Genomic DNA, 72,089 nt, shown 5'->3' on the forward strand with positions numbered 1-72,089 from the left:
CAATGCCACAGTGAGAATACTCAATGAGTAACATCAAATACTCAAATTCAGTTTGTCTTCATCTAGATGTCTAATAGGACAGAAGTTACAGCCTGATTCACCAAGAAACAGATTTATTACTGTACCAATGATTGTTTCCCTGCATGGTCTGTTATACTAACGCTGTTATTAATTATCATTCTGTGAACAGATCTTGGATCAGCTCAAAGAGAGTCCGTCTCCAACCAGCCAGAACTTCACCTGCCCGCTTCCACCAGTCGCCTGTCCCACCAGCCCAGAAGAAACACCTTTGAGACAACAGGAGGAGGAAGTTGCAGAGACGGAGGATGTTAGCATAGTCCCGAGTCTGAGCAAAGAAAACGAGACGACAACAAACGAGATCAAAGAAAGTCAAAATGCAACATGTGAAGTGGAAAAAGGTGTGGAAGAAAATCGAGAGAACCAAGAAGAATGGGTACAGAAAGAGATAGAAGAAGATAAAACAAGCGATGAAGTTGAGGGAGAAGGTATTGTCACTGCCCCAACATCAGACCTTCATTACTCCACCTCAGCTGAGGAAGAACAAGTGAATAGCAACAGCTGTGACATACCCACGGAAGAGGAGATCCCTGAAGTCACAACTCACGCCCCAAGTCCAGATCTCATTATCTGCCCTACCAAGATCAGCCATCCACCTTCGCGAGGCTCCCACCTCACTAAGCGAGACAAGAAGATCATTGAAAAAATACGGAGCTACTACGAAGCAGCAGCTGAGGCTGAAGAGGACAAGGTGGAGGAAGAAGAGGAACAAGGAGAAGGAGTGCCATCAGGAAGAAGGAACAGTTTCTCACAAATCCCATCTGGCTTGGTGAAGGAGTCTGTGTCACGCTTTGATGTCAGTGGTCCTCAGGGAGAGACCGAGTGTGGACAATCCAAAGAGAATGATCTCTATTCCCACACTGCCCCCATCTGTTCCCCAACTCCACTCTCAGGTGACACGGAGAATGAACCAATCAGCTCACCGGATTTTGATGTAGAAAGTCAAATCAAGACATCAGCCGATCCCACAATGCAGGAGGAGGACACTGATACCCAGAACCTGCATTTAGACCAAAACAGTCCTGTTGGAGAAGAGATAACGATTGAGGATCAAAATCACATCTGCAAAGAACCACTGGAGGAAAGACTAATGGAACAGGAGGAAGAAAAGATGAGTGTTGTGGGGGAAGAGCAGAGGGAGGAGGATGGTGGACAACAGCAGCAAGGCGAGGGACCGTCTTCATCCAAACATCACACGGACACAGATGAAATCAGCGAAACGTGTGCTGGAAACCAAGCTGACGAGAATGATCATGAACCAGACCAAGTAAAACCAAAGAGAAGCTTCACAGAATCTGCATCTCAGTCACTCACAGAACAATCTCAAAACATGGAGAGTAAAAGTCAGTCCACTGGGACGACAAACAAGAACAGAGACCTGACCAAGACCAGTAAGGACATTGAAGGCCTTCCTAGCCAGATGAATGTTGGTCGATGGTCCAGACACTCCAAGATTGTTACTGCTAACCGTGCCTTGTTTGAGGGCAGGGGGTCAGACATAGCAGGTATTGGGTTATTTGAGTCCAGTCCAGCAGCGGACACTGTGCTCATTGAAAACTCTGAACGTATTCTGAGCAAGGTCCAAACACTGGCGCGGATGTACGGTGCTAAGCACAGCACCATGAAGGTCCCACTGCATCAGAAACGAGCCTATGGCGCATGGAACCAGCCGTGGGGTTCATCTCGACCATCTGGACATTTGCCTCAGCTACAGACTAGAAGCCAGCCACCAGTTCATTCTCAAACTCAAAACCAAATCCCAGCTAAGCACTGGCAGCAAGCACAACACCAAATGGAAATCAGTCAATCTGATAGCTGCACAAAAGGCAAACCAGAACCCCATGGTCCCTCTGAGACCAAAGTTCAGAGCCAAACCACAACACAGACTAGACAGCAATATCAGAAACAGACTAAAAGCCAGATGGGGAGTCAGACACAAACTCATTTCCAAAGCCAGACCCAGACCGTGACCTGGGACGACCAGAGGATCCAGGAAGAGAGGAGGCTCATCAGAGCCGACAGCCTGACAGATGGTACGTTGGGCCCTAAGATTGATGGACAGAAATAACTTCCAATATGGAGAGGAAATGCTTGTTTAGACGTGGATTGTTTTTTTTATCTTAAAATGCCATTTTCAAATGAAAACATAGTAGTATGGATGTGGTCTCTGACTTGCCCTCTGCTATACAGCTGTGGTCTTAAATCTCTTGTTTTGTGTGTTTGTCCTCTAGAATTCCAAGGGACAGTGACGAGCCCCTGTGAACCTCTGTTGTCTGGTCAGGCGTTTGTCAAAGAGCCGCTTGCTTCAGCCTGTCACCAGCAGGCAAACAAATTCACCCTCTCCAGGCCCAGGGACTTCATCTCTGCCGTGACCAAAGATTCTAGTGTGGGCTGCAGACCAGGTGTTGGCTCCCAGATGAACTCTGCATCGACTGCACTACGAGAACAATCGTCCACTGAAATCCAGGCTAACACCTACATCCCAGGTCACTGCGCCACTGACAGAGCTGTGGCTTCTACCGCATCCAGGCATCACCTCAGTGCACAAACTGAACATCAGAAAACTGCTACTAGCAACGCTTCAACCCTGACCTTGGGTTGTAGAGTCGCTGACTTCACAGATATATGTTCTCCTCCAGGGGGCAACGAAGCCTCAAATCAGGATGTAGAGGTTTATGCGGATACTGAAGGGACAAACAGAAAAGAAGGGTGAGTGGACAACATTTACTCATGAATGATAAATTAAAATGATGGTACCTTCCTTCATCAAAGTGAAGGAGTTTTTGAAAATGCTGTTCACTCTTGCGAGAGTTGATATGTCCATGTATAATCAGTACAGGACAAGGTTTCCCTCAATTTATGTCAAATGTCCATTCGTGGCAAAGCACTTCCAACCCATAGGAATCTTGTCTACTGGCTTTATTTTAGGTGTGATTTATATTAAATAGACTCTATCTTCTCCTGATTTTATTCAATAGACTCTGTGATTTCTCCTGATTTTCAGCAGGTCAAAGCAGAGTGCTGGACATCCTGTTTATTCAGAAGAGGACACGCTATCTGGAAACATCATGACTCAGCCTGCACACGGATATAAGCAGGATACACCAACTCCACGAAATGCATCAACCAAAGATGTGCAGAGTTTTCCAGCACAGCCTGAATACTTGGTTTGCTTAAAGGACATGGATGGTGATGCATCCCCAGGAGAGATGGTGCTGATAGTGGAATGTACACAGAGCCAGTCTCCTGCAGAGCCTCACCGAGGAGAGCAGTCGCACCTGGAGCGAGGAGGTACCACCAACGCATCGAGGGCTTCTGGATGGCCAAAGAAAGATGAGGCGATGCACGATCCAACCTCTTCATCACAAACCATGATGGCTCTACGGGGCTCAACTGTGATCTCTTCAGAGGAGCCGCCTCACCTGAGATCGTCCAAAGAACTGCCCTCACCACTGAGTCAACATTTCCATGTGAACCTTGACCCCTCTCAGGCTTCTGGTCACCCATTTTTTACGGATTATCAGAAAGCAAGAGGGATGACAACACAACGTCCATCAGCTCAATACTCAGAATCAAACTTCCCTCAACAGCGCTCTCCATCAGTGCAGTCTGGAGAGTCTCTTCCAACGTTCACCAGCCAGAGGCCACCAGACCTCCCCACCAGTATGCGTAAACGTGGACTGTCTAACACGGTGACTGTCAACAACACCACTCCAAAGGAATATAGGTATGTCTGTGGCTGATTAAATTAGAACAATTACTGTGAACGAATCATAACAGCTTCTTAATAGCTTTTAAGCCTATAGAAAAATCTATGGTGTACCACACCTGCTTTTCAATTTCAATGAATATGCTCCACCCCCTTGGCTCAGGTTGACAAACAGTTCACAAAGGAGTCATTAGCTTTATCTTAAACACCATCTTTGTTAGAGATTAAAAAGAGAATATGAATTTTATGAATGCATGAATGCATTTTTCCACCTACAAGTTTATATAAAGCCAGCCTCAATACATCTCTCGCAGCAAAATAAAATATTAGTGAGTACCAGATTAAGCTACTAGTTTAATTTCCACACAAGAAAATACATAATATGAATACACAGATACAAGTGTATGCAACACACACAAACACACAGTGTAATTAGATGTTCAAATTAAGGTTAAACCAGGCCAACATTGGGAACACTGGCTTATGACCAGCTGGATTTGCCTCCAGCCACATCATGATCTGTTGCACTTTTAATTTGCTAATGTGTCTGTCAACTGGAAAATTGGCTGCCAAAATCGTACCTGACGATCAAAGCCTCCACCGTGTACAAATGAGGGCTTTGAAAAGCTTGCCTTAACTGTGTGTACTCTCATACTCTTATGTGTGATATAACTGAATGTTTTAATCTTTCATCCTCTGTCATATCCAGGAAACAAGACCAGCAGGACTTGGGATCTCCTTCCAGACCCTTCACAGACACAGTCAGCCTTGTGGAGCAGCCAAAGCCAGTGATGGCCACCCCTGGCCAGGAGACAGAACTCAACCCAGCCCCCTCTGCCTTCAGTCCAAGGCTCAGACACCGCTCTCCTTCTCCTGTTAGGGCTTGTCCTTCCACTTCCTACTCTTTCCAAGCACCTCCTTGCTCCTCACCGTTCAGGGCTATTCCAGCATTTTCTCCGACCACTGTATCTGTGGAAGGCTTCACCTCCCCAAACACTGTCTTTGGGGCTCTTTCTTGTTTATCCCCTACCCCCACTTCTGGCAGGGTGTCCTCAGTGAGACCTCCTCCACCTGTCTCCTCTCCTACACATCACACGACTTTCACCCCAACCTCTTCTTCTTCAGCGAGGCCTTCATCAGCAAGAGCAGGTCTTCCTTGTTCCCCTACACCATCCTCCTCCCTCTGCTCCCCACCCATTGCCTCTTCTTCTATTTTTACCAGATCCTTAGCTGCCTCCTGTATCAGTCAGTCCATCAGTCAGAGTATGGCAAAACAGAATGCTGTCCAGCAACAAGCCCCACCCATAAAGTCAGTAAATCACAGCCCCTCCTCCACTCCACCCTTACCCTCATCTAATCTACGACGGCGCTCCCCCTCCCCAAAACTCACATCCAATCAGCAGAGCTGCAGCATACCTGCTTATGTCGAGCTAGGGTGCACGATGGATGGGTACCAACATCCAAGGTGCTCACCGTCCTCTCTCCAGACCTCTTATCCCTCTATGTCACTTGCTCAATCGCCTCCTTCCTCTCATTCACATCGCTCCCCCTCCCCTTTGTCTTCTTCCTCTTCCCCCCGTCTGTCATTCCTGCATTCCAAAAGTGACTCACCACAGAATTCAAACAATAACAACAACAACAACAACAACAACAATAGGTTCACTGGTTTAGCCTCTGCATTCAGCAATGAAAACAACAAGAGCAATTGCTTCATTAATGGTGCTGTTAGTAACGGGGGATGGGCAAGAAGTCCACAGAACGGGCCACAAGGCAATGGTGGTGCGAATGGCGTAGTGATGCAAAAAACTCCTGATCCTCTCTGGTTGGGGTCTCACAACCGCGTAGCTCAACCTTTTTCTGCGTCTGAGCCCAGTTCGCGAGTCCAGTCCCCGACACCTTCCCCGACCCCGGCTGCATTTACTCGCCTCTGCTCCCCTCCTCTTCAACGTAATTATAACTCCCCAATGGCAAACAAACCTCCCCACCCACGGAGTGCAAGGGCAGGAGGTGCAAGTGCCAACAATCCACTTGGTCTCACGTTAGAGCTCCCCACAGCCTCTTCAGCAAGTTCAGCATTTGTGCCGTCCTCCTCTTGTCTGAGCCCTCGCGTCCTCTCCCAACCACCCATTGGTGTGTCAGCAAACATGTGGACAAATAGTGTTGCAGCGCCTCAGCCTAATAAACCTAGATTTCCTTCATCTTCCTCAACATTGGAGGGTGCCTCTTTTCCCGCTTCCTCTTCGGTTCAATTGCGAAACTGCGGAGCCTCCGCCCTTTATCGACCCCATCCCACTACCCCCCAAACACTCCATAGGTCTTTCTCCTCCAGCTTGGCTGACAGACCACCAAGCCCAGCCCGGAGCAACTCTACTGGACTGCGTCGCTCATGGACAGAGAGCCATCATAGGTCCTTTGCTTTAAGTGGAAGTGGTCAAGGTCCCTGTGACCAGCAGGAGTCTTGTCCAACCAGTCCAAGGAGTGGATGGTCCTCATACAACAGCTCACCCTCCTGCCTCAGTCCTCCAGCTGGGCTTCAATCGCCCCTCTCACCTGGTAAGCTTGCATCAGGAAAGGGAACCCTTGGTGGGCAGCATTTCACCAGTGTTCCCTGGCCTGACGTACGAGAACTTTCCGGCAAATATAATTGGGCTGATGGCCTTGATACAAGTGATGTTTCCACTATCATTGCCTCATCACCTTCTTCTCTCTCCCCACTCTCTCATTCTTATCTGTACCCTGCGGCTCCATCAGACAGTCAGACAGAATGGGGAGACCCTGAGGTAGAAGAGGGTAACTGTCGTAGCCAGCTCATCTGTGCCTATGTTGCCCGACCCCTCCATGAACAAAAACTCTCCTCTTCCTGCCTGACCCTGTCCTCCTCAGGCATGACATCTCCTCCACCTACCTCCTTTGAGCACCAGAACTACCCATTCCAAGTTCAACCACAACCTCAGGTCCAAATCGCCAGCAGAACACCGCCTGCATCCTCAAACCTCTCCCCCTTGCCCTCATGTTCATCACCCTGTCCTTTTTCCATTTCCTCTCCCACGAAACCAGGGAACCAGAAGACCAGCTATGCCACCACAGTCAATCTCCAGATTGCTGGGAGCGGCAGAATAACCTCCTTCAGCACCGCCCAAGTGAGCCTGACCCAAACACTGCAAGGTGGAGCCAGTGGGGGAGGCCCAGGACAAGGGCAGATGGCGAGGAGAGTAAGCATCAATGGACTCTCCCACCTTCCTCCCCCACTTCATTAGAAATATCAGATGTAGGAAAGGTGGCCTCGGTCTTTCATGGCCAAAGAAAACAAGGAGGCGTAAACGACGAGGGGATGAAAATGGAGAAGACTTCAGTGAAGACATGCACTTTGAGACTGTGGAGACAAAGTAAGCATCAGATGCCGTTTATATAACTGCTGCTCATACTCAGTGGTCCTGAAGGTTGGATTCATTCACTTGTTGGACTTGAACCACTGTTTGAGCTTTTAAAACAATACCCACAAATCCATATTGAAAAATTGACATTTTTAAATGGCAAAGCATGGTGTAATCTGACCTGGGAACAAGTTTACATCTGGGGAATATAATATCACTGATTTGAAAGCTAGATAGCTTTGTTTCTATCTGATCAAGGTGTTTGCATTTTTCATCCTGGGACTGTGGATGCCAGTGGAAATCCTGTAAAGAGTCAAGAGTTACTGTACGGAAACCATCATTGGAAATAATGTCAGTTAGCTTTGATCTTGTTCTGTGAGAATCAAAACCCTGAATGTCCAGAGCTGCGTGTAAATAATTTAAAGATGTGGAAATCTGGATGGGAACACTGGTCTTACATCTGTTCAGTGGACACAGTTTACTTTCTGACCTTTTCTTTGTAAAAGCCTGTTAAAAGGGATAGTTCAGCTGTTTGAAATGTAGTTGTATGAGGCACTGGCACAAATCTGGAACTAATGTCTGTCCTCAGTGATCCAATCTCATGAGCACAGCATTAAGGACAACCGTTCACACCAAATTGCATCCTGGATGCGTCTCCTGTGACCACATGAGATAGGACAGTCCTTCCTGACCCTGCCATTTATCCGGGCTTGGGAACGGCAGTAAGAGTACACTGGATGTGTGCCGGCTCGTCTCATGCACAAAGATAACACAAAAGCACAGTCAATGTTGTCAGTACCTCATACAAATGCAATGAGATGAGGAGGAAAACCTGCAAACAGACACTTTGAAGGTCCAATGTCCATCCAGTGCTGATGCAATCATAGTTACTTAATGTATTATTATTGTTTGTTCATGTTTTTATCTGATTATCTGAGGTCAGTCTTTAAGAGTTGTGATAAAAGTGTTTTTTTTTTATTAATCTTTCATCATTTTTATAATTATTTTTATTTTATTGTTTATTTATGAAGTTAGTCTTATTATCTTTGGCACTTAATATCCTTAACATAATGTTGGTATTTTGCACAGTGTCCTTTGTGAGTGTGTGTGTGTGTGTGTGTGTGAGTTTGAACTGACGTGTCTGCTAAGTTGTTTTTCTTCTTCAGACCAAGCCAATATCTGTGTTGTTGTTATTTTTTTTCAATTGTTTCTTTTGGTGCCAACTGTTTGTTAGATTTGCTAGATGATGTTGTCAAAAGTCAGACTTATCAAAAAAAATTTCAAGCCAAATACTGTCGAAAGAAACGGTGGTTTTTAGCGAGTGTTCACACACTTTACCTGAACCTCTCAGGTTAGAGAGAGAGCCACATAAAGTAAATGAGACTCAGCAGGTTGTAAAGTCATGGTTTGGACGAAAATGATTAGTGTTAGAGGAAGTTTGTCATCGTGGTTATGATGAACACAAAATTAAAATGTATATAGAATACCTGTATTTAAAATAAACAGAGTTTACTGTTGGTTTAAAAGAGTTAATGTTATTGTCTGCCCTGAGCTCCCAAATAGCTTCTTCCAGACCTGCGCTGAAGTCCACATGTGTTTCTGAAAATGTCTAGAGAGAGTGACTGTATGTGAGGAGGCACAAACTCTGGACATTTTCCCTAATTTCTCCTGCCAGATCGTTTCTGAGTGACCGCCTGTGAAAACAAATAAGTAGGCAAACATACTTCCTCTCCATGTTCTGCTATTGTGAACACATCCGACCGAGACTTTCTCCAGCTTTGTTCTCTTTATATGTTAACTGTAATCTCCGGAAACTGTTTTTTTTTTTTTTTTTGAACTTCAGCCCTGTCATAATTATACATCCACAAGAGGTCACTGTCACTCAATAAAACCCAAAAGAGTGGAATTGGCCACGGCAGAAAATGCTGTGTGAACGCTGAGTATTCACTGCTGCTGTGCTGATGGAAATGATGAATGAAACCCAATAAATGTTCGAGGAGGTTGTGACTGAAAAGTGATGGAGGAGCAAAAATAATAATGGAGCAATAATGGAAAACAATAATGTGGATGACGACTTAGCATTCACTCTAATTAGAAACGTGTAGAAGTGTAAGATGAAAAGCACCAGTGAGATGTGACGCTTTGTTGGTAACGAGATTGGACTTTTGTTGTTTGACTTGTTTTTGGGACCTGATGAAATGGAAATATGAACTTAGTCTTCCTGTATGAAAAAATAAAGGTGTGTGGTGACAAACCAAAACTAAGTGATTTGTGCTTTTGATGTTCTGGTCTATCAATGATAAAACACTGATTATGTCAGTGGACTCTGGTACAACAGGTTTAACAGAGCTGAGGATCAGGAAGTGAACACACATGTGGACATCGTTTCCAAAGGCCTGTCCATGAAAACCTCTAAAAATGTCAGGAAGTGTAGATCAGTGTTTTTTATAACCAGTGCACCATCATCACTATATCTACACTCTTAGAAATAAGGGTTCCAAAAGGGTCCTTCTACAAGGGCTGGGGTTCTACCTGGAACCATTTGCTTTCCCGAAGAAAGGGTTTTTCAAGGGTTCTTGGTAACACTATAATGGTTCCAGTAAGAGCCATTTTGATCCAGAGAACCCTTTAAAACCCCTTTCCTGAATAAAGGGTTTTAAACAGGTTCTTGGTGGAACCCTCCAAAAGGGTTCAAGGTATCCAAAAAGGGTTCTCCTATGAGGACAAGCCGAAGAAACTTATATGGTTCTACTTAGCATTTTTATTTCTATACTGTGTGAATAAAACGCAACGTTGAACTCACTGCAGAATTCAAAGAGCTTGAGAAAAGAGGTGGGAGATGACGAAGAGTGGAATCAAGGAGGAGGAGGAATGGGAGGAGTCAAAGTATAAAAACAGGACAACAGAGAGGAATGTGAGAGGGTTAGGGTTCCTTGTGAGGAAGAAACGCAGAGGCTGAGAGAGCGTCACTCTGACCCTCCATCCAGACCAGATTGTTTCCACTACATTGGAAATTCAATTTGTTAAATTCAGCTGTTAATCTGGAGTGAGCACGGCATTCTGCAGCCACATTTCTGTGTCCTTTTGAAAAGACACATCCACACTTAACACAACTTTTCATGTCAGGACTTTAACATCACATTTTGGGAGAAATATCCAGGTCTGGCAGCTGAAGAAAGCACTCGCTTGATCTTGATCTGACTCTCAGGAACAGGACTCTCACAGGAATTACACTGCACACGAGGTCAACTCCTGACATGCATTACCGTCCCATCAAGACCTCCGAGCCGTGACTGCTGTGAACCTTCTGGACATAAAAATACACGTTCTGTCCACTCGGAGGATGTCATAGTGTGAGAGGCCAGGTGATGCAGATGACGCTCTGCCATGTGGAGAGGGAGGTCAGCTCTCATGATTGTCATTCTGTGTTTTGTCTCTCTGCTCGCCCTGAATCCACAACCGGCTCGCAGACCCTGTTCTCAGGATACCTTCAAACAGGTCCAGCGCCTCATCAAAATAGCCCCAGATTTGGTATGAATTAACTAAATCTTTTTTTAAAAATCAGCAAATTCATGTTGAATTTTTTATCCTGCTCACATTTCTTTTTTTCCATTCAGGGACATGAACACTGCTGCATTTGTTATATAACTGCATATTTATAGTAATAGCTCACTCAATGGTTTATTTTTCAAAGGTCTGAGTGTGTGCAGAAGCATGTGTTGGCAATCTGACTTTACGTGTCTGAGTGAGTGCGAGCGATATGTGCATGTCTCCAGAAGTGAAAGTAACAACAAGGTGGGACCAATCTCATAATCACTTGTTTTATAGAGTGTCATATAGATAATGTTTTGATAATGTGACTTCAGAGGTCAGAAGAAGACAACCTTGCAATATTAAACTGTAGTAGTGATTCAGAATCCACAAACCACTTTGGGTAGTTGAATTAATAGATAGATTAATAGCTGCTTTTAACGATTTATTGCTGCACCACATTTTCCATGTACAATTTAATGACACTGACAGTTTGTTTTGATTATATGCAGCAGTTTTTAATTGGTTGATTTGTTGCTTTATGAGGGACAAAGACTAATTTCCCTGTGGGACTAAAAAGTAGTTATTGATTAACGGCTATTCAGGTCAAAGAGCCGATGGGCAGGTGATGGAGCAGCACACACCTGATGCCTGGTGATGGAGGCAGCGTTCAGAAGTTAACAGACGGAGAGCTTAAGTGTTGCTAAAGTGGTGACTATTTGTTTGCCATCGTTAAAATAAAACACAGACAACAAGGAGAACGGACTTGCTCTGCTCACAATTACATTCTGGCTATCTAGAATGAACATTCTCAATATCTCCGATAACTCGGAGAAACTCCCATTGCAGATATCTTCAATCCACTTGTTACTTGTCATAATAACATTTACGGTTATTGTGATGAAACTGCACTAAAGTGACGTCGTTTGTCCTAGGAAGAATGTCATTGTGGATAGGAAGAATGACATTGTGGATAGGAAGAATGTCATTGTGGATAGGAAGAATGACATTGTGGATAGGAAGAATGACACTGTGGATAGGAAGAATGTCATTGTGGATAGGAAGAATGTCATTGTGAATATCTGAAATTGAAAGCCCAATACACATGAATGGCAAAATTTATGTCATTTGTCCTAGAAAGAATGACATTGTGGATGGGAAGAATGACATTGTGGATAGGAAGAATGACATTGTGGATAGGAAGAACGACATTGTGGATAGGAAGAATGACACTGTGGATAGGAAGAATGTCATTGTGGATAGGAAGAATGTCATTGTGGATATCTGAAATTGAAAGCCCAATACACATGAATGGCAAAATTGATGTCATTTGTCCTAGAAAGAAAGACATTGTGGATGGGAAGAATGACATTGTGGAAAGGAAGAATGACATTGTGGATTGTGGATAGGAAAAATGTCATTTTGGATAGGAAGAATGACATTGTGGATAGGAAGAATGACCTTGTGGATAGGAAGAATGACATTGTGGATAGGAAGAATTACACTGTGGATAGGAAGAATGTCATTGTGGATAGAAAGAATGTCATTGTGGATATCTGAAATTAAAAGCCCAATACACATGAATGGCAAAATTGATGTCATTTGTCCTAGAAAGAATTACATTGTGGATGGGAAGAATGACATTGTGGATAGGAAGAATGTCATTGTGGATAGGAAGAATGTCATTGTGGATATCTGAAATTGAAAGCCCAATACACATGAATGGCAAAATTGATGTCATTTGTCCTAGAAAGAATGACATTGTGGATGGGAAGAATGACATTGTGGATAGGAAGAATTGAATTACAGATATCTGTAATACATATCCAGTCCAGCTATTAAATGTTAATACGGCTTGCCATAGGAGGCAGAGGTCAATCAACAACTCCTATATGTTGTTTTGACTATTATTGACTGTCCATAGAGAAGATGTCCATGTCTCCAAAACAGTGAAGTCAAGTCATCTGAATCACCTCGTCGTGGCTGGCTGCAGTTCCAGGGTCACCAACTAAAAACAAAATCATGTTAAATAAATGTTTACGTCTAACTCTGTCTCCCCCCACAGGTGTGGTTGGACAGCAGACTGTACACACCTACCCCCCAAGACTACGAGGTAAGCACCTGTGTTGCAGTCAAGTCCTCATTGGTACAAGTCTGTACTCAAGTCATGAAAGTTAAGACTGAGTTGAATTCAAAAATGGGCCCCACATTCTGACACACAGCTGTCGCCATTTCATTAGGAATTCAACGAAATGTCATTTCACTTTCCGCTCAGAATCGAAATGGTTTTTACGTTTAATACAAATAATGCAGTAAATTCGCAAAAACTAGTCAAAAGACATCGTCTCACTAAAGGTTAAACACACTGTATTTTAAAAACACAAGATCTGACAGCATGGAACTACGCCACCTTACATGGTGAGGCCTCATGGTGAGGATAGGCAAACTGGAATCAAGAATATAGATGTGGCAATCTCATAAATCAACAATTGACAGTGTTTTGGAGACATCGCTTTAAAAACACTGCAACTTTTGTTGTGTCTCCGGGGCAAGACAAATAACTCCTGGAGTTGCTTCTGATGAATGTACCGGCTGCATGTGAGTAAATCCAACAGATGTGTAATGGAACAAGCGCATAGAGGTGTTGTATGAATGTGAATGAATGGGTGTACTGTAGTGAACACTGTTATTCTGCCTGTGGCCCCATGTCAGCTGCTTGGCAAATTACCCCCCAGACCCTCATTTTCTCAGAATTTGGTGACACACTAATGTATGACTTTTTTTTCACATTTTGACGACATGACTTATGACTTTTTTGTCAACGATATTACTTTTTTTCACACTTTAGACAAAAATGTTTACAATTTTTTGTCAAAATTTGGTCGACATACAACTCCCCCCCCCACATTTTAGACAAAAAAAATGTCGACAATTCTTTTGTCAAAATGTGGACGACATACTAATGCATGACTTTTTTGTCAAAATATGGATGACATTACTTTTTTTCACACTAGACAAAAAAATTAGAAACATTTTTGTCAAAATTTGGGTTAGGGTTAGGGTTATCTCTCAGAATTTGCACGACATACTTATGTATGACTTTTTGTCAAAATTTGGACGACATACGAGTTATGACTTTTTTTTCACATTTTGGACAAAAAAATGAGACAATTTTTTTTTCTTTCAAAATTTGGACGACACACTAAATGTTTGACAAATTTTTTCATATTTTGGACAAAAAATGTCGGCCAAATTTGTTTTCCTCAAAATTTGGCTGCCATACTAATATATAACTTTTTTCAAATTTTGGACAAAACTTTTGACAAATTTTTTTTTGGTCAAAATTTGGACGACGTACGACTTATGACTTTTTTCCCCCACATTTTGGACAAAAAAACTTGAGACAATTATTTTGTCAAAATGTGGACGACATAATAACGTATGACTTTTGTCACATTTTGGACAAAAAATGTAGCCAATTTTATTTTCTCAAAATTTAGCGACGTACTGATGTATGTCACACCGTGAAATAAGGATGCATGCACACACAAGCACACACAAATGTCATCACCTCAGTAAAACCTCTGTCTCTCTCCAGCAGATTTGTCCCAGCTCCACCTTAAAGTGTTTTGCTGGTGAGATCAAAGTCCTCAATGAGGAGTGGGAGGAGTGGGTAACTGTCGGCAAACGGCGAGGAATCAGACTCAACACGAACCTGGAGAAACTGGCAGCGGCCTTCAACCAGGTGAAGAACGTGTGCCCACAGATTCATGAGAACACACCTAATTGAAATACTTTCATATTTCCACATCATGACTGATGATGGCCCGCGACGTGGGTTTTTTTTTTGTAAACAATTTTCGTAGCCACGTTTCGCCCTGGTTCTGTTATGCTCTGGTGGCGTGCTGTGCCCGAGCATGTCGAGTTCAGCCCACTCTAGTAAATAAACACTACACACACACACACAAAGCACCATGGTAGACTACATCACTGGATGGGGCCAGAATGCCAAGCTCATATAAAACAGACGTTTGAGGAGGAACACAGCACACGCTATAAACAGATAAAATCCCATGTGCTGTTATTTAAAACCTAAGTGATAAAGCCTGAGCTCTTGTTGTCCTGGTAACAGGCCACATTATACTTCTCCGTCTGCGTATGCGTTATCCGTCTGCGTCACCACGGAGACGCCTCGAGCATTTATACTTCTGCGTCGTGGTGACGGACACTCGCTGCAATTTCCCGCCCGATCATTAGGGGTCGCTGCGCAAGGTTGTTGTGCTTCTGGCTACAGTGAGCAATGGCGTCCGAGAAAGAAAGAGAGAGAAAGACTGTTGTTGTTGAAACGGTGGCCGTTTCTCACTTTTCTGTGTGACGGAACGCAGTTTTAAGATAATTTGAGGCGAGAAATTTGCCATTTAGGGTCTAAACATTTGCTGTGTGTGTAAAGATATGACGTATTTATAGTTCGGCAGCGGCGTTATCGGCGGGGATCAGCTCGGCCTCTGTGGACGCTCGGGTGCGCACTGTGAGCCGGCACAGAGCAGCTTAGCTCGGCCTGTCCTGAGGACCAATCGCAGCTCTTGCCGTCTCCGTTGTCCCTTGACGGAGTGACGGACACTTAAAAAATATTTCGTGCACCCGGAGACGACGCAGAGGCTCTTCGACAGTCTCTGCGTCGACGCAGAGTCTCTACGTAGCCTACGCAGAGCACTTTACGCAGAAGTATAAATTGGGCTTAAGTGATAAAGCCTGAGCTCTTGTTGTCCTGGTTAGGCCACATTATACTTCTCCGTCTGCGTATGCGTTATCCGTCTGCGTCACCACGGAGACGCCTCGAGCATTTATACTTCTGCGTCGTGGTGACGGACACTCGCTGCAATTTCCCGCCCGATCAGTAGGGGTCGCTGCGCAAGGTTGTTGTGCTTCTGGCTACAGTGAGCAATGGCGTCCGAGAAAGAAAGAGAGAGAAAGACTGTTGTTGTTGAAACAGTGGCCGTTTCTCACTTTTCTGTGTGACGGAACGCAGTTTTAAGATAATTTGAGGCGAGAAATTTGCCATTTAGGGTCTAAACATGTGCTGTGTGTGTTAAGATATGACGTATTTATAGTTCGGCAGCGGCGTTATCGGCGGGGATCAGCTCGGCCTCTGTGGACGCTCGGGTGCGCACTGTGAGCCGGCACAGAGCAGCTTAGCTCGGCCTGTCCTGAGGACCAATCGCAGCTCTTGCCGTCTCCGTTGTCCCTTGACGGAGTGACGGACACTTAAAAAATATTTCGTGCACCCGGAGACGACGCAGAGGCTCTTCGACAGTCTCTGCGTCGACGCAGAGTCTCTACGTAGCCTACGCAGAGCACTTTACGCAGAAGTATAAATTGGGCTTAGTCTATGAAGGTATATTTGGTGCAAAAGTCACAAGCACATGTAACTGCAGATTTCACATGCGCAAACTAAAGTCACAAATGTGTAACCGTAAAGTTGAAGTTGTACATTTTTTTATATACCTTGTTAACACAAATCCTTATTACAGGTACACAAATCCTTTTTTACAGGTACACAAATCCGTATTACAGTGCTCGAATCTGCTTCTACGAGTTTCAGATGCTTTTTCTCCTCGCGCTAGGTGGTATAAGTGGTGCAAAAGGATTTGTAACTTGTGCACGCCGAGCGAATCGATCGACGAGAAAACAAGGCTTAGAGTGGGCGGGGCTTAGGAAGCTCTCTGCTGAGTTTTGAGTGACAGCTCCGAGTCGCAGATTCACGACATTAAAAGTGTCAAATATACGAGGAAATAAAGTCGCAGATTTATGAGATTAAAAGTACATTTCTATTTTATTAAGTATTTTCTTTACAGTTACAGCATGAAATTAAAAACTCACTCTGTCCCTCTGTGTGTGTGTGTGTTTGTGTGTGTCTGTGTGTGTGTGTGTGTGTGTGTGTGTGTGTGTGTTGTCCACAGATGGAGACCGGGTGTCGTCAGTGTGAGCTCCTGGGAGAGCAAACTGCAGAGACATTCCTCAGTAATCTGCGTACTGTTCTCATGATGATGAACATCAAGTACTGCCGATCCACCCTCCCCACCCCCACTACCCCCCCACTCCCCACCACACACGCACACATGGACACACTAGAGTGAAACACTGGTTGTTTTTCCAGAAACTCTTTCTTGGAGCGTCTGGTGCTGTCAGTCAGTGCTGACAGTGTGTCAGTACCTCAGTACCTTTTTTTTTAATGATTACTACCAGAGGCGACCGTGATGGCTGTGAATGGCAAAACTGTAGAATAAAGCAGCTTCGAGTGGTCATCGAGACTAGAAAGGCGCTATATAAATACAGACCATTTACCTTTGTAATATATTGTATTTTATCTCTTCACCTCTCACTGCTGTAGTGCATTTAATATCTGCTGGATGACGTCGTGTTTCGTCAAATATAAAGTGTAATATTATCGTGCATCATGAAAAAGAAGCACTGGCAATAAGTTGATTGTGGTGAACTCGTATTATTGGTATGATTAGGAATGGGGAAAATCGTCAATATTTTATAATAACAGCCGTGGCGCCTGTTTTGTTTGTTACCTGTATATATATATATATATATATATATATATTAGCCCTAGGTCACGTTACATTAATGTTAAAGCTCCCATAGAACGGAAATTACAATTAATGCTGTTTTTTAGTGTGTACCTGCGCCATTACCTCGTTTATGAAGCCCTAAAGTTTGGAAACAAACATTTCAGCCACTGCTGAGAACGCTGTGTTTTATTGTAATCTCGGGCTCAGAGAGATCTCTGAAAAAACCTGGTCCGGTTACGTAAACAGCATTTCTCCTGAACAGCAGATCGTCCTGCTCCGGGCACTAGTCCGGGCACATCCGGTTGCGTACATTGAACCGCAGAAGAAGAATAACGTCCGTTGTGGAGGTGTTTCACGAGCGACAGTGTCTTCTGACTCTGGGTCTGACTCCGGGTCAAAGGTCGTAAAAAAGGGACTGCGGCGGGGAGTCGTGAAGAAGCTATTTTTTAAACACTGTTAAAACAATGTTTTGATAATGAGAAGCAGTTCATCCACCGTTCCAGAGGGGGGAGCTGCGCTTCTGAGAGAGAGTGTGTTGATTATGCCACTTCCGGGTACTGGCCAATCACAAGACAGGTGGGAAGGCTCTACGCTGGCTGGCCAATCACAACACACTCTGTCTTCTGGGGGTGAGATTTCAGTCTGAAACATCGCGGCTGAGGAGAGCGTCAGTAAGGAGAGATTTCTATCGGCTCATTTACATCAACTAGGAGGATTTTGACCATAAAAACAAGTTAATGTATGTAAGTAGACCTCCATAACTCACATATATGTGCAACAGGACCACTCTATGTGAGCTCCCATAGAACGGAAATTACAATTAATGCTGTTTTTTGGTGTGCATCTGCACCATTACCTCGTTTATGAAGCCCTAAAGTTTGGAAACAAACAGTTCAGCCACTGCTGAGAACGCTGGGTTTTATTGTAAATCCCGGGCTCTGCAAGCGCTCTGAAAAAGCCTGGAATCGTTACTAGTTACCTGGGTCCGACTCCGTGTCAAAGCTGTAAAAGGGACAACGGTGGGGAGTCGTGACGAAGAAAAACCCACCCCCAAAATCCACCGTTCCAGAGGGGGGAGCTGCGCTCCTGAGAGCTGGCGTGCTAATTACATCGCTTCCAGGTACCTGGTCAATCACAAGACAGTTGGGAAAGCTCTCGTTGGCTGGCCAATCACAACACACTCTGTCTTCTGGGGGTGAGATTTCAGTCTGAAACAGCACGGCTACTAAACAATGAAAAAGGAAGCTTTAGCTCAGTAGATAGGTATTCTGTGGTGACACCTTCAGCTGTTTGTAACAAGTAAAGTAAGTTTTCTGGAAAGTAAAATGGTAAAATCATCAGTGTATGGGGAGGGAAAATAGTCAGGTGTTATTCCAGGAGTATGAAGGGGAAGAAGAAGACAGAGACGAAAGAGGAAAGTAATGAGATGATGAGATGGAAATGAAATAAAGATGGATAAAAGTTAGCAGTTGGTGAAAATGATGGTGTGTTACCAAGGTAGGAAGGAGTTATAGATGTAAACGTATTTTGTTATAATAATCTGTAAAGGTTACTGTTGTGTCACCATTACATAAGTTGAAAAAAATTGTTACGTTTTTTCTTTTGTCACCATTGACTTTGTGTTATGAAAGCTGTTTGATGCAATTGTCAAGATGTCACTGAATCCAAAAAGAAAAATGCACTGTTGGTAATAAATTGTGTCAAATGAATGTCATTATCTTGGCCATGACAGTAGGTTGAAAAACAGGCTAAATGAATCTGTCTCTGAATTAGTTATTGAATCAATTGTAGGTAAAAGTATGTGTCGAACAACATGTTAAAAACAAACAAATTCTGAATGCTCAGGGCAGATAAAGGTAGCGTATGGACAGTTTGCAGGTTCTCCCTGTGTGTGTGGGTGTTTTCTGGTTTCCATTACATGTCCAAAAACATGAATTGGACACTCTAAACCAGGGGTTCTCAAAGTTTTGATACCTGAGAACCCAAAAAAGGAAAAAAAAACCAGAAAGAAATCCTGTTAATAATAATTTCTTTTAATAAATAGTAATAATTGTAATGACCATATTGCAGTTCTACAGTTTACTGTATCCAGTAATGTCCAATAAACATTTAACAAGCCTAGAAACTCCTGGATTAAAACTATCAACTGTAATTCATTGCGGGCCGCCAGAAATGTTTCTGCGGGCCGCCATTGGCTCGCGGGCCGCACTTTGAGAACCAATGCTCTAAACTGACCATAGGTGTGAGTGAATTGTTGTTTGTCTCTATATGTCCGCCCTGCAGTGTAATCTCTTGCCCATTCACGGCTGGGATTAGCACCAGTGGTCCCACATAGATGATGGATAGATGGATGAGGAGCCATCTACAGGCCGCCTGTGAGATTACACCCAGAGCCAAAAAGTGAAAAGTTACACCAGACCTTATCGGAAGTGTCTTTAAAGGTGCCATGTGTAAGAATGTGGCCAAAAACAGTTATTACATTCAAATTCAAAATACAGAGGTCTTTTAGGTTTCGTTTTCTGACGTAACTGGCAACCCCGTGGTTGCTCGGCAGCTGAGACTCTACTGACTGCAATGATTGGTAGACAGCGGTAGGTGGCGCCACATGACGCCAAAACATGATTTCAAAACATAAACATGATTTAGTCTGCAAAAAAATTTTTTTCATGCAAATATTTTGTCTGTACTGTTGTTGTTGGTGAGTTCAGTTTGTTATATGAACATTATTCCTGAGTCTCTGTGACATATTAGGAGGATTTTATGCACCTTTAAATAAATTTCTATTTTAAGGACAGTTCCACTATGTTTGCATCACTTTCAGATTCGGAAGAACCGTCAGTGACCCAGTGAATTCATCACCTGTGAGCAGCTTCAATCGAAAAACAAGACAACAAAAATCTCACTGAATCAAAGTGTATTTTAAAACAACAAATGTGAATTTTACTTAAAAACAAAACAAAACTCAAGATTTACAGACATTCATCAGCGCATCATCGACATTTACACGAGCAGCTGATGCTCACTTCTCTGTAAATCTGAAGGTAAGTGGACACAGATATCCTTCACAGTTCCGTTGTGTCCACGGTGATGTCCTCAAACAAAGAATCCAATCGTAAAATATAGGAAGATATTTATTTCTGACGATGCTGCTTTTGGTAAACATGTCGATCATTGATGAGAAACGTCCAAAGGTTTTCAGTCCAAGATGGGGGAAAAACTCTCAATGCTGACGTCACTGGAAGTACGATGACAATTTTTGCTGTTGATATGTTTGTTTTCTTCTTTGTTTGGCAAAACTTCACAATCGTCACAAATACCGGCCGCTGCAGCGTCACCTTTGCGCATGCTCAGTGGAGACGTGGACACAGCGCGGTGTCCGGATGTCGGTACCGGTGACCGCTCCCGCATCCTCAGCTCTCGGGTTTGTCTTTGTTGGGACCCATGAACTCCACCCCGTCGACTGGGATGTCCTTCTCCTTGATGGCCTTCTGCACGCACCGCTGGTACTTCCGGAAGGTCTCGGTGCACGGGTCCTCGCTCCGGTCCCCCTTCAGGAACTTCTCGGCGAACCAGCGGTTAAAGCACTGGTCGTAGTCCCTCTTTAGGTCCGTACAGGACTCGCCCACGCTGTTCATGTCGCCTGAAAACAGACCACAGACAAACCGCGAAAGAAAAACCAGACCTACGGTTGTTGTCAGTCAGACCGGCGGCGGCGTCGTCAGTAGTAGCACGCTCTCTGCTGCGTCACTAACCTTGAAGCGTTGGGTGTGATTGGCTGCACGTCGAACGTACGAGAGTCACGACTTGTCAAAGATCGTTTCATGCGAGAAGACAAGTCACTCTGTACAATCCCCGGTGTGCTACAAACTATGGGCTCAAAGTGCTGCACCTTCACAGAAAACAGACGTATTTAAGCGAAAAAAAGTCACTTGCCAAGAGCCATTTGGGAAATCTTTAAAGGAAAATCCTTGGAAAACATCACAGCCTCATTGACTTTGATATTTTGAATACAGAACACATCAAAGACGACAGGTTTACGGAAGTGATTAAAAAGAAAAGTTCCATAATTATTATTAGTATTATTATAAGTAGATATTTTGAGGTACTTTGTTTCTCACTTAAATGTGGGGAGTGTTAAGAAGACTGCCCAGATGTGGACTGGAGGGTGGCATCACCCCGCTCCCATTAAAACAATTAGAAATAGTAGTTAATATGCATTTTAAAATACTCATTTTGAGGAACAGGCGGAGTGAGACCCCTGTTTCGCCTTGACGAGTCGCCATCCAAATCCCGCGAGAGATTTGAGCAGCCTGCCGAAATCTCGCGGTTTTCCGAAAATACGTGAGAGGGACTGCATTCGGCAAAGTAAGGTGATTTTGTTTTACTTTACTGAACCAAATAACACGATATAACCCGTGATTTGAATTAGGGCATATGTGTAACAGCCACTGGACTTACTATGTGAAATTTGATTGCAACTATGATGGAGATATGTGGAACGTTACGTCCATGCTAACGATACTAGCATGCTTTGCTAGGCTTGGTGCTAGCTTATCGTTAGCCACTCATGTTACGTTTAAAAAGAACTCTCGCAATGCGTTTTACTTTTTTCGTGTCTGTTGTTTATCCAGGGCTAAGTCATGTCTGATAGCGAAGACAGCGACTTCTCCGACAACCAGAGCGACCGCAGCAGCGACGGAGAGGCCGAGGAAGTGGAGAATGAGGTATGCTAACCGCTAGCTAGATGTGTTAACCGCGCTATTAACGTAAACACAGCGGCTCGGTGATGCTGCCACTGCCTGAAACTGATCCGGGTCCACTGGCGCCTTTGTAACCCGTTAAAGCTGTATCACGGAATTTATTTATGACGTGTAAAATCGCACATCTCCGGATTAAATTGTCTGTGCTAATAGCAAAGACATGTTAGTTAGTATGTGTGGTATCCGGACCCAAATTAGTTTCTGGCATATGATCACTTTTTGGCACCTGTCAATAGGGCTGCTGTAGGTGGATAAACACAACACACACGTTGTTGCTCAAAGAAGGATTTACTGATGTTAAAACGTGTTTGACTCTTAAAGGAAAAAAAAGGGACATTTCAGCTACCAGAACTTACTGGTTAGTGGAAAAGCGAGTAGTCTTAAACCACATATTTATTTTAGATGTAGAGGTTTCTAGTTTATAGATTTTTTGAGGGCTGAAACAATTACTCGATTAATCAATTCATAAATGAATCAACTATTTGATTTAAACCACCATGTTTTCAGATTTGACAAGTCTAAATATAGAGGTTTTTTTTCTTTGGACCTGGTTCCATATGATTCAAGGCAGTGGTTCTCAAATGTCTTTATTGTAGGTACCAATTTAATAAATATTGAGCTCTCTCCAAGTAACAAAAAACAATCCAAGTAGTGTGAAATAGTTGTTGGGAAAATTTGAATTCAAATGAATAAATGCGTTGCCCTTGATGTCCAGATATGACTCCGTCTTTACTTTTCAGGAGGAGACGGCTAGTCCGGTGGGAAGCGACAAGGTAGCTGAGGAGGAGGGCGAGGACCTGGACGATGAGGACGAATACGATGAAGAGGAAGAGGAGGACGATGAGGAGCGTCCCAAGAAGAAGCCGAGACACGGAGGATTCATCCTGGATGAAGCCGGTATTTACACAGGATCTTCATCCCCTCAAACTGTGTTCCACGTCTCACCCTGTCCCCACCCCCATGTTTTTCCTACCTCCTCACCACTGTCTTCTCTCGTCTCTGTCCTCATTTTGTCATTTCTCTCTCCTCCTTCTGCCCTTCCCCTCAGATCTGTCCCCCTCGTTTTTATGTCCCGTCTGTCCTCCCTAGTGTCTCCATACTCCCTTACCAGTTGCCTCTCAGGGATGAGTAGAGCTTAAATGTTTCCATTCTTTCTCCTCTCTTTGCAGATGTGGATGATGAGTATGAAGATGAGGAGGATCAGTGGGAGGAAGGAGCTGAAGACATCTTGGAGAAAGGTGAGAACTTGGATCTGTTCATAAGTAAACATAAACCAAACGTGCCTCTCTGCGCCACTGCCCAACACATAAACGGGCTGTAAATCTTGTTTAAAATGTTTGTCAGATTTTAATATTATGGATGAATCAATGTGACTGACTGTTGCATCACTGTTAGTTCATCTCAACAGGATCAGAATCATGCCTTTCTACATGTGTGCTCACACTCTAAATTCAATCAATTTTCATGAAGTTGGACTGCACTGATTTTAACGGTTTTACATCGGTTAGTAGAAATGTGCGTCAAAGTGTTGACATGTTAAGCTGGTGTAATGTGCTTTCTGACTGAACTCTCTCTGTCTTATTGGTGTTCCTTTCTGTCATGCATGTCCTCTTCAGTTAACGGTAATTCTCTTGCTCTGATGCCTTTGTGTACATCCATGTGTATATGACGCAGATGGAACATCAGTTTCATCCATCTGATAACGTCCATGTCCCAGAATGTATTAACCCCCCCACCTCATCCCAGCACAGCTGTATGTGTGAATGAGGAAGCACAGAGGGCAAATCCATTTTTGGCTTCTTGAACAGCAACACAGATGATGATTATTGGACGTTTTAACACCTTATTCTGGATTAAAGGGATAGTTTAGTATTTGTAATATACATATATATAAGTGTGGTTGTACGAGGTACTTATAGTCGGTGTGTTACATGACAAAAAGCTCATCCAATAAAACAGCAAGCTGAAAAGGATTTTCTCTTTGGACCTTGGTACAGAGAGTGAGCTATTTACAAAGTGACACAAACGTGTTACTTGTTGAAAACACTGTCTAAGATAAGGAAGCCAATACATTTGTCATAGTGTAGGCTTAAGATGACAGATTTTACTTGATGAGCATTTTGTTAAGTGGCTAAAATTATGCCATGTTATCACTGAGCTTACACCTGCCCACCCCCTGCTGCTTCTCAGCTCAGGGAGATCAGAGTGCAGTCTTTATGTAACATACCGACTATGTATCAGTACATCAAAAAAATTTAGGCACAACTCACAATATTATGTGAAGAGTGACTCTATATCCAGATTATTTCAGCTGCTTAGTTTTAATCCTGATCTGTGATAAGTTATTCCATTAGAGAACCAAGTGTGATCATTTGCCTGACTTGCTGCCTAGTAGCAGACCTGTCACGTTTATTTATTTATTGATTTATTTATTTATTCATTCATACGTACTAATGAATGTGGTCAAAGCTTTACATGTTGCACATGGTAACACACAACCTCACCACAGGTGGCAGTGCAGTAGAAACAAAACAAACGGTTAAAGTCTCGCCATTCATGCTTATTCACAAAAAAGGTGGATTCCCCCAACTGACAGCTTCTCTTTGGAGGCGGTTAATAGTTGAGTTGAGTCCTCAATTCAATTTCGCGTCATGAAATATAAACTGGTAAATACTGTGTTAGATGGAGGCTCACTGTCCTGAGCTCCGCCCACTGGATGACCATGAATCTGACTATAATGTATATAAAGTGTTCCTGTCTGAAGCTTAGCATTCATAGTTATAACACGTCGTCCTTCCCTGAGAATGCGAGAGTCGCTATGCCAGGGCAAATATCGATATTTTAATCGTGAGGTAGCCTCTGATTCCCACCCCAGAGCACAGGGTGGTGGCGTTTGTTTCTACTCCACTTCCTCCATGAACATTGAACCTTTCATTGGCCTCATCCATCTATGTGCTCTGCAGTCACATTAATGTGTTTGTTTCTGTTGTGTTTTTTTTTCTCCCATCATGGTTTGTGTCGCTGCTGTGTGACGTGTCTGGCTCCTACTGCTACTCTTCTCTTCTCTTTTCTTGGCCTCTCTCTTTCTCTCCCTCCACTCGTTTCCAACCTTCTCACCTCCTCCCTCTTTCTGACTCCTGATCTTTCTCTCTATCCACTTATCCCCCCTGCATTTATCCCTTCTCTCTTCTCTTTGATGCTTCCTCATTTCCTTTTCTTTTTCTATGGTGTCCGTACCCTCTCCCCTTCTTCTTCTTCTACTCCGATTGGCCGTGAGCAGAGGAGGCTGAAGGTAAATCAGCTTTTTTTTCTCTTTAACAATCACAATGATTTACTTTTTAAATTCAATAACCTCAGTAAAGGAATCGTTTAAGAGTTTTTTAATTGTGTTTGCACGAGTTACTGACACACAGTGCTGATTACACTGGGAGTGTAATTAAGCTATTCATTTAATTTGAAATTGACCTGCTTTTCTCTGCTGTTTAGTGTCAAACATCGACCATGTGGTTTTGGACGAGGATCACTCTGGATCCAGGAGGCTGCAGAACCTCTGGAGGTAACGGACAATAATTTATTTTCACAGATCTTTGATGTAATGTATTTTTGTGCGTCATTGTCCAACTGTGTTTGTGTGATTTGATGTGTTACAGAGACTCCAGAGAGGAGGCTCTGGGTGAATATTACATGAGGAAATATGCCAAGTCCTCAGGAGGAGAGCAGTGAGTAGATTTATTTTCCAACTTCTTATTCTCTATAATTGGTTTTTAATCAAATCTATTTCTGAAGGCTTTTAGTTTGGATGTTTTCTCACAAAAAAAAAATGCAGAACATCACCAGGATTTTCAGAAATAAAAATGTTAACTGTTGCTTCTCTTCCTCTGCGGTGCACAGTCACTCTGGAGGCTCTGAGGAACTGTCCGATGACATCACACAACAGCAGCTGCTTCCCGGTGTCAAGTATGTAAAAAAACAAAACACTCATTCACCAATCAACATCTAGATCAAGAAGATGCTTTAATGTTAAAATGTGTTTGTTGTCATCAGGGATCCAAATCTGTGGACAGTGAAGTGTAAGGTGTGTAACCTTTATACACAAACACTCATTTACAATAAGAAATTTGACATAAAAAACAGATAATGTTGATTTATTTACTTGCACTGCAATATTGCGCAAAACTAAAATATGTGAGATGAGATTACAACATGAGAGAAACTGTCTTCAAAACAGAGCTTATCTTACTTACTGAAAAATAAAGGGGAAATAAAAGCCTCACTAGCTACACTACTACATCAAAATTGCTCAAATAGAATGTCTAAAATCCTCTGACGTGTATAAAACAAAATCAGATTTGAACTTGCCACAAATAGTGTAGTCTCACAAAAACACGAGGAGCTGAGCTTCTGTAGCTTGAGCTTGAGGAACAAACGAGCTGCAGCGCACACGTGATTTTACTCAGATACACACGCACACTTACTTCACCTCAACTAGAAAATACACACACGTCCTGACCTTGTATGTTCTTCGTTGACAGATTGGAGAAGAGCGGGCGACGGCCATTGCATTGATGAGGAAGTTCATCGCCTACCAGTTCACTGACACAGTAAGCAACCTGTTTTATTACATTTTATGACATGTTTGATTACTTTGACGCAGATCCCACAAATATGTGAAAACTGGCATTGTTCGCTTCTGCCGCTCAGGTTTTCTAAATATTTGAACATACTTTATTGAAGATGTTGGTCATCCTGTAGCTGCCATATGTGTGCGAGTAATGACGTGAAAAGATTAGGGTCATAATGGATAAAGTATATAATCAGTGTGGAAACTTTGAGGCTTCCTGCTTTTCTAATCAGATTACTCATCACACCCCCCACAGCCACTGCAGATTAAATCCGTGGTCGCCCCCGATCATGTTAAAGGCTACATTTATGTGGAGTCGTACAAGCAGACGCACGTCAAGTCCGCCATCGAGGGCATCGGGAACCTGAGAATGGGCTTTTGGAACCAGCAGATGGTTCCCATCAAAGAAATGACAGACGTCCTCAAGGTCGTCAAAGAGGTCACCAACCTGAAGCCCAAGTCCTGGGTGCGTTTGAAGAGAGGCCTGTACAGGGACGACATCGCTCAGGTACCAACGAACGCCACCAATGCGCAGAAACGTTTCATAAATTCTCTTCACACACGTTTGATTTCATGGGTTTTGTGTTGTCTTTCCCCTCAGGTCGATTACGTGGAGCTGAGTCAGAACACAATCTCACTGAAGATGATCCCTCGAATAGACCTGGACCGAATCAAGGCCAAGATGAGTCTGGTACGGCAAACTCTCACTCACGCTTTTCTTGCCTCCCAATTAAATGATTAAGAGGATTCAAAGGCTTTATTGTCGTGTACGAAAATAACATGTTTTCTTTGCGACGTAATTTTGTCTTTCACTCTGCCACTGCCTGAACACTAAAACAATATCTTGTTGGAACCACATCTCCACATTAAGCTCTAAAGTGGCCATTCTCATTTATTCTTATGAGAAATGTGTTGTGATTTTTGTGGTTTGGGTTGCTTAAAGTACTTTTTTTACAGTAAAATTTTAGTGGAAGTGGAATGAGAAGAAAATGCCTGGAGAATAGTAATAGATGCTTACTCCCTTGCATAGCATTGCCCAGCAGAAACCAATTATTTACATTATATGCATGATGGTGTGTTTTACAGTTGACTGAAACTGGGGAAAAAACTGTAACTGTGTGCGTCTGTGTTCTCTAGAAAGATTGGTTCTCGAAGAAAAAGTACAAGAGGCCTGCTCAGAGGCTGTTTGACGCTGAGAAGATCAGGTACACACACAAATGCATTCAATCAATGAAGTTAGTGTGACTTTGTAATCAACATAAACTTTCACAGGAACAGGTCTTGCATGTTTCCATTTCAGATATAGTGTCAACTAGTGTTTCAATGGTTATTTTGAAAACTGATGATGATTTGATTGTTAGGTCCCTGGGCGGGGAGGTCAGCCATGATGGAGACTTCATGATCTTCGAAGGGAACCGCTACAGCCGCAAAGGATTCTTGTTTAAAAGTTTCGCCATGTCTGCTGTGGTGAGTGACGATCTGGTCTGTGGTTTCATCCTTAAACTGACGAGTGAAACGTTTCACATCTCAATCAATTGTTTTTTTTCTTCTTCTTTGCATCAGATCACAGATGGAGTGAAGCCCACTCTGTCTGAGCTGGAGAAGTTTGAAGACCAGCCTGAAGGAATAGACCTGGAGGTTGTCACAGAGTCAGGTACTGTATGTTGTTAAAGAGCTGACCAATAATGGTCAAGCTGAAGACGATCAGGACCGAGTGATGTTTCAAACTTCTTTTCACGTTCAGTCCATGTGTATACGATCACTCTACATTAGCATCGGTTTTTATCAAGTCTAAAAGTCAAATGTATGTGTGCGCTTACAGGTAAGGAGCGTGAACACAACCTGCAAGCTGGTGACAATGTGGAGGTGTGTGAGGGGGAGTTGATCAACCTCCAGGGAAAAATCCTGAGTGTGGACGGCAACAAGATCACCATCATGCCCAAACATGAGGACCTTAAGGTACGCACTCACACACTCACACTTAAAACACACAGATAATGTCTGAAGAGTTCTTTGTGAGACCCTGAAAATCAATTAACTCAAAAATGTGAAATGAAGGACCTGAACATCTTCTGATTACTTAAACAGGTTAATCTTCACTGGCAAATTTTCAAAAACCAAAAGGAGTGTTGTGACTCCTCACCCACATAATTTTTTTGTATTTTCTACTCACACCCACACAAGCCTAATGGTCAAATTCCTGTTTGTGCCTGTACACGTACACAGGTATTTCCACATGAAACCCTATATTGTGTTATTCATTCTAAATTCAGATTGGTCCAACTCAAGGAAACATCTTCAAGCCAATGGCCAGAACATCATCATGTCTAATAAAGGGTTATACATTTTAGTTTTCATTTTGAACTAGAGGAATTGCATTAGATTATTATTTAGATGTGTGAAAAGTGGAAAGAAATGCTTAATTCTAAGAAGACAAAGTCTAAATAAAACTTTTTGCAGCTCACACCACTGTTTATTTCTTGGTCCTAAAGGCTCTCAAAGTGATTAATAGTTTATAAGATTAGTTAAAGGCTTCTGTGTTTGGAGCTGCACAGTTTACATCTGGTGTATATCTTGGATGACAGGTTTATACTTGATAAAAAAAAAAAGCTTCCTGCAACATGAGCTGTGTCGAACCAGGACCGCAAAACAAACTCCACCACCAAAAAAAAAGGCACCAAAAGTGAACATACTTGTCTTACTCTGTCCTTCTGTGTGTGTGTGTGTGTGTGTGTGTGTCTGTGTGTGTGTTCTGATGCAGGACCCTCTGGAGTTCCCCGCTCACGAGTTGCGTAAATACTTCCGTATGGGCGACCATGTGAAGGTGATCGCTGGCCGTTACGAGGGAGACACCGGTCTCATCGTCCGAGTGGAAGAGAACTTTGTCATACTCTTCTCTGACCTCACCATGCACGAGGTAAATTTTCACATCATTGATGAGTTTACTGATTAACACAGTGGCGTTACAAGACACAATCAAAACCAAGACTCCTGCGTTTCTCACCACTGAAAATAAACACATTTACTTGTGTGTGTGTGCGCACAGTTGAAGGTGTTGCCCAGAGACCTGCAGCTTTGCTCGGAGACGGCGTCTGGAGTCGATGCCGGGGGACAGCATGAGTGGGGAGAGCTGGTTCAACTTGACCCGCAGACGGTCGGAGTCATTGTCCGTTTGGAGAGAGAGACATTCCAAGTAAGAGTCTCATCTGGGACGTAAAGGGCAGCAAGTCAAAGGTCAGAAGGTAGAAGTGAATGTTAATTGAATGACGCGTGCGTGTCCCACAGGTGTTGAACATGCACGGGAAGGTGCTAACGGTGCGCCACCAGGCAGTGAACCGTAGGAAAGACAACCGCTTTGCTGTTGCGCTCGACTCGGAGCAGAACAACATCCATGTCAAGGACATCGTGAAGGTCATCGACGGGCCGCACTCTGTAAGGTCACGGCTCATTAATCCGAAGTGACATGAAATGCTCCCAGCAGCACTCTGATGTGTGATAATGTGTCTCTGCTGCAGGGCCGCGAAGGCGAAATCCGACACCTGTTCCGAGGCTTTGCCTTCCTTCACTGTAAGAAGCTGGTGGAGAACGGAGGCATGTTTGTCTGCAAGACGCGACATCTGGTGTTAGCTGGTGGATCCAAGGTCTGCAACTATTTGGCTGATTTGATTTGTAAATCTGGACTTCTTTCACGTTAGTGCATGAGGACACAGACCGTTTAGATTTCTCAGTTACAGCAAATATTTTTGTGTGGGCTGCAAGGATTGAGCAACCATAGAAATGTGATCTTTGCTAATCCCCTGATTTATTTTCTCTTTCAGCCAAGAGATGTAACCAACTTTACTGTGGGAGGATTCGCTCCAATGAGTCCTCGCATCAGCAGCCCCATGCACCATGCAGGAGGAGGTGAGTGGTGGAACAAAGACGGTTTCTTCAGCTTCTTTGTTGATGTTGAATGAGCAAATGACACTAAGCTGAGCTCATCTTTAAGCCTTGTTAATACTCGCCCGTGACACTGTGGCGCAGGGCCTGCAGACGGCGAGTGACCTACAAGCATGCACGGAGGCGTTTGTGCTCAACGTGTCTTTCGTTGCGGTACTGGCCTCAACGGCAGCGGGCGTACAACCAAAATATTCAGTGAATAAGCAGGAATTCAACATCCACTGCCTAGCAACAGTAATAAACAACTTTCTGCTATTGAATTTTAGGATATCGCTTACGTTGGCTCTGTGTTTCACGTATTGGGAAACTGACGACAGCCATCACTCTTTCCATGGGCTCATCTTTTAAGATAAGATAAGATAAGAATTCCTTTATTCGTCCCGCAGTGGGGAAATTTCCAGTGTTACAGCAGCAAGACAATAAAGATAAGGATAATAAATAATAAACATGCATTACCAAAAAAGAAATAGAATATATAAAGTACAATATATATATATATATATATTAACACTGACTATAAAAATAGGTTTAAAAATAGAATGTAGAATGTACATTACAACCGGTCTGCAGAATATACACAGTATGCACATGGTATTTACAGTGTAAGGAAACAAGGGTGAGCTATTAAAATAAGGATATTAAATAAGAATATGGATATTGCACTGATGAGAAAGCTACAGTATAAAAAATTTGTATATTGTAAGTATATTACACCAATGAAAAATGAACAAATGCCCTTCACAAAGAGATCCCTTATGTTTTTCCACGTCCTACGACAAAAACCATTGTCTTTTTGTAACATGGTAGCAATCTCCTTCCATGAATTTAAGGCCATTTGACTGTCTCGGTGCTCTCGGACAGAAGAGTTGAACCTGCTCGTCCAGTCTTCCCTTCATTGAAAACGAATAGTTGACAATACGGTGACCATAAACCTAGCTCGAGTCAAGTCCCCCATCAGCCCGAGCTTTTAAGAACCTTTACATCTCCCGGACAAGGATCCTCGTGTTGCATGTTTAAAAAATAATTAAAATGTTCTTTAGCCCCATATGAAGCACAGTTGTTCGTCGCTTTCAACGTGGTCCTCTGTCATTGCCCTACAGGTGCGCAGCAGAGAGGAGGAGGAGCAGCAGGAGGAGGAGGAGCTGGAGGAGGAGGAGGAGGAGGTGGAGGTGGAGGCGGAATGGGAAGGGGCAGAGGCCGGAGAGACAATGAACTGATTGGTCAGACAGTTCGTATCTCGCAGGGTCCTTACAAAGGTAAAATGGTGACAGTGCGTGTCATCACAAATTCATTGCTCCTTGTTGTTAAAAGCTTGATGCTGATGGTTTTTTTGCTCTGTGGCCCAGGATACATTGGGGTGGTGAAGGACGCGACAGAGTCAACGGCCCGCGTGGAGCTTCATTCCACTTGTCAGACCATTTCTGTGGACAGACAGCGCCTGACCACCATGTACGTGCTCTGCTTTAATTTTTCCACTCTGCGTTCATGCTTTCACTTCACTCATCGCTTTTACAGATTCTAAGTATTACAATTACGAGTTTCTAACACTACACTGATCCGTCCCTCCCTCCAGGGGAGCTAAGAGACACGGTGGAATGACGTCGGCACATGGACGCACGCCGATGTACGGCTCCCAGACTCCCATGTATGGCACCGGCTCCAGAACGCCGATGTATGGCTCTCAGACGCCAGTGCAGGACGGTAAGATGCAGTCAGTGCTTGTCTGACCACAGAAACCTTATTTTAACATTCTGTATATTAATTTTTGGGGATTTGGATCAGTCAATGGGATGTTTTTGTCTTTTTTTTGCATCTTCTCTACGGTTATGTTGGCTTTTTTGTTCACAATGCAAACTTTTTTCCATGATGTGATCAATAAGAAGTCATTGCAAAGTTGAAACTGAGCAGAACATGTGAATTCACCATTATACATGTGAAGAGGTTGCCTTGGTTTAATCTTGCTACTGATGATACATGTTGATTTACTAACAGTGTGTCATGTATCAGAGTTGATGAAAACAACAGAAGAAAAAAAAGGCAGCTTTAAAATTAATAACAACGTGCGTGTGTTTCTTTAACAGGAAGCCGCACGCCTCACTACGGCTCTCAGACGCCGCTGCACGATGGGAGCAGAACGCCAGGTCAGAGCGGAGCCTGGGACCCCAGCAACCCCAACACACCGTCCAGGTAACACAACACTAATGTGTGTCTGTTTTGAGCAAGGTTCTCTTTAATTTCCTTTCATTCTTCATTAAAAGATTACCATTTTCTACAGAAACGAGGAAGAGTACGACTTTGGCTACGACGACGAGCCCTCCCCCTCCCCACAGGGGTACGGTGGAACGCCCAACCCACAGACCCCAGGTTACCCAGAAGTCCCCTCTCCGCAGGTCAATCCTCAGTACAACCCTCAAACACCTGGCACGCCTGCTATGTGAGTAATTACACAGCCACACACACACACAGATGACTGAGTAAATATTCTTCGTCTTTTTGTCCTCAAATCATCACAATACTGATAAAACTGTGTGTGTGTTTGTGTGTTGCAGGTATAACACAGAGCAGTATTCTCCCTATGCGGCCCCTTCACCTCAAGGCTCTTATCAGCCCAGCCCCAGTCCTCAGAGCTACCACCAGGTGGCGCCCTCACCAGTTGGCTACCAAAACACGCACTCACCAGCCAGCTACCATCCGACACCCTCTCCAATGGCTTATCAGGTAGGACATGGTGATGTAAATGGGAAGCAGGTAACCCGACCTGAAATCAGTATTAAATTCCATCACTTTACCTGGACTCTTGATATCTACACTACAATTCAAAAGTTTGGGGTCACTTTCGTGAAATCTGATGGACTACATGATGAACAGGGACTTTTACTTGTTTGATAGCAGCCATTTCACCACTCAGTGTCTCGAAAGCCTGGAAACAGAACCTTTGAGTTACTTCCACAGGTCTTCTCCTGTTAAATTATCTTTTGACTCACTGTACAATTCTTTTGAAATGAATATAACATTAAATGTATCAGAAATGCACTGACATACATGAAATAAGTTGTGTTGCACTTTAGTGAGAATGTCTTGAAATTTCTCTCTCCACAGGCCAGTCCCAGCCCCAGTCCGGTGGGTTACAGTCCCATGACGCCTGGAGCGCCCTCTCCTGGAGGCTATAACCCTCACACCCCAGGCTCCAACATCGAGCAGGGCGGCAGCGACTGGGTGACCACAGACATCCTGGTCCGGGTGAAGGACTCCTTCATGGACCTGATGGGACAGACCGGTGTCATCAGGAGTGTTACGGTACGGAAAACACAGATTTATACAATCAAAGGAAATCTATGATTTTAATAATTAATCAGTAATTGTAAACAACCTAATTCTGACAGTCCCCCCCCATAGCTTCATGTTTTTAAGTTTAACAGGAACATTCAGTTGGACTCATGAATTGACTGATTTGAGTGTCAAAGGTCACGGTAGTTCACAAAACACATTTTTGACGTCTTGAACATGAAAGCACCTTGTACGTCAGCAAGAGGATGTTTTATGGGTCTGGAATCAAATGCAGTGAAGACTGAAAAAAAAAAAAACGGGAGCAGAGTATGAATAACCATGTCTTTTTTTGCGTGTGCAGGGAGGGATGTGTTCAGTGTTCATGCAGGAGTCGGAGAAGGTGGTCAGTATCAGCAGTGATCACCTAGAGCCCGTCACACCAACCAAGAACAACAAGGTAACGGTCGCTAACGGGAAGTTTCCCCCAGTTCAGAGAACAATTGATAAGTTACTTGGTTATCTATTTATTTCTTTGAGAGTGAGCAGTGTTGATGACTCTTGTTTAAGTTATTGTTTAGGTTATTGTAGGAGATACTGACACAGTCTTACATAAAGCTGACTAACGCTGGCCTTTTTTTATTGCTAAAGTCTGTTTTTTCCTGGTGTGTTTTCCATGTTTTCACTCACGCAGTGACTGTACCTCATACAACCATGCTTCAAAAACACGAACTTTAACGTTTACATTTCCTGTCCCCGCGTGTGCAGGTTAAGGTGATTCTGGGAGAGGACCGCGAGGCAACGGGTATCTTGTTGAGCATCGACGGAGACGACGGTATTGTTCGCATGGAGCTGGACGACCAGCTGAAGATCCTCAACCTGAGGTTCCTGGGACGCCTGGAGCACTGAGAGGCTTCTGAATGAGTGAGACGGAGACAGAGAGAGACAAAGAAAGACAGTGGGACACACGCAGAGTGCAGTGGAAGTACGGAAAAAAAAAAACACAAACTTTGTTGCAGAGCTGATGAAAATTTTTTTTTTTTTTCGACTTTAAAGAAATCACACACACACACACTCGCATAACACGCTGCAGAACACACAAAAATCTCTCCTCTGTTTTTTGTTGTTTTTTTATTTTTTAATTAGAATCACTGTTTCTTATTAGTGCTCTGAGTCTGTTTTTAGATCATTGTTGTTTTGTTTATCCTGGAGTGGGACAGTTAAAAACGACAAAAACACATCCATGTATCGTCAATAAAGTGTGAACCAGTCAATCCACATTTCTGCTTGTGCTTTTGTGGCAACGTTCACGTGTCACGCAGTCATTTGGTGCGTTGGATGATCATGTCCTTTAGGGCCCGTCCACACGGAAAAGGGTTTAGGTGAAATGTTTTTGTTTTAGGGGACCTGAAACTGTATTTTTTGAAAATGTCTCCCACAGTAGGAAAATCTCAAAACGCCGGTTTTGCGCTTCTGCATAGACGGCAAAGAATTAGGAAAACAGGGTTCCTATGTGGCATGGAAAAGTATGGAATTTAATTAGAGTAATTCTAGGTCTGGATAAGTATGGAAAAAGAAAAAAAATTATCTATTATCTATCTATTATATCTATTATCTCACTTTCTAAAATTAAATATTAATATATACAAATCAAAACAAGTTACTAACCCAACATGGCCTCGTCTCGAGTCAGCCACCTATTGTCGTCAGTGTCATGGGTCGATGCAAGTTTTCCGAGGGCTGGCTTCATGAAAAATGAGAGAAGGATTTTAAAACCATAAGCATCTTAACAATTGGTATTCAGGTGTTTAATATTGACTGAAATATCCTCAGAGAAGTCTGTGAATTTGAGTCTGGAAAAGTATGGAATTTTGAAATGGAAAATGTGTAGGAACTCTGGGAAAACGATGACGTCGTATTCCCAGCTCTCTCTTGCAAAGTCATTCATTGCCTTGTGTTTGGAGGCAATGTTTGTTTCGAAGACGCTAGATGTCACTTGAACACGTCCTGTCTTTAGAAATTTAATACAAATACAAACGTACAAAAACAGTCAATACAGTTGGACGGATCTCACTCGTGCGGCAGAATTGTGCATTTCCTTCTTAAAGTATGAAGGTTTATGACAGAAAGTCGATAGATTTGTCTCTTTGATGTCTTCTTCTGTTTTTGATGTAACGTTACAGCACCACTAATAGTGCCGTCATATGTACTACAGCGTTTTGAGTTGTTTCAGGGGTCTGGAAATACAGGCTTCACAGCATGCAATACTCACAATAACAGTAGGGGGCAGTGCAGCCATTTGTCACGTTCATTTGAGAGTTTCCTCTGTGTTTTTTGTTGACAAACTAATTTTGTGCACTTTGAGTGGTTTACCCCCTAGTGGACTACTCCAGTAATGTGCACAACAACAAGTGCGTGAGTTTGTCACAGTGTGAGGAAAAACTGATATATCACAAGTGTAAGTTACAGGAAGTAACATTTTAGGACGTGGAGTTTCGCTGCAGCAAACCAGTCAGAACATAAACACAGGTGAACCACATCCATGCTCACTTCCTCTTTACAGGTTGTGCTTTTGGAGGCGCTGAAACCGTAAGTATTTAGTATCACAGACGTCATGTGACCATATTAGGATTATTGACACCTTGAAGTCGTAGGGTTAGAGTTCCTCATTGGATTTTTAACATTTCTTTGTAACACTTGCTAAATATGTGGAAGCCCTTTAACCGAAATGATAATTTTTAAGGTTAAAATGTAATTATTGTTATCCATCGCAGCATTTTTAGTGGCTTTATTTCTGAGAAGAAGCCCAGTGAGCCGACTCAAATGTGGCTATAAAGAGTAAATAAATAACACAGATAAGTGGATTTAAGATTGTGATTTTCATCAGTATATGTTTATTTGTTTAATAACTTTAAAGAAGCAGTGGATGGAAGTATCCTCACTATCAGGACGTCACATTTGATGATCGACTGTCATTATCACAGGTCTCGTCTGCAGCAGTCGCCGACTCCAACACGCTGTCACTCACACGGCTGCTGTGGCTGCTTGTGGTTTATGGGAAAGTAGTAGAAGGGAAGCTGAGGAGGACAGGGATGTCCAGGAGACAAGATCCATCCTGGACCAGCACCAGTTCCTCCACGGTCCAACCCCGTGTCACCAGGGCAGCCGACGGTCAGGTTTTGAGACAAAGGAACTTTGACCTGAAACCACACCTCTCTCTCCTGAGGTCGAGAGGACGTGGAAGAGCAGAGGTGAGAGACAGTCACCGCTTTACACAAGATTTGTTTTTTTGTTTTTTTCCATCACTGCTGTGGGTCTTTACTTTTCCCCCTAAAGTCTAAATTCTACATGTCACTGGTGTGATGAAGTATTAGAATACTACTCTTTATTCATCTTTTGGCTCATCAGCACAACATCAGGACTGAGTCTGTTTTTGAAGAAACAAGCACACACTTGGAGAAAATCCTCTCTTTTGTGGATTTTGTGGAGGAAATGGCTGGTGGTTGACTACAAGGTTACCACTGCATTCTGTTGCTGTTTATTAATAATAATAATAATAATAATAATAATAATAATAATAATAATGATAATGATAATGATAATAATAATAATAATTATTATTATATTACCTTTCATGAAGTAATGACAAAAATGTGTTTTTTTCCCATAATATTATGACTTTATTCTCCTAATACAACTTTTTTCTCATACGATAACATTTTTCTTGTAATATTATGACTTAATTCTCATTATTATGACATTTTTTTTAATATTAAGACTTTACTCTCGAAACTCTATGACCCATTTAACACAATGGACACTTAACACAGGTGTAAATATTAAAGCGAATGGTGGCTGATTTCCATTTTGCTCTCTCAGTTTCTAGGTGCAGGCTGCTTCACCGTCACCTCTTCCCAATCAAATCATTTATTTTACAAAAACATGTTGCAAATAAGGAAAACGTGACAAGAAATGCATTACTAACACATCTGTCACACATCTGCTCCTGAAGCTCACATCACAGGTTCGGAGCGTGCGCCACGTGAAGATAGATTAGAGTCACTGTTTCACTGAGAACGGAATGGAATGAAGATGGAGGAACTGACCTTACTGTCCGTCACGCACTGTATCTCGTGTTTTTCGCCCAGATGTGGAGCGAGGATGCTGTGCACTTCTGCAACCTGTGCCCACAAACACAAAGACTCACTGTCAATGAAACAACAACACAGTATGAAGGAGGTTGTTTGGGATCTTTGAACAGGGAATGATAGATTATAGCCACTGAACAACAACTCAACAAATTAAAAATCGGTTTGCTATTTTACCTCATCGTTCAACAACCTTTTCCATAGAGGAAATCAGTGTTTATAATAATAATAATAATAATAATAAATGTGTTACCTTGTATGGTTGCTCACAGGATGGAACGATGCCGCTGCCCTCCAGAATTCTACATGACAAACATTGAGCTTTACTTTGAAAGTCTTATTTTAACGTTACATTTGATTCTCCAAACCAAACCCTTTGATTGGTCCAGTTTTTGGTACGTGAACATTTTGGTCCTCACAACTTCAAACGCCTGTGTGAGGATGAGGATGATGGTATTTAATTGGTTAGTTTTACGCGTGCGCCAGTCGCTTACTTTTGGATATCGAAGCGTCCTCGTAGTTTGAGGCAGATCTGGAAGTATCTGTGAGGAGAGTTCATCCCCTCGACGCAGGCTGCACACGCACCGTGTTTCCTCCACTCGTCTCTCCTGCGCCACACAAACAAACAAACACACTTGTAACACGACATGCTAAAGAAAATGTGTTTTTGTCACCCACAAGTATCTAAACTCTTATTTCGAAGCCTCGTGACTTGTAATTTGGTCAACATGTTGAGGTTTTGCAAGTTCACAGCTGTCAATCACACTGGTGTCCACTTACATGTCATGCTGACTCATCTATTTTCCTCTAAACAGGAACGTAATTTATACAACTGTGTGTTGTGAACCTGAAACTAGCAAATATGACCTTTAACTCCTCAGAAAGATGATATCTGATGTAAATTTGCCCCCTGGTGGCCACTCAATATATTTTTACTTCTGGGTTGACCTCATCTGGCAAACCAGAATCTATTTTTATGCACAGTCTATGTTGTAAGGGGCGGGACTTATAACATATACACGAACCAGCCACCAGGGGGTGCTCAAGATGGTTTGTCTTTGGTTTTAGAGGCTTTGGAAGGTTATTATTCCAGGTTGGAGCTGAGTGTTGGTGTCTGTTGGTACCAGAAGTGGAAGCAGCTCTTGGTTTTCACGAAGGACGGCCATTGTTCAGTCAGCTCCGCCTCCAGCTCCTGGTAAAACACGACACAGAGTTTCAGCCTCACAAGGAAGGAGTCGTCGTCAAGTCAGGGTCACAGGTCAACGGTCGGTGCCTCACCTGGACGTCAGATGGGAACATTGGCCAGCAGCTGCAGCAGTGTTTGGCTTTAACAGGCCTACACACACACACACACACACACAGGAGAAGCCGATGAAATCAGATCAACGTAAACACAAAGGTAAGGTTCTCGTGGCGACAGGTGTTTTATGTCCACGCCAGAGGACGGACATGAGAAGAACATGTTGAGTGCTTTTTCTCTTATGTTTAGTTGACGGAGAATGAATCCAAATTCTAATGTAGTATTTGGTGGATTTTATACTTTATTATTATTTATTACCACAGGCCGTGGATGGTCCAGTTGCTGATGCTCTGAGGAATCCTGCACTCTGTCTTGTTGTCCAGAGACTGAGGGACGACAGAAGGACACTTCATGACACGTCCACATCGTCTGCAGACAGTTCAAACCTTTTTCTTTCTTTATTCGCCTACATCTTTTTCCTTATTTACTACCTAATGCTTTTTTTTTTACTTCCTTGCCACCTCGTTTCCTCACTTCTCAATATTTCTCTCCTTATATCTGCCCTTTCTTTACTTCCTCCTTCTGTCTTAAGGTACCTTAAGTTCCTTTCCTTTCACCCTACTTCCCTACCTCCTCATTTCCTTCTTGTATCTTATTTCGTAACTTACTCCTTTGCTTCCTTTCTATTTATTTTCCACACTTATTTTCTTCCTTACCTCTTCCCAAACACTTTTTCCTCTCCTAATTTTCTTACTCATTTGCTCCTGTCCTTTCATTCCAGCCCTCATTTCTTTCTTCTTCTAATTAATAATAATTAATTCTCTTATTATTATTATGAAGACTATAATCATGTCTGACCTGACAGAAACCTCCGGGCCACTGCAGCGTGAACAGGAGACATTTCCAGGTGCAGTATGTTTTGTTGTGCGGCTCTGGTTCTTGGCGGCCATCTTTGTAGTCCTCCTCCCAGTGTGAGGCGCTGACGAGCGCCTGCAGCAGGAAGAAGCTGAGCAGCAGAGGCAGCACTGAGCTCCTCATGTCCTCAATGATCCAAACTTACTTGAAGAATATAAAAAGACCAGATGAACAATACAAAGTTAGACAGTGTGTTTTTGTTGTTTGATACGTTTATATTAAATATAAATATGTATTGATAAGGAGGGAATGAAGATGCAGTAAAGTAAAGGGACAGAAGGAGAGGAAGACGGAGAAAATCTTTACTTTTCCCACTGATACTTAAAGGCACTATATGTAAGAATGTGGCCAAAAACGGTTACTACACTTAAATTCGAAACACCGAGGTCTTTTAGGTTTTGTTTTCTCCGCCATTGTAGCTCAAACGTAACTGGCAACCCGTGTTTGCTCGGCAGCTGAGACTCTACTCACTGCAATGATTAGTAGACAGCTGTAGGTGGCGCCACATGCCAAAACATGATTTCAAAACAAACATGATTTGCAGTCTGCAAAAAAAATTTTTTTAATGCAAATATTTTGTCTGTACTGTTGTTGTTGGTGAGTTCAGTTTGTTATATGAACATTATAACGGCGACCTTGAGTGTCTTGAAAGGCGCCTTAAATATAATGCATTATTATTATTATTATTATTATTATTCCTGAGTCTCTGTGACATATTAGGAGGATTTTATGGCCAGTTGCTTTAGATTTATTACATAATGCACCTTTAAACTACAAAAATCTTTTTAGGTATAGTTTTGTGTTTTATGTAGTTCTTACGTTTCACAAATGCAACAATAATTATATTGTATATATTTACAACTTTAAACATGGCGTTATCTACGGAAACATTTTGAAAAATAATTCATTTTTACAGGTCTGTTTTTATGAGATTTTTTACAGCTCTGTTTTTACGCAATTTTTTTTCAGTTCTCTTTTTACCATTTTTTTTTTCTGGTCCGTTTTTCCCCGAAAAACAAAATGTATTGGTTCTGTCTTTTTACGAGATTTACAAGATTTTTCAAGGAAAAAAATCACGAAAAAAAAAATTAACATTTCGTAAAAAACAGACCCCCAATTTTTTTTTGTGAAAATCTTGTAAAAACGGAGCCTTTTTAAAAACGATTCAGGTGAATGCAGAAAGCTTCTTTAGTTATATTCATGTTATGAGTCAAATAGGTTTTTGCGGCTCCAGAGGAATTATATTTGGAAGGAGACAAAGGGTCAAAATGGCTCTTCTGATACGAGAGGTTGCAAAATCTAATGCGTCACATTTATTTTATTTGACATATTTGCAAAATGAATTAAATTAATTTAATCAGTGAAAGCACAAAAAAATCATTTTGTTGTACTTCAAATAACAGCTTTTCCTCAACAAATTACACATTTTAGGTTTTTTTGTTACTGCATTTTTAGACAGTGTCTCAGTTTGTATGGATGTTTTGTGTGTTCATTTATAATTGCTCAAATAAAGGCACATAAATCATTTAAAAATTAATGCTTTTTCTTTTTTTTTTCCAGATGAGACAAACGTACCCGTGATGAAGCTGCTGCTCTGAGCTCGACGTTCACGCTCTTCGATGATTCACAAAACAGAACCGAGAAATCCAAGTCATCGTGCTTTCATTTGAGCTGCAAAGGTTTTGGGGAAGTAAAACTGTTTCCTGCTCTGACAGGTGTCAGATCAGCTCAGCCAATCGAACGACAGCGCGAGTCCACTTCCTGTCTCCAAAAGGTAAAAATAGTGGACGTCGGTGTACAAATGAAAAAGTGAAGTTTGCTTGAACTTGTTTTTGTACCTTTCTGTACAGCACTTCACGTTCTTTTATTTACCATACAATGACAAAGTTTTGTGTTGTGCATAAAAACAGTGTTTTTATGACTTTTTTGATGCATTTGATGTGTCAAACGTCAACAACATCAAAAAAGTCATAGGAAAATGTGTCAAAAAGTTGTAAAAACATCTTATGATACTATGACAACTTTGCTACTTCTTACTATTATTTCTATAGACTATTACATTTGACACCTTCTCTGTGACATTTAAACAATGTTTTTGGATGTATATACTATGATAATTTTATGTTTTGTTTCTTGTTGGATAGACTTCCATATTCTACTGTATATAAGAAGAATCTGCTGCAGATTCTGGTGATTAACAATACTTTTGCGCGATAGAATCCATCAGAAACACCTGTTCGTTCATTTGCAATAACATTTTTAAAGCAGGACGTCGCAGTTTTGCAGCTGTGTCCTCTGTGCTGTTTGGCCTCTGCAGGAGATCGTAGTTTGGCTCAGATTCAGATGCACTGACACTCTGTGCTGTGTGTGTCTGTGTGTCTGTGTAAATGAGTGTGCGCATGTCCTTGTGAGGGTAAATCGAGGCAGCACAGCTCGGCAAACACAGACTACAGACATGAATCAGCTACTGGTAACTACAGCAGTTTCCTTTCCTGTTGTGTCTGTTTGTTACTGTGAAGCATCTGGAATCTCTTCAGGGGTGAAAGTTTTGTGGAGTTTTGTGTGCGTGTTGTTGTGTATGTGCGCACACGCGTGTGCGCGTGTGAGGGTTAGGGTAAGGCCAGTGACTCTGGGGCCTGATCTTTGCTCTGACCCCCATGGTAGAAATGAGTGCATTTGTGTCATTTCAGCCTCAGTCGCAGTGTATTTACAGAGGCATGAAGACCTCGCATGACCTCGAACACACACACACACACACACACACAGAGAGAGAGTCTACTACATACTTCTGGAGTTACTTAAAGGGATAGTACACTGAAGCTACACTGTTTAATGTACAATAAACCACGCACTACGTATTACTACTTAGCACAACTAGCTATAATGCTAACACATAAGTGTCACGTCCATCTTCCAGGAAAAGTGGGAACGCGTACAACGAGTAAACATCAATCTCATGACCTTGTTGTGTTCATCGTCACTGTCTCATGGGAAGTGTAGTTTGTCAACAGTTGGTAACTACAGATAAACTCTTTGACCTCATTAAACCGCACCAGTTCAGTTAGTTTCTCCCCTTGTGTCGTTGTGACACAAAACTCTGGCGATGAGTTCAGGGAAACTCTGTGTTTCACAGACTCTGCTCAGTTCAACCAAAAAAAAGGCGTTTATGTCCGTGTTCGTCTGCTCAAAGACGACAGACTGTAGAGTGTGGAAATCAGAGTTGAAGTTTGGTACTGTCCACCAAACCCCCGCCCTCAACCGTACGTCCTCTCCGCTCTGCTTCCATTGGTCGAAGTGTCAGGCAGGTTCATCACGCTGCATGACCTCAGTGAACAGTTGAAAAGTCAGACGGCCTCTCTTAAAGAGACAGAGGTCACCTGAACGTAGCAGTCAGAGCAGGAAGTGGTGACCGGTGTCACCTTCATATGTGTCATACCATTCAAATTCATGTTGTTTCTTACTTATTAAACGTATTAAATCACAACAAAGACATTTATTATTATTATTATTATTATTATTATTATTATTATTATTATTATTATTATTATTATTATTATTATTATTATTATTATTATTATTATTATTATTATTATTATTATTATTATTATTATTATTATTATTATTATTATTATTATTATTATTATTATTATTATTATTATTATTATTGGGGCAGCTGTGGCCTAGTGGTTAGGGCTTCAAGCTTGAGATCGGAGGGTAGCTGGTTCGAACCCTGACCTCTCTGCAGCTGAAGTGCCCTTGAGCAAGGCACCTGACCTCCTCACTGCTCCCCGAGCGCCGCTGAATGCAGGCAGCTCACTGCTCTGGGTTAGCATGTACTTCACCTCGCTGTGTGTGTTCACTCACGGATGGGTTAAAATGCAGAAATTGGAAATTAAAAAGGGAATCTTAATTATTATTATTATATATCAGGATGAGTTTTGTTGGTGTCACAGTGAAGAAGAGACTAAAGTCACCTCAGGACATCTGAGGAGCTCTAAGTCCATGTTTGGGTGATGGTTTTCATTTTTCTTTTGATGTGATGTTTGGTGTAAAACAAGAAGAGAAAACAAGCGTTGGTCACATCTGTGAGCTGTGAGATACAAAAACAAGCTGCGAGTCCTCAGAGTCACTTTCTCTTCCTCTCTTCACACACTCATACCTGGACATATTGTGACATCTTAACCAGAACATGACGTTTGATCAACAATGGAAATGTTGTGATCCCACGCACACATTTAACAGGTTAAAACAGGACAAGACAACCTTATTTGAAAATGTTGCAAATATCACTGCATTATACTCATTTGTTATATATTGTATGTTGTTAACATGCAAATTAATTTAACTAAATATAACAAGTGATGAAATGTTATGTTTGTGTGGTAATTTACAAAAAATATGTTAATTCTGGGGTTTTATTTTCATGTAATAAAGTATATTGAATACATTTCTATGTTCTATGTATATTTTTATATTACTGCATTATTTATTTATTTATTTATTTATTACACTTAATTTTTACTGTTTCCTGTTTTGATTGTTTTTAGTTTTGTTTGTTATTTAATACCTATATTCTGTGTAATTCCGTATTATTCTACTGTAAAATCTTTTACAGTATCATCAAATCTTTTTAAAAAAATCATTTCTCCATGAGGGTCAAACAAGGTTATTGGATAATACTGAACAAAAAGATGATGGAAACACAGTCTTTTTGTGTGTTTTGTGTCGGCCTCAGTTCTCAGACTAAAACCACATGTGAATGTGTTGGAAAAGCACGTGTTTTCCAAACACTAACAGTAAAAAGAATAAACCCGTTAAAAGAAAACTGGAGGAAATTAAATGTGACTGTTCTCTCTGAACTTCATCAGGACAGTTTTCATGAAAATGAGTCCAATGTGTTTGTGTGTGTTTTTGTTGTGTTTTTTTTACAGAGAGTTCCACTTTTGGCCGGACGTGCCTTCAGCAGCTCTGCCAGACAAATGAGGAACAAAGTCCCTGAGGCCCAGAAATTCTTCCAGGTAAAAATAATCCAGCTAATTTAATCCAGGTAACATGAAACAGATCAGAGAGGGGGAGGAAAAGTCAAGATCTTACCAGAATCAACAGGGTCACGACCTGAGACTTGTTACTTGTTGTTACTTAAACATTGAATTGCTAAAAAATGCCTGAAAAGAGTGTAAATGATGAATTACTGATTTGTGGAGTTCAACTGGTTTTCATCATTTTTGGGTCAGTCACATTGTTCATTTGTGATTTAATTCTGATTCATTACAAATCAGATTTCATGGTTCAGCTAACATCAGATTTGTATACGAGTCCATGCGATATTAAAGCCGACAACTAAAACTAACACGCGAACGAAGAAAAACTCAACCGAAACGAAGCATTTGCAAAGAATAAAAACGAATAAAACTAGCAAAAACAGTGTTTAACCCGTGTGGTTTCCATGGTTACAGGAGGACAATGGACTGCCGGTCCACCTGAAGGGAGGAACTCTTGATGTTCTGTTTTACCGAGCCACCATGACTCTGAGCATCGCAGGTAACACAAACACAACATGTCCACTGTAGCCTATAGGTCAAAGTTCAGCTCAGGAATTGTGTATGTCATTCATATTTAAAAGTGTGTGTGTGTGTGTGTGTGTGTGTGTGTGTGTGTGTGTACACAGGATCCTTCTACAGTCTGTACTGGCTGTTCATAGCCGCGATGCCTAAGAAGAACCATTAGAGAGAAAACGTTGTTCACCGGGTTCAGTCGGTCACATGACACGTGGATAACGACACTCGGCTCAGTCTGCAACGCGTTGCTTGTTGTGTACAGTAACTACAGTTCATTTGATTTTTTTAAAAATCTTTTCATCGTGAGAGTGGGGAACATGTAAAAATAAAAGAAAAAAGTCACTTCAATAAAATCAATATTCAATATTTTCAATATTGCATTTTTTTTAAGGGTAAGTCAAACCCCACCAGTAGGGGACACTGAATTTTACTGTACAGTTTTTGAGAAATTTCAAATTAAAAGTCCAACGATGACATTTTTTTTTTTTTTTTAAATCGAAGAAATTCCCAAATTTGATTTGCAATAAAAACAAATAATTCCATAAGTTGTGAACAAGACTGGCTCGGTTGTGTTCAGGACATCTATGACTACCACATCTGTACTGGAGGAATTTCAAATTAGAAGTCCTACTTTGACATTGACACAGCAGTTTCAATGCTAATATTTATATTAAAGAATTAATTAATAAAAAAAATAAATATGTATATATATATATATATATATATATATATATATATATATATATACATATATATATATATATATGAGAAGTGTGTAAAAAGAGGTGTGTCCTCATTAGGCAGTGTAGTACAATAATCGTGAACTGATTTGGAGTAATTGGGTTACTGCCTTTATTGAGAAGGGGGTGGAGGCTGCAGTTTCAGGCATCCAATATCACAAAAAAAATATTCACAGTTTAGTATGTCGTCCAAAAAGTAAAACAAAATTGATATTAAAAAAAGTAATCTTTTATTCTCAGAGTAGTTAAAATGTGCTACACAAATACATTTGCCATGTCTCTTTTGATTGAGGTGCCCCCTGGTGGCAGATGCAGTTACATTTTGTACCTTTAATCTTGATCTCATCATTTTTTTTGAGGGTGAAAAATCTCAGTTTTTTTCTGGTTTTCTTGTTGTTGCTTCTTCCTCAGACGAGCAGGTGACCTTGTCAGGTCACATCTTTATTTCAGGAAGCGAATACTCATTTTTTGATCGATGTTCACTTTCTCCAGGGACTGTAAAGAAAATAAAATAAAAATACAGTCTGTAAAATGATTTCCCACATTTAATTATGTAGACTATTTATGTGTTTGTGACTAATTCATTGATTCATTTGGCATATTCAGTCATATTCTAGCAATAAGTTTAGTGTTCTCTATTTTCTGTTATCTAAAAAAAATGGAGCTTTCCACATAGCATAGGATTAATATTCAGCTAATGTTTATAAGTGAGATATTAATAAAAATGAATATTGCTCGTCTCACCCTCCTGAACTCGTCGAAGGAGATGGCGTCGTCTTTGTCCAGGTCGGCCTCTTGGATGGCTCGCTCCACGATGCTCTGCAGCTGCTCCTCAGTCACCTGTTCCTCAGTCGCCTGTGTCTCCAGCATGGCCCGCAGCACCTGTCCGTCACAGCCGGGGACCAATCAGCAGCCAGCAGTGTGTTTCTGACCTGTGAGGGGTTTTTTTTATGCCTACGAACCTGAAGAAGCTCAGCTCTGGAAATCTTTCCATCTCTGTCCTGATCGTACAACTGGAAGGCGACTAAACACACACACACACACACACACACACACACACACACACACACACACACACACACACACACACACACACACACACACACACACACACACACACACACACATTCTTGTACTAGCTGCATACTGAGGACCAGCATTTCCACTTTATAAATCAACACAATTACAAACATCAACTTCACGAATGACATCTATAAAGAACTACTGGTTGTAGTACCATAAAATGTCTGCAGGTGGAGCCCCAGAGCAAAAATGGCTGGAAAACTTTTTTTTTTATTATTATTTTTGGTCCAAAATTTGACAAAAACGTCATACTATACTATGTCGATCAAAATTTTTAAAAATGTTGACCAAAAATTTTTGGTCCAAAAATTGACAAAAACATCATACTATACTATGTCGTCCAAAATTTGAAGAAATCTTTGACAAAAAATGTTTGGTCCAAAATTTGACAAAAACGTCATACTATACTATGTCGATCAAAATTTTTAAAAATGTTGACCAAAAATTTTTGGTCCAAAAATTGACAAAAACATCATACTATACTATGTCGTCCAAAATTTGAAGAAATCTTTGACAAAAAATGTTTGGTCCAAAATTTGACAAAAACGTCATATTATACTATGTCGATCAAAATTTTTAAAAATGTTGACCAAAAATTTTTGGTCCAAAAATTGACAAAAACATCATACTACACTATGTCGTCCAAAATTTGAAGAAATCTTTGACAAAAAATGTTTGGTCCAAAATTTGACAAAAACGTCATACTATACTATGTCGATCAAAATTTTTAAAAATGTTGACCAAAAATTTTTGGTCCAAAAATTGACAAAAACATCATACTATACTATGTCGTCCAAAATTTGAAGAAATCTTTGACAAAAAATGTTTGGTCCAAAATTTGACAAAAACGTCATTCTATACTATGTCGATCAAAATTTTTAAAAATGACCAAAAAATTTTGGTCCAAAAATTTACAAAAACATCATACTATACTATGTCGTCCAAAATTTGAAAAAATCTTTGACAGAAAATGTTTGGTCCAAAATTTGACAAAAACGTCATACTATACTATGTCGATCAAAATTTTTAAAAATGTTGACCAAAAATTTTTGGTCCAAAAATTGACAAAAACATCATACTATACTATGTCGTCCAAAATTTGAAGAAATCTTTGACAAAAAATGTTTGGTCCAAAATTTGACAAAAACGTCATACTATACTATGTCGATCAAAATTTTTAAAAATGTTGACCAAAAATTTTTGGTCGAAAAATTGACAAAAACATCATACTATACTATGTCGTCCAAAATTTGAAGAAGTCTTTGACAAAAAATGTTTGGTCCAAAATTTGACAAAAACGTCATACTATACTATGTCGATCAAAATTTTTAAAAATGTTGACCAAAAATTTTTGGTCCAAAAATTGACAAAAACATCATACTATACTATGTCGTCCAAAATTTGAAGAAATCTTTGACAAAAAATGTTTGGTCCAAAATTTGACCAAAACGTCATACTATACTATGTCGATCAAAATTTTTAAAAATGTTGACCAAAAATTTTTGGTCCAAAAATTGACAAAAACATCATACTATACTATGTCGTCCAAAATTTGAAGAAATCTTTGACAAAAAATGTTTGGTCCAAAATTTGACAAAAACGTCATACTATACTATGTCGATCAAAATTTTTAAAAATGTTGACCAAAAATTTTTGGTCCAAAAATTGACAAAAACATCATACTATACTATGTCGTCCAAAATTTGAAGAAATCTTTGACAAAAAATGTTTGGTCCAAAATTTGACAAAAACGTCATACTATACTATGTCGATCAAAATTTTTAAAAATGTTGACCAAAAATTTTTGGTCCAAAAATTGACAAAAACATCATACTATACTATGTCGTCCAAAATTTGAAGAAATCTTTGACAAAAAATGTTTGGTCCAAAATTTGACAAAAACGTCATACTATACTATGTCGATCAAAATTTTTAAAAATGTTGACCAAAAATTTTTGGTCCAAAAATTTACAAAAACATCATACTATACTATGTCGTCCAAAATTTGAAGAAATCTTTGACAAAAAATGTTTGGTCCAAAATTTGACAAAAACGTCATACTATACTATGTCGTCCCAAATTTGATTTTTTTTTTTTTTGACAAATTGAGTATAGCATGTTATAGGACACAAAGTGAGGACCGGCCAAAATGTCCTCACTCCGTAAAAATGACCTCACTTTATTGGTTAAAAACCCTCACTGGTCCTCAGTATGCCGCAAGTACAAGAACACACACACATATGCAGTGAAGGAGCTGTGACTGTTGGCAGGTCAGAGGTCAGAGGTCACGTATTAATGCTGCACTGACATTTCAGTTTCCTGGTCCTGCTGCTGGCCGGCTCCTGCTGCGTCCCGTCCCTGCTTCGGTTTGGATCTGTGGGACGGAAATGAGCCAGAACCCTGACAAAGGAGGGAAAGTCCAGAGTTTCCCGTCTGTGGAGAAACAGAGAGAGAGGAACAGGAAACAGTTCCTCATTCCTGGTCAGAACAAACAAACAGATGTACTGTAAAGCTGCTGCTGCTGCTGTATTCTAAATTCACTTAATGACGCTAATTTATGCAACTAATGCACACAAGATGGACATTTAGAGCAGGGGCTGGAATAAAATAACAGACTTTGTTACTGTTTGATGTGCTCAGGTGCACCCTTGGTAAATTCCTTCGGGAATTATACAGAACTCCTTATATGGACATCCTGGGTGTGTGTCTTTATAGGTCACATAGTCAGGCTTTTTTAAAAATGCGTTTTGTTCGTCTTCTTACATGTTGTTGAAATAAAGTTATGATTTATGTATATTTTTAGCTGTTAAATAAAGTACCAATAATTGTGCAGAAGTCACAAAATAGAGCGTTTTTCTTTCCTTTTTGTTAATAAAAACGAGCCAAGTGAACTTTGAACTGTGACGTATATTTCCAAATTTCACAAATTCAATCCAAATTCAAACATTTTGTGTACTTTTTGCTCGGTTGTGTTTATATAGCTGGGTTTATTCTAGGTGGTCTAATAAATGTGTTATGCGCTGTATATAAATTCCATATTTTATTTATGGATTTTATGAACTCTTGGTTTCACTTTTCACGCTGACTAGATATAAGATAATAAAACTAAAATTAATATTGTGATTGCAGCATTTTGATTTCCAGGACAGAATAGTCTTCTGGACTCTTCTTGGCTCAATTATATTCCTCCAGGGGGTGAAGCATTTAAACTTATCTGACATTGGTGAGATATAAACATTTTATACATCACATGTGAAGTGATTTTTACTGATTTTTACGACGGTTTGATTCACTGAGAAACTGCTAAAATGATTTGCAGTTGATGGTCAGAGATCAGTGTTTTACTGTAACAGTGCATTTTAAACATGAGCAGCTTGTGAACCCTGGGGAGAAGAAGGCGCCAATGATTCTGTCTCCAATCGGGTTCAGGGCCAAAGCTGGAATGGCTCCAAAATCCTCAGGCCTGAGACAGAGAGAGATAAAGAAAAATAACTTTTTTTAATTCCTTCCTCGTTGTTTTCATAACTTCAGATAAAGACGGATGGACTTGCTTTTATGTTTCGTTCCAACTTTTTCTCTACGAGTTTAAAAAACAAATTGATTGTGATGATTTATTCCACTGACCGGAGTTCTCCTGTCTGATATCTGTCCAGGAAGTTGAATCTCTGATGGAGACGGAAGAGGTGAGCAGCAGAGACTGAAACACACAGAAGAGCTCATCAGTTATGGACATGTTTGTCCATTTGGACTGAAGAGGGTAATTAAATTAATTAAATAGTAAATTAAATTAAAGTGAAGTCTGAGGGTTAAACTGGACCAGGGGTCTGCAACCTGCAGCTCGAGAGCCAAAACGCCCAACACATGTTTTATTAATGAATGAATGAATGAAAATATTTTTGTTTAATGTAATTTTTTTAAATATATATATATATAATTATTTTTTAATTTAACATTTATTTATTTTTATTTTGTATTTGTTTTATTATTATAATTTTTTTTTTTAAACACCTAATTTTTAGGGATCAAGTTGATTAACAAAAGTGTTTTAACTACGTCAAAAGCAAAATTGAAAACTTCCCCAAACTCGACAAAGGTACCACAAACTTTATTTATGTTTGCTCAAGTGTGAGTGTTCTTGAGTAAACTTCAGTAGAAACACTTTATTCTTCATTTATTTAGTATTCATTCATTTTTTTGACTGCAGATCAGTCTCATAGACCCTTTGTACTTTCGAGAAGAGCATCATGTTTGAGGCGACAGTTTTGAGAGTCAGTCACTGATGTGCGAGTGTATCAGTGTGAGCAGGTCAGGGTGTCGACACACAATCTGAAGATAAGACAAAAACACTCAACACCCCCCCCCCCCCCACACACACACACACACATGTTGTTGTTTTTGTGCTTTGACCTTCTTTAAAACAGTTTGTTCATAATAGCGTTTAACAACTTGATGTTTAGTGTGTGTGTGTGTTTGATCTTAGAGATTTAATTTAAGAGAATAAAATATTTTTATACTCTCTCTTCTTCTTCTGTTCTCCTCTTTCATGTCTCACCGAATGTTTTCTTTTCTCCTGAGGAGGAAAAACAAGCACAAGCACAGCGAGATAAATAAATGGATGAACTCACAGTCGGTCTCATGGATGAGTTGTTGAGCTTGTGGGATGTCGTCCATGCGGCTGCTGCTGGAGCCCATCCTGCCACTCACACACTGTGTGTGTGTGTGTGTGTGTGTGTGTGTGTGTGTGTGTGTGTGTGTGTGTGTGTGTGTGTGTGTCTCATGTCTGTGTGTTGTTACCACACCACACAAGTGCTGCTGATGGTGCTCGACCAATGACTGCTCCACTCACAGGTTGTCAGCGACCAATGAGCTGTGACCTGCACAAAAACCACACTCGTTCAAAGTAACTTTGAATGATTTGATATTTAGAAAAAAAATAAAAATACAGTACTTCATCAGACAAAGATAATAATAATACAGATAAGAAACAACCAACCTGACAACAGAAACAAACAGTTTACTTTCAATCAACAACATTAAATGAACTATATATTTCCTGAAGTTTAAAGGCACAACATGTAACTTTCTGCCACTAGGGGGCAAAAGTAAAAAGAGGTAAAAAGTAAGACATGAGGGACTAGGTTGCAAGGACACATATTTGTTTGTGTTTTAAATGTCATTTACACTGCACATGTATCTGTACACAAGGAAAACCAAGCAGTAACGGTGGCAAAAGCTATCGCTAACATTAGCTCAGCGTGTGGATTATACCAATGAAACTTCAAACTGCAGAAAAAAAGTATCGTTGACTCTTCTGACACTGACAGGCGAGCAATCGAGCAAGTTAAACTAGTAAAATATATATCATATATAGTATTGTAATATAATATAACTTAACTGTACACATATAAGAACACATAACACACACATTTGGTTTCTCCCTCTCTAGGGATTAATAAAATGTGTTTATATGTATATATATATATAGGTCTTGTTTGTTTCATACACTTTAATGTGGAATATTTACAGACTGAACCTTTACTTTCTAGCCTACACATACAGTATATAGAGAGAACTGTAATCTGTCAATCACTTCATGGACACTAGATGGAGCCATTTACACACCAGCCGTGTCCTCATGAGTACAGTCTGACGTCACAGTGGTTTCCGTGACTGTATTCGGAGTAAACAATTATACAAACAGTAGATAAACGAATCCTAAGAGAAACAATCGTGAATCAGAATGTTACTGTTTTTATGTTAGTGTAGTGAATTTTAACTTGCTTATAAACCACTGCAGCACAAATAATATTAGAAATGTAGAGAAAAGATCATTTAAAGCTGGAATAATCCATATCTGTATATAAACATCAGATTAAATGATCATGTGACGTTTTAAATAAACAGAGTTTCTCAGATTAAGATCATGGTTTTGGTCTGATTGTAATTCGATTCACACCTGAACTGCTGTGTAAACAAAGACCTGATTACATGTAATCTGTGTTATTGTAGGTTTACCTGCAGTGACCAATAACAGTGAGTGATACTATTATCAGCAACTCTCTCTGCACTTTGACCCAGTTTCGTTTTCATGAAAATACTTTTATTGAGCACAAAGGTGATCGATCACACACACACACGCACAAACGCACACACACATACAAACACACAAAACATGTATCGTCAACTTTGTGTTTAATAAGGAAACAGATGAACTGATATTATAAACATTAATAAAAGAATATTATTTACTTTGCCAAAACGGTGGTATAAAATGCAGAAGTATGTACAAAATAGATGTTACGAATGCTTCCCACCCCAAAACAACATAACAGGAGTCAGATTTATTCCCAATAAGATAATTAACTCTCCCATAATCCTCCTCTTCCTCGCAGATACTTCACACACACAGGTATAGTGACGTTAGATTAAGATGGAGTGAGTAAGATTAGTGACTCTATTTCCAGACTCGCTGATATGACGTTTAATGTCAGGAAGCAGATTTTATGATGATGTGTGGAGCGTCACTTAAGACTTCCGCTAAAATCTAAGCCAGCTTCCTTAACCTCTGGTCAGTTGTTGTTAAGGGGAAACTTGGGCGTTTTAAGGTAAAGTTAATGATTAAAATGTTGCGTCGTTGTTTGAGTAGTTAGTTCTGACTAAGAGGTTCAACGTGGCCTAAATCTCGTCCTGTGAGACCTTGAAGAAGATGCCCGAGCGCATTTTTGCATTTCCCGCGTTTATGTCTGATATAAAATAGTTACAGCCAGGGCCGGTCCAAGCCTCCATGGGGCCCTAGATTTTTGGGGCCCTCTGTTACTGCCAATAATAATGATTATTGATCATTCACACACCTACTATACTAAAGGTATTCTACTTATTCTACTCTGTCACGAATATGAATACACTTGTAAAACTAAACGTGAGCACTTTTTGTTACATGGAAGCAGACACCAGATTTGCAAACTTACAGAAAAAGCTTTTAATTAATATTTGGCAAAATCAGCAACTCCCCCTACTGGTGACACAGAGAATCAATACATAAAACCAAAGTTTTATTACACTCCTGTAATAAAAAGATTGGAACTTTTATATGTAAAAGACACAGCATTAAATAAAATAAACAAACAGATACTTAAATAATAATGTAAATCAACAGAGGCACCTTGACCAAGGTAATAAAAATGGTTTATAAATAAAATATAAAGTTAAATAATCACATCTATTGAAAACATTTTACCATGTAAAAACTAAAACTGAAAAAGCTTTGGTAAAAATGGGGAGAAAAATTCTAAATAAACTTCAGCAATCCAATTTTTTTTTGCGTTAATTGCTCCTGGGGGTCCTCCAGTGGTCACGGGGCCCTAAGCAGCGGCCTAGTTCGCTTATGCCTTGGGCCGGCCCTGATTACAGCTAATACTGTGCACTTTTTTTTGACACACTTTGAGGTGTGTACAGGACAGGTATGACCAAAATAGTTATTTCATTTTATTTTTAATGCACTTTTTGAAGCTTAATTTGTCTTCACCTGCTGCTTTCTGGCTGCAGAACATAATCTGGCCTATAGCTACATTAGCTAAGCATCGCCGCAGGACCTCCTGCAGCCACAGCAGATTCACAGAAAACAACGAAAACACAGAGGAAGAAGACGTGGAGGAAGAGGAATGTATGGAGGGCATGCCTTTCACACTTCACTTATCGTGAAGGAGTTGATTTCCCCGCAACCGTTCGTGTCACACAGCATTGGTGTGATGCTCTGATGGCAAATGATCTCTGATCGCTGTCACTGATTGTCGCGTCTTACCTCTCCCGTTTATAAGAATCCACTCCTCTTTGACTTTCTTTTCCTCCTAGAAGAGAAAGTGCAGGTATGTTTGTTATGTAAAGACAGGTGACAAGTGACAGCCGGGCGGGCGGGCGGGGACACAGATGACAGATCACACAATGAGTCACACGCAACAAGACAAAGAATCGCAGGCTGCTCGACCACAGTTTATTTTAAATGGGTGGAATGGGGTGGAGTCGTTGGTTAAGACCGGTAACCCGTGTAGTGAAAAGAGCACGTGGTCACAAATTCAACTCCACCCCTTGGCAGTTTGTACTCAAGTCCCTTGCAAGTTGCTTTGGATAAAAGCGTCTGTTAAATGACATGTAATATAATGCAAACCTCTGTAGAAATGATGAAGTCAGTGTTCTGTTAATTCATCACGCACAGGTTTGTCGAGTCAAACTGGCCAGAACTGACTGTTGCAGTGTCTCTCAATTGGTACCAATAGTTGTGATTTTCTTCTTTTCCTTCAGCCAAAATTGTCGAATGATACATTAATTAAAGTCGCCATATGTAAGAATGTGGCCAAAAACGGTTACTACATTCAAATTCAAATACTTTTAGGTTTCATTTTCTGACGTAACTGGCAACCCGTGGTTGCTCGGCAGCTGAGACTCTACTGACTGCAATGATTGGTAGACGGCGGTAGGTGGCGCCACATGCCAAAACATGATTTCAAAACATAAACATGATTTGCAGTCTGCAAAATATTTTTTTTAATGCAAATATTTTGTCTGTACTGCTGTTGTTGATGAGTTCAGATTTTATGGCCAGTTGCTTTACATTTATTACATAATGCACCTTTAAGTGGCGACTGATCACACAGAGCTAACGCTAAAGCTCATCAACACCTTTGACAACAACCCACGAGTCATATTTCCAAAGTCCATGCACAGATTTAATCTAAATGATTTATATTGAGGAGACAGTGCGTCTACATATACAATCACAAACAAGTAGATCGTTTTTACATTTGCCGACTCACTGTTCACTGAGCTGAAAGAGACTCTCAAAACATGACAGTGCAAAAAAAAAAACATGTTTATAATGAAACTTCTCAAAAACCTGGTCAGCAGAAAACACTGATGAACAGAATTTACTAAATGCTCTAACTAAAAGTGAACTTCTTGCTATCGGTTTCGGTTAGAAGAAACACCATTCTGAGGAAAACTATTTATATCTTTAAAAAAAAATCTAATGCAATTCTTTCTCCTGCAATATATTGCAATTAAAATGTTTCCCCACTTCCACATTGCATTGAACTTGTGATGTCTATGTAAAAGGGTTTTCATTATTACTCAACACAACACAACTTCCAGAGAACTGATCCATTTGTATTGGCAGCACATTCATTCACAAATGGATCCTTATCATGCAGATGTTATCTCTGTGTGTCAGTTATTTCACCTTAAAATCCACTGCATCGACATGCTGCCGCAGATTTCTCGGGAATTTTCCACACTTCTGTTGTATCTCTGGTCCTGAATAATCTTTAATGCATTCTCTGACCAGAGACACATGTGGGTGTCTCTTTGATGCACATCCGCTGCCTTTAATGGACTGAGCTTCAGTGATAACAGCTGGTGAACTGTGTGTAGGTGCATCCTGAGCAGAACCTCCAAATCATCACGTAACCCGATCTTCATTTACACAACAGTTTCGCCATTCACTCCCAGTCACTCAGCTCATTTTTCTATCACACATCAGCACGTAGACGATCGGAGCCGGGAATCAAACCCCACATCTTTCCTGTCGACAGACGACTCTTCTCTACCACTGAGCTACCGTCTGTTGTAAACAATAAGCGGTGGGGGTCAAAGGTCACCTCAGCCAGGAAAACTTCATTTATTTCCTGCTGGCTCGCAGCCAGAACTCACTCACACAAGTACAAGAACACACACACACACACACACACAAATATGCGCACACACACACACACACACACACACACACACACACACACACACACACACACACACACACACACATTCTTGTACTTGCTGCATACTGAGGACTGGGTTGCTGACAAAGTGAGGACCAGCATTTCCACTTTATAAATCAACACAATTACAAATATCTACTTCATGAATGACATCTACAAAGAATTACTGGTTGCATTACCATTTTTTATTTTTTTAAATTTTTGGTCCAAAATTTGACAAAAACGTCATACTATACTATGTCGTCCAAAATGTGAAAAAAAATTGACAAAAAACAAATTGACCCAAAATTTGACCCAAAATTTGACAAAGCGTCATACTATACTATGTCATCCAAAATTTGAAAAATAAAATTTGACGCAAAATTTTACCCAAAATTTGACAAAACGTCATACTATACTATGTCGTCCAAAATTTAAAAAAGTATTTGACAAAAAATGTTTGGTCCAAACTTTGACAAAAACGTCATACTATCCTATGTCGTCCAAAATTTAAAAAAGTATTTGACAAAAAATGTTTGGTCAAAATTTGACAAAAACGTCATACTATACTATGTCGTCCAAAATTTAAAAAAGTATTTGACAAAAAATGTTTGGTCAAAATTTGACAAAAACGTCATACTATACTATGTCGTCCAAAATTTGAAAAAAAAATTTGACCAAAAATGTTTGGTCCAAAATTTGACAAAAGCGTATACTATGTCGCCCAGAATTTAAAGGAAAAAAAGAAAGACGCAAATTTTTTTGTCCAAAATTTGACAAAAACATCATACTATACTATGTTGTCCAAAATTTTAAAAAAAATTTGACCCAAAATGTTTCATCCAAAATTTGACAAAAACGTCATACTATATTGTCGTCCAAAATGTGAAAAAATATTGACAAAAAACAAATTGACCCAAAATTTGACCCAAAATTTGACAAAGCGTCATTCTATACTATGTCATCCAAAATTTGAAAAATAAAATTTGACGCAAAATTTGACCCAAAATTTGACAAAACGTCATACTATACTATGTTGTCCAAAATTTAAAAAAAAATTTGACCCAAAATTTTTCATCCAAAATTTGACAAAAACGTCATACTATACTATGTCGTCCAAAATTTAAAAAAATCTTTGACAAAAAATGTTTGGTCCAAAATTTGACAAAAACGTCATACTATACTATGTCGTCCAAAATTTAAAAAAGTATTTGACAAAAAATGTGTGGTCAAAATTTGACAAAAACGTCATACTATACTATGTCGTCCAAAATGTAAAAAAAACTTTGACAAAAATTTGTGTGTGTGTGTGTGTGTTCCCTTGTATTTGTTACCTCATTTGGACCTTTTTCTGGCACAAACACTGACCTTGTCTAACCCTTGTTATGGTTAACCCTAGAACACTATCGCTCAAATTCAAAACACCATAACTAACGCCGGGTGATTTCTTTCCCCGAGATAATAAATACACCCAATAAAAAGTAATTGTCGTCAAAATATATCAAAACATGACAATACATGACACATTTGACACATTTGAGTAGTGTTCTTTTATTTAAACTGTGTCATGTCTAACAAAATGAAAGAAAAGCATCATGAGGGGACCATATAAAAATGCTCCAAAATTCACCATCATGCTTTCAATGTACAAAGGGAGTTCTCTTTTGTTGGTCAAATATACTTTGCAACTGAAGGACAACAAAAGGTTGAAAATGTGTCTTATTAAATAAAACTGTTTCTATTTTGGTGAAAAATATGTGGAGAATTTGGTTATATAACCAGATAAGTTATGAGGTGACTCACTCATGTCAAAACATGTCACAGTAGCCATGTTACAGTGACACACATTCATCTGCTCTGAACTCTTAACGTATTAACTTAACATGGTTTTAATGAGTTTCTCTCTCGTCAGAACTCATGCTGACTCATAAGTCGAGAGCCTGTGTTGACCAGATTTGTCAATCCTTCCAATGATGCAGGATGCAGCTATTGTTTGAACCGTCGGCCTCTGGTCACCATCTGGGTGGTATTCTGGTGAAATCTACATCATCGTAAATCTGCCATATCGCCCACTGCTTTATCACACAGCCCTTTTTTGGACTGTAATTTGTAATCCCCTGTGACGGGAAACTTTGATTAAGATATGAAGAAATCCCATTTGTAATAAATTTAATGACCAGATTGCAGTTCTACAGTTTAGCGTTAAGTAATATAAGCGTTAATATAATGTAATTTAAGCATTAATATAATAACGCTTTATAATTTACTGGGTAATTACCCAGTATTTTGGCCATTGTTCTTACCTTCTAATTACAGGTTTATACCAAGTAACACATTTCTGTTACCATATATTTACTGGGTAAATAGCTAGTAATTGGGGGCTGTAGCTACCTGCTTATTACCAGCTTATAACCCAATAATACACTAAAATTCACCATATAGAAACCAGGTAAATACCCAGTATTTTTGTTTACACTTATTGGTCTGTATCCAGTAATGTCCAATAAACATTTAACAAGCTGAGTAGCTCCTGGATTAAAACTATCAACTGTAATTCATTGCGGGGCCGCCAGAAATGTATCTGCGGGCCGCCATTGGCCCCCAGGCCGCACTTTGAGAACCAATGCTCTAAATTGACTGTAGGTGAAAGTGGATGGTTTGTCTCTATGTGGTCCTGTGATGGACTAGCAACCTGTCCAGTGTGTCAGCTGGGATTAGCACCAACGCTGCCTGTGGAGGATAAAGCGGTAGAAGAATGAATGAAAGGTCCCAAATTGAAAAAAAAAATAATCTCAAAACCTCACCCTTGCATTCAACGTGTCTTCTTGCTCACTTTTGTTGTAATTCTGTGGCAGTATGACAGGCCTTTAGAGTTAGCTTGGTGGGGGTTTCCGTGCGTATGAAGACATTTCTTTAAACAATGCTGTGTTTATAGAAAAGCTTTTAAGAGCTAATGACCAGGACAGGTCACAGCCTGGCCCTAACCGGGACAAGAATGTTATTTCCTCTTCTTTGTGTTCTGCCACTGCAGAGGAAAAACGCTGCGTTGAGCCAAAGGATTTCTTTGCAAGTAATGAACTAAACTCGCTGACTTTCAGGAAACGACAGGTGTTCCTTACCTGTGCACATGCAAACAGGCGAACACCCACACACCTGCAGAGAACTTCTGACTAACAAAGAGACAAAGTGTTACAGCACTTTAATTGTGTTGCAAAGTGATTTGCGATGACATTCCAACAGTGACATTTCAGTTTCAGATTTACACAGCAGGTCAAACGGAGCCATGAATCTCTGCTAACTGTCAAGAAGTTCAACGACCTTCAGTGGACATTAAACTCAACTTATTACAACATGAGCCCTGATGTTGCTTAATAAAAGAATGATTTGTTTTAATAGCAGTCTGTTTGTTTTCACGATACCTCTAGTTTCTGTTTGTGGTTGGCAGACGGTGGTGGAGATGTTCATGCTCACCTGAGGATACTCCACGGAACTTCCCAGCATGGGATTAATAAAAAAAATAACGTCTCATTTAATCTGTCATCATATGCTTCTTCTCCTCTTCCTTGTGCACTCTCCATGGGCGACAACACAATGAATTGGAACGTGGATGAAGCCCAAGTGTTATAAATAATCTGACACCAACGAAAAATGTATGAGTTCAATTTTTTTTTTTTTTACGAAATGAAGGAATTAACATGGAAAAAACTGTCATTAAAAAGTATGTGAAAATATAAATGTAAAGAACAATAAAATAGTGTAAATAGCTTTTAAAAAACTATATCAACTTAGTAAAAAAAATACATTACACTGTAAAGGACCCACATTATAAAACATTCATTAAAATACTGTAAATAACTGGAAAAAGTGAGTAAAAAAGATATGCATTACACTGTAAATAATCCTCTCTCTCGTTTTCAACTTGCAGAACGATAACTTCACACAGGTTAAAGTGAGGTGGGGCCCCTTTAGTGAGGTTTCCTACTGAGATGTCATTGCAAATCGCCCATTGTTTTTTAAGGGGGACAAGGAGGCGGCTGGTCACTGCACATTTCAGTAAAAAAAGCCCTCAGGCTCCGAGTGTTGGGGGGCCCCCTATCAGCTCGGGGCCCCAAGCAGTTGCCTGCCTTGCCTGTTCACAAGCTGCGCCTCTGCCTTCTCTAAATGGGGGAAGTCCAGTTAAGGTATGAGCGAGCGCATGTTTGTGTTGTAAAAGTGAAAATGGTTTGAACTGGGTGAAAAGTGACGCCCATTTAAGGATGCCTATTGTGCCTAAAGCCTGTTTTGTTCTTTAGCTCAGTCGTTGTGTAATAAAAGCACATCATCACATTATTTGAAAGTGATCTGGCTGAAAATCCAGAGGCCTTAATCTTAACCCCCTTAATCTTAATCGCTGGGAGTTTCAAGTAACACTGATCCCTCAGCAGGTTCCTGGTTTTCTTTTCTGGTGCTTCGAGATAAATCTTTTGCCATTTACTGTAAATGGAAACGAGCACACGGTAAAGCATCTGTAGCTCTAACGTCCAGATTTAGACTTCCTCTCTTATTTGCTCACCAGCCGGTGACTCAGCTTTCTGAGATTTAACATCGATTACCACGTAGACAGATTACACACGATCCGAGCGAAGCTTCCGACCGTTTCTCTTTTGTTTACTCAGGACGATACAAACACTTCACTTTAGTCTCAGTGTGGAGTAAAACAGCTAAACAAACAAGCTGGTTACATTTTTTTTCTTGTCATTTTCCCAAAGAAAACTGTGGGCGCCCCCCAGTGCTCCACGCATGGAAATGCATTTCTTTCGCAGATGAGTAGAAATTCCAAGGCATCCATCGGAGACAGTTTTCTCAAATAATCAAGGGCTGGTTTTGTAGAATAAATCCCTGATTAAATTGATTTGTAATGAGTTTTTAACTTTTTTAAAAAGGGGGATCAGAGGGTGTGTTCCAACTATCGGGGTATCACACTCCTCAGCCTCCCGGGGAAAGTCTATTCCAGGGTAATGGAGAGGAGAGTTCGGCCGATAGTCGAACCTCGGATTCAGGAGGAAACATGCGGTTTTCGTCCTGGCCGTGTAACACTGGACCAGCTCTATACCCTTCGCAGGGTGCTCGAGGGTTCATGGGAGTTTGCTCAACCAGTCCACATGTGTTTTGTCGACTTGGAGAAGACTTTCGACCGTGTCCTTCGTGGTATTCTGTGGGCGGTGCTCCGGGAGTATGGGGTCGGGGGCCCTTTGTTAAGGGCCGTGCGGTCCCTGTACGACCGGAGCAGGAGCATGGTTCGCATTGCCGGCAGTAAGTCAGACTTGTTCCCAGTGCATGTTGGGCTCCGGCAGGGCTGCCCTTTGTCACCGGTTCTGTTCATTATTTTTATGGACGGAATTTCTAGGCGCAGCCAGGGGCCGGAGGGGGTCCGGTTGAGGGCAGCGGCCGCAGTAATGCGGTCGTTGTATCGGTCCGTTGTGGTGAAGAAGGAGCCGAGCCGAAAGGCAAAGCTCTCGATTTACCGGTCAATCTGCGTTCCTACCCTCACCTATGGTCATGAACTTTGGGTTGTGACCGAAAGAACAAGATCCCGGATACAAGCGGCGCAAATGAGTTTTCTCCGCAGGGTGGCGGATCGCTCCCTTAGAGAGAGGGTGAGGAGCTCTGTCACCCGGGAGGAGCTCGGAGTAGAGCCGCTGCTCGTCCACATCCAGAGGAGCCAGCTGAGGTGGCTCGGGCATCTGTATCGGATGCCCCCTGGACGCCTCCCTCGGGAGGTGTTCTGGGCATGTCCCACCGGGAGGAGACCTAGAAGAAAACCCAGCACACGCTGGAGTGACTACGTCGGTCGGCTGCCCCGGGAACGCCTTAGGGTCCCCCCGGAAGAGCTGGAGGAAGTGTCCTGCAAGAGGAAGGTCTGGGCGTCCCTTCTCAGCTTCAAGAAGTAAGGGTTAAATTAAATTTTCATCAGATTCACTGCAACAAACGGCCTTTTCCTTTTATAAATAAACTATTAAATCAAAGTGCAGGAACATGACTCACTCTCTTACACAATGAACCCGAGATTATGACTGTGTATATAGATCAAGTTCTCGAGTAAAGAGGAGCTTTACTTTCACTTTAGTTTCTAGGCTCGGAGACCGTCTGTGAATTTCGTGTCACATCCAAATGCACAGGTTATTATTACACGTGCGTATTGTTAGCGTTATAGATCTAAGCCATCTGATCGACACGTTATGTCGTCTGTTATGTAAAATTGCTGATTTTCTCGATGGACTTTGGTGTGGTTTCCTTGTTTTGGGCTGTTGCAGAAACATCAAGGCCTTTTCCTAAAGTAAAAGCTTATTTCAAGGCGACTTTAAGGCTTATTCCAACATATTTCTGGTTAATAAATTACACATTTCACCAATTAACTGTATCAAATATTCCACATTTGACTTTTTTTTCCTCAAATCCTTTTTCCCCCCACTGGCAGCCATATGCCTCTCTCACGCTGCTTGTCATTGCGTCGCGTGTCGAAAATGTCATTATCCGTTTAGTTTGGAAAAGAATACAAACTGAAGTTCTGTTCCACTGGCGGCAGGAATTCTCCACTTCGCGTGGAAACCCAGCGGAGTTTTTTTTGTTCTGTGAGTAAACACGGTCAGTTCCCTCTGAATGCCTTTATCAGCCGCACTTGAGGGAAGTGTTTAGATACGACCATTTTAGTTGCCAGTTTGTTTCCTTCAGTTTGTCTACACACGGCTGCGATTCCCCGAATTTTCCCAGGTGGCCTCCGTCATTAAAGGCAAGGTTGTTTCCAAATAATAAACAAAGACGATACACATGCAGCATTCTTAGCATCATGGTTTGTTTCCGGAGTCTTTTCTCAAACATGACTGTTTCTCTGGAGGGGGTTTTTCCAGTGTTGCATGTTGTCGGTGAATGTAACTCGACAGCAGCTGGCCGTGTGGCTCCAGTCAAACTCATTAAACTTCATAGAAGGTGTTGTCCAATGACATGAAAAACATACCAACACAGGGCTATAAATAGATTAGAATGTGATTTATTACTCTGGGTGAGTACACGATTTACTGTTTGAATTATACGTGTGTTTCCCCTCTGCCAACCTGTCTGACGCGATGGTTGTGAACCTGACGCCAGGGTCATACCTTGAGTCTTGAGCAAGCACAATTCACCCGAGGCAACAACAGCTACGCGCTCACCAAGGTAACTCAACGGTGACTGTTTCCTCGTGTTCGCGAGTTACTGTCGCACAGTCACAGGAACGTAGGAACACGCCCCAAAGGAGCGCAGTGTGAAGTGAAAGCGCCGCGGAGATATGCGGCCTCCAGCGCGCTCAACGACTGAACGGCAAACCTCAGGATAAGTAAACAACAAAGAGTCTTTGTGATAAGAGATGTGAGATAACTCGAGCACAAAGCTCTAAAGTCGTGAACCAGGACAGAATATAACGACGCTGTCACTGTGAAACTGTTCATGTGAGAGATTTACGGGAACACAGGAGACGGTCAGTGTGTTTTCATGCATGTTAAAGATAATAATTCTGTTTTCTTTATGTCATGTTTACAAGTTAGTTAGTTTACTTAAGCCCAATTTATACTCCTGCGTAAAGTGCTCTGCGTAGGTTACGCAGAGTCCTCTGCGTCGACGCAGAACCTGTCGAAGAGCCTCTGCGTCGTCTCCGGGTGCACGGAATATTTTTTAAGTGTCCGTCACTCCGTCAAGGGACAACGGAGACGGCAAGAGCTGCGATTGGTCCTCAGGACAGGCCGAGCTAAGCTGCTCTGTGCCGGCTCACAGTGAGCACTGGGCGCTACAGAGGGCGGAGCTGATCCCCGCCGACTTCGTCGCTGCCAAACTATAAATACGTCATATCTTAACACACACAGCACGTTTAGACTCTAAATGGCCAATTTCTCGCCGGCCGCTGTTTCAACAACAACAGTCTTTCTCCCTCGGACACCATTGCTCACTGTAGCCAAAAGCACAACAACCTTGCGCAGCGACCCCTACTGATCGGGCGGGAAATTGCAGCGCCTATCCGTCACCACGACGCAGAAGTATAAAGGCTCGAGTGGTCTACGTGGTGACGCAGATGGATAACGCATACGCAGTCGGAGAAGTATAATGTGGCCTTTAGTCTGACTAACATACCTGGATAATAGTCTGATTACTCCTGCATGTATACACTTAGTCGGACTGGAGTTGGACTTAGCGTTCTGTAAATGCACCAAAATTTCCCTAAAAGGTCGACAAGAAACTGATTCAGTACACACTAACTTATAGAGAGATACGGCGCCACCTATGGAGGCCCAATAGATCCATGTTCTCCTCCGCATGTATAGTCAGACTAAGGCTTTAGCTGGATTACACTGTGCATCTAAACTGCACTTATCAGTAAAATGTCCTGCAAAGAAAAATAAACACTTCAAGTAATCGCACGTTAAGCAAAATTCTTACTGTGCCGTCACACTCAACAGGAAACACATTTGTCTGTAGAATTGTGTAACTTGAGTAAACAGAACCTGCAAAATGTACACTACCGTTCAAAAGTTTGGGGTCACCCATACAATTTGTTTGTGTATTCCATTAAAAGTCACACTTTTATTCATCAAAAGAGTTGCAAAATGAATAGAAAATATAGATTAGAAATAGCCCCTAGGTTAGAAATAATAATTTTGCCAAAGAACCAGCAAAACTGTTTTCAGCTGTGCTAACATCATTGCACAAGGGTTTTCAAGGGTTTTCTAATCATCCAATAGTCTTCTAAAGCAAACAAACAATGTACGATTAGAACAGTGGAAATGGGCCTCTATACACCTATGTACATATTCCATTAAAAACCAGACGTTTGCAGCTAGAATAGTCGTTTACCACATTAACAATGTACAGAGTGTATTTCTGATTCATTTAATGTTATATTCATTGGAAAAAAGTGCTTTTCCTTCAAAAATAAGGACGTTTCTTAGTGAGCCCAAACTTTTTTAACGCTAGTGTATCAGTTCTATTTCAAGCAAATGTTTCGCTGGAGTTGAGTCATGTTACATTGACAGTGTGTGTTTAAGCTCAAACAACAACACACTCAACAGTGACAGACACCGTGTCGATATATCACTTTAGCAACATAAACAGTTCACGCCACAAGTTCGACCACGACTGCACAAACACAGCTTCTGAGAAACAACTCTGGCACTGTCACACCAACAGGCATGCATATCTATGTGTGTGTGTGTGTGTGTGTGCGTGTGTGTGTGTGTGTGCGTGTGTGTTCTTGTACTTGCGGCATACTGAGGACCAGTGAGGGTTTTTAAACAACAAAGTGAGGTCATTTTTACAAAGTGAGGACATTTTAGCCGGTCCTCACTTTGTTTTCATTGAAATCATTTCCTTAGGTTGTAAACATGCTATATTCTGGTTTTTTTTTTTCAACAGGGGTCTTCAATTTGGAACAAAAACCCGGCTCCACCTGCAGACATTTTATGGTACTGCACTCAGTAGTTTTTTTTATAGATGTCATTCATGAAGTAGATTTGTAATTGTGTTGATTTATAAAGTAGAAATGCTGGTCCTCAGTATGCGGCAAGTACAAGAAAGTGTGTGTGTGTGTGTGTGTGTGTGTGTGTGTGTGTGTGTGTGTGTGTGTGTGTGTGTGTGCGTGTGTGTGTGCGTGCGTGTGCGGCTCACAGTGTCTCTAACTGTCCAACTGTTTCCCCTGAGAGAAGCACATTCTGTTAAATCCACCTGAACTACGTGCCTGGTGGAAGGTTTTTAACCACAGCCTGCACAAGTGTGACCAACTCTGACGGGATTTCGAAACTTGTCTACGACACCATCTGCTCTCTCAACTGGTTTTCGAAACCACAGCTGTAGCGACGCCGACTCGCCGCCGTACGGAAAAGGAAACAAAACAATCCGCTGCGACGGGGGAAATGCGAAGAGACAGAAGTATTGGCGCTCCCCGCTGTCCCTCTGAGGAGGTCGTCCTCTGGACTCAGCTCAGGCAGAAAATCATCGACAGTGATGGAGTTGTCACTTTTGATCACAGAGTGACAATAAAGACTCACAGTGAGCAGCGGCAGCCGGCGCTCAGCGGGAGAGGAGCACCGGCCAGGTCAACCACGCCAGAGCCTATGAAACGGCTTTTCGCTCAAAACACGACACTTCCACATCGCGACAGGAGACCTCTGCGTGTCAAATACTTTATTCGGTCATAATTAGGTGTTGAAAAACTCAAAAAAGTGACAAACACGAGGCGGACGGACAAGAGACCGTGCTCACACCTCACGCAGCAGCTCATCTGTTATCGTATCTGTTCCACACAAGTGGGATTGGTGTCACACCTGAGTTACAGCAAGGACTTTCCAGTTTCCACAGAACAGAAAACAAGAAACACAAACATGCTGTGAATTTCAGAATAAAAAGGGTTTGATGAAGAACTTCCTGCTCCGAGTGCAAGCATGAAGCTCATTAACTGTCCTATTTTACGACAAAGTCTTGCCGAGTTAAATTATTTTATTATAAACTTTCACTCTGAAAACAGAAGCTGAGGCCGAGGGAGGAAACAGGAGCAGCAGCAGGTCGGCGCTCGGCTACTGAGGCTGAGGCTGAGCTGCAGCAGAGCTCAGGTGGAAGCCAAAGGGCCACATAGCTGAGAGGAGCTGAGGCGTGAGGAGATGTGCGGCACATGAATCCTCTCACAGTTTACATGTGAGAGGTCACTCGCCCGTGAAAAGCAGATAAAAGCTACCGCGAAAGCCTGCTGCAGGTTCACTGATGAAGTGATGCTTGAGCGTATGATATGGATTTGCAATAGAAAAACAACAGAATACACAGTTAATAACACAGATTGTGACGAAATTGTGTTAAGGCCACATTATACTTCTCCGACTGCGTAATGCGTTATCCGTCTAGGCGCTGAAATTTCCCGCCCGATCAGTAGGGGTCGCTGCGCAAGGTTGTTGTGCTTTTGGCTACAGTGAGCAATGGTGTCCGAGGGAGGAAGACTGTTGTTGTTGAAACAGTGGCCGTTTCTCACTTTTCTGTGTCACGGAACGCAGTTTTAAGATTATTTGAGGCGAGAAATTGGCCATTTAGAGTCTAAACATGTGCTGTGTGTGTTGAGATATGACGTATTTTTAGTTTGGCAGCGGCGTTATTGGCGGGGATCAGCTCCGCGTCTGTGGACGCTCGGGTGCTCACTGTGAGCCGGCACAGAGCAGCGTTATCTCGGCCTGTCCTGAGGACCAATCGCAGCTCTTGCCGTCTCCGTTGTCCCTTGACGGAGTGACGGACACTTAAAAAATTTTCCTTGCAGTCGGAGATGACGCAGAGACTCTACCACAGGTTCTGTGTCGACGCAGAGGACTGTGCATAACCTACGCAGAGCACTTTACGCAGGAGTATAAATTGGGCTTTAATGAACATCATCACCATTACTGAAACAAATCAAGAGTTCTTCTATGATGCAAATAAAACAACGTTCTTCATAATGCAAAAGTAATACACTCAACAAAAATATAAACGCACAAAGAAAAACTTATTGTAGTTATTGTTGTGTGCGACAAAACAGAGTAACTATCCAAAAATAACGGTATAACTTTATCAATAAAGTGGCTTTAATTTGCGAGCATTAGGATCCATTTCAAAACAAAAGTCCTGGAGTAACGGCAGGAAGAACACAACGGGGGTCGATGATCCAAGTTCACAAACTTCAATAATGTGTGTGACATCACCAGGTTGTCGATCGTGGCCTGGAACGATCGCGGAATGATGCACATTCAGTTGTGTCGCCACAGCTGTAACCCTCAACCCAGCACTCAGCATGTCAACGGCACGCTCCCTGAATGATTTGTGACATCTGTGGCATATTGACAAGTGACAAAAGTCCACATTTTGGTGTGCCCTTTTATTGACCAGACCATAAGGAGTGTGTCTGTGTACTGGTCACGCATATTGACCACCACTCTGCCATTGCTCCATGACTCTGGTGAGTTTAAATATTCAATCTGAGATTGTAGTCAATAGGAGTGGCCAAAGTGACACTGGACTACTGGGTTTGAGCAAAACAAATCATTCCATAAACATATCAAGCATCAAGAATCTGAGCAAATGTCATGACATTCTATTTTTGTTCACCATTTCAAGTTTGTGCGCTTATGTTTTTATCGAGTATAAATATGCTCTAAATCACAAAGGAAGTCCAATAAACCTGTGTCTGCAGCCAGAGAGTAGACTCCTGCTCATAGTTTTGGCTCGTGTTTGCACATATCTTAGATGTTTAATACTGTTCGAATTTCAAATTTAACCCACAACATCTGTCGCTCGTGCTCAACTGCAGTGTTTTTTTTTTCCTAAATAAAGCTTGTTTTTCTTCATTTCAAACTGTTTTAGCATGCGGTCTCTGGCCCTTTAATGATTAACAAATAAGTCCAGACAGACATTTTGAGGCTGAGGTGTTAAAGGGTTAAACAATAAATGTCAGTAATCTGATCGCGTGAATCAGTTAAACGGCTTATCCAGCCCTCTGATGCACATAATTAGTGTCGTTAGTGTTAATGTAATGCCTGCAAAACAAAACATGTTAAGATTAAATCTTACACAATCTAACCACACCATAAATTATGTCTTTATGTCAACACTGACGTCTCCTCATGTCTTATTTTACAGATTTTCTTTGTTCTTTTTGCCCCTGAGCTGTACCTGGAAGCATGATCGGTTCTGCACAAGCATGTTTCAGGACGATGTGCTATCTGTTCTGCGCATATTATTTATTTAAATGTACTTTGACTGGGCAATTAGCCCAAATAATGAACTTGATTTTTATGACCGGAAAAATCACATATTCACATTTGGTACATTAGACATTCAAAAGAAAAGAAAAGCGATTAAAACATTGGATTAATGCGGAGCCCCCGAAGTGACATGAGAGAAAAAAATGATGAAAAAAAAATTAAGAAATTGAAATCTCAAGTTTCCCAAAAAAAATTATGAAAAAAAAAATTGAGACTTTGAAACTCGAGATCTCGAGTTTCCAAAAGATTATGAAAAAAAAAGTTTTTCCCAAAAAAATGTTTTCATAATTTTTTGGAAAGTCAAGATCTCGAGTTTAAAACACGAGATTTAAAAAAAAAAAATTCGTCTTTTTTTTTTTTTTTCTCTCATGTCACTTCGGGGGCTCCGTAGATTAATGTACTCAATTACTCAGTTTTTTTCTCAACAAAATAAATTGTATTTTTGGAATTTTGTCAATAAAGTAATCAAATTCGATCAAAAAAAAATCTGGGTTGTTGCAGAACCGATCATGCTTCCGGGTACAGCTCCAGCACTGACAGCCCCTAGTGGCTATTTAAGGTATTCTTATTTCCTGGCTGGCTTAGGAGGAAACAATTAGGACCAAACAACAGCAGAGCCTGTCCTAATTATTATACCTGACTGGGCAAAGACTTAGAGGAAATACACACTAAGAAATCAAAGTGCGAGACTGTACCTAAAAAGGTACAAATGGATTGTACACATTGTACGAGGACATAAAGGTACATTTTTGCCACTAGGGGTGCAGAAATATTTCTTTAGAGATACAAACAGGTACAAAAAATGTACACATTTTAAAGGTTCAGTCTCAGACTTTGATTTCTTAGTGTGTGTACACACACAGAAACAACAGTCCCCGTTAATGTGATGATGATGGAGCAGCAGCACATTCAGCTTTGAGCAGAAACTGAAACAGAAGTGGTGGGTGGGGCTTCGGTGGTTTTGAAACACACAGGCCAACATACGCCAAATAGGAAATGAATTACACACCCATTACCAGCACTGGCCCCTAAAATGACTTCATACGACATGAACAATGTTCACAAAGTGGTAAACCATTCGCACACGAGCTCCAGGGACACAGATTAGAAACAGTCTGGAGCGGGACACCGTGTTTTTTAAGCTGCTCTGTGGCACAAACAGGACGTGATCTCTCACCAACAGGAAGAGGAAATTGACGAGCAGGAAATGGGTGTCTTCCTTGGAGCGGCTTTTTATAGAAACCCCAAGTCTGGGAGTATAAACTGGCCGACCTGAAGGCTGTTCACCGCAGGAAGCGAAGGAAAACATGTTCCTCTGTGTTAATCAGCTCATTAAGAGTCGCTCCATCTGTGTATTTACTGATTCTGATCAACGTCTCTGCTTTGGTCGAGTTTCCCTGAGAGAGAAAAGTTTTCAGACACGTTTTCGAGTAGTGGAACTTTTTTTTTTACAAGTGTGTTACAGCAAAGACGGGAGTAATTGCGTGACATTTGCATCACTGCCTTTGGTTGCTCTGGATGACATATTTGAACTTGGGTTAAAAGAAAGACGCAGTATTTACATGATTAAGTTAAACAAATTCAAGTGATGCAATATCAAGAAATCGACAGACAGATCATGTGAGAGTCATAGAAGGAGAGACTCAAGCAAATTGAATCCCTTCAAATTCCCACTATTCAAATAAGTTGTGTTTTTATATCCAGTGCTGAACGAACGATTGATTAGAAAACATATTTCAGAAATCTTTCGAAAACGTGTTAAAAGGCGCCATATGTAAGAATGTGGCCAAAAACGGTTACTACAATCGAATTCAAAACACCGAGGTCTTTAAAGGGACACTGTGTAGTATTTATGGGTTTATATGACCCAAAATCCACTTTTTTATACATATTATGTGCTCCTGCATTGTCTAGTCGCTGTATAATAGTTTTTGTTTCATTTTCCTAGTGTTTCAAAAAGTCATGTAAAATAACATGGTCGCGGGCCGCGGTTGCATAGCCACTGTTAGCAGAGAGACGCCATGTTTCT

At 41.2% G+C, this 72,089-nt stretch overlaps 5 protein-coding genes across 5 annotated transcripts; 2 read left to right on the forward strand and 3 right to left on the reverse strand.

The window, feature by feature from the left end:
* Positions 1-20,247: 20,247 nt before the first annotated feature.
* triap1 (TP53 regulated inhibitor of apoptosis 1) lies at positions 20,248-20,975 on the reverse strand. The gene has a single exon (XM_083887096.1). It carries the CDS (start codon positions 20,903-20,905, stop codon positions 20,681-20,683), a length of 225 nt encoding a protein of 74 aa, XP_083743222.1. The 5' UTR covers positions 20,906-20,975; the 3' UTR covers positions 20,248-20,680.
* Positions 20,976-21,585: 610 nt separating this feature from the next.
* On the forward strand, positions 21,586-35,085 carry supt5h (SPT5 homolog, DSIF elongation factor subunit). The gene is made up of 30 exons (XM_083887165.1): positions 21,586-21,635; positions 21,902-21,994; positions 22,771-22,927; positions 23,200-23,268; positions 25,311-25,322; positions 25,517-25,586; positions 25,681-25,749; positions 25,922-25,987; positions 26,075-26,105; positions 26,563-26,631; positions 26,908-27,159; positions 27,253-27,342; positions 27,789-27,856; positions 28,013-28,118; positions 28,215-28,305; positions 28,474-28,610; positions 29,413-29,568; positions 29,698-29,844; positions 29,937-30,083; positions 30,167-30,292; positions 30,470-30,554; positions 31,691-31,846; positions 31,937-32,039; positions 32,164-32,291; positions 32,672-32,777; positions 32,866-33,024; positions 33,140-33,308; positions 33,690-33,887; positions 34,219-34,314; positions 34,623-35,085. The coding sequence occupies exons 2-30, from the start codon at positions 21,911-21,913 to the stop codon at positions 34,761-34,763; spliced, it is 3,288 nt and encodes a 1,095-aa protein (XP_083743291.1). The 5' UTR covers positions 21,586-21,635; positions 21,902-21,910; the 3' UTR covers positions 34,764-35,085.
* Positions 35,086-36,874: 1,789 nt separating this feature from the next.
* On the reverse strand, positions 36,875-40,157 carry rnaset2l (ribonuclease T2, like; the record flags this gene model as incomplete). The annotated part of the gene is made up of 8 exons (XM_083887019.1): positions 36,875-37,075; positions 37,961-38,035; positions 38,256-38,304; positions 38,497-38,610; positions 39,127-39,194; positions 39,281-39,338; positions 39,561-39,628; positions 40,101-40,157. Coding segments are annotated over 8 exons (690 nt in total), but the record flags the coding sequence as incomplete, so codon positions are not given.
* A 2,356-nt stretch (positions 40,158-42,513) lies between these two features.
* cox7a1 (cytochrome c oxidase subunit 7A1) lies at positions 42,514-46,088 on the forward strand. Its single transcript, XM_083886455.1, has 4 exons — positions 42,514-42,627; positions 45,089-45,175; positions 45,614-45,698; positions 45,826-46,088. The coding sequence occupies exons 1-4, from the start codon at positions 42,613-42,615 to the stop codon at positions 45,882-45,884; spliced, it is 246 nt and encodes an 81-aa protein (XP_083742581.1). The 5' UTR covers positions 42,514-42,612; the 3' UTR covers positions 45,885-46,088.
* A 411-nt stretch (positions 46,089-46,499) lies between these two features.
* Positions 46,500-52,230, reverse strand: chp2 (calcineurin-like EF-hand protein 2; the record flags this gene model as incomplete). Its single annotated transcript, XM_083887020.1, has 7 exons — positions 46,500-46,950; positions 47,200-47,337; positions 47,418-47,479; positions 49,847-49,971; positions 50,921-51,001; positions 51,163-51,235; positions 52,164-52,230. 7 exons carry the CDS (start codon positions 52,228-52,230, stop codon positions 46,897-46,899), a joined length of 600 nt encoding a protein of 199 aa, XP_083743146.1. The 3' UTR covers positions 46,500-46,896.
* Between the last annotated feature and the right edge of the window lie 19,859 nt (positions 52,231-72,089).

Source organism: Microchirus variegatus (genome assembly GCF_963457635.1).
Source record: "Microchirus variegatus genome assembly, chromosome: 3".
Classification (NCBI taxonomy): Eukaryota; Metazoa; Chordata; class Actinopteri; order Pleuronectiformes; family Soleidae; genus Microchirus; species Microchirus variegatus.

Bases quoted from the DNA above. Each gene is read 5' to 3' on its own strand.
- triap1 (XM_083887096.1), bottom strand. From the start codon at position 20,905: ATGAACAGCGTGGGCGAGTCCTGTACGGACCTAAAGAGGGACTACGAC.
- supt5h (XM_083887165.1), top strand. From the start codon at position 21,911: ATGTCTGATAGCGAAGACAGCGACTTCTCCGACAACCAGAGCGACCGC. The intron at 26,106-26,562 runs GTGTGTAACCTT...CTTCGTTGACAG, and splicing joins TGTGGACAGTGAAGTGTAAG to ATTGGAGAAGAGCGGGCGAC. The intron at 30,555-31,690 runs GTGAGTGGTGGA...ATTGCCCTACAG, and splicing joins CATGCACCATGCAGGAGGAG to GTGCGCAGCAGAGAGGAGGA.
- cox7a1 (XM_083886455.1), top strand. The intron at 45,176-45,613 runs GTAAAAATAATC...CCATGGTTACAG, and splicing joins AGGCCCAGAAATTCTTCCAG to GAGGACAATGGACTGCCGGT. The intron at 45,699-45,825 runs GTAACACAAACA...GTGTGTACACAG, and splicing joins CATGACTCTGAGCATCGCAG to GATCCTTCTACAGTCTGTAC.